The 72089-nt window shown below is 44.8% G+C and overlaps 1 protein-coding gene across 2 annotated transcripts; it reads right to left on the bottom strand.

Moving 5' to 3' along the window:
- Window positions 1-23875: 23875 nt before the first annotated feature.
- Window positions 23876-70102, bottom strand: LOC124622410. Of its 2 annotated transcripts, XM_047148097.1 has the most exons (5): window positions 70031-70102; window positions 63714-64011; window positions 44410-44878; window positions 36156-36296; window positions 23876-25813 (listed from the first exon to the last, which is right to left on the bottom strand). In XM_047148097.1, the coding sequence occupies exons 1-5, from the start codon at window positions 70063-70065 to the stop codon at window positions 25344-25346; spliced, it is 1413 nt and encodes a 470-aa protein (XP_047004053.1). In that variant the 5' UTR covers window positions 70066-70102; the 3' UTR covers window positions 23876-25343. The 2 variants fall into 2 exon arrangements, with proteins under 2 accessions (XP_047004053.1, XP_047004054.1); XM_047148098.1 differs by lacking the exon at window positions 36156-36296.
- Between the last annotated feature and the right edge of the window lie 1987 nt (window positions 70103-72089).

Raw genomic sequence — 72089 nt, 5'->3', positions numbered from 1 at the left:
TCATTGTCTGCTGTACGCTGAACAACGGACAATGAAGTTTTATCAGTATCTGTTTCCATGGCAGTAAAGTTATTCTGTGCATTCGACACATTATTAGTTTTTGTTACATTAGCACGCGACTGACCGTTCACAGTTTTGCGCGACATACTTAGTCAACAAATTAAGTGGACAAACAATCACCAAGACACAGACAATACAATAGAGCATAAAATGTGTCGTTGATCTGTTGAAAAAAAAATTAGTGCAAATTAGTAAATGCGTAGCGCCAAAATTTTTAACTACACCTATTGCTATGCAAGTGAGAGCAGGACCTAAGTCTGACTATGTTATAACCAAAAGGTTCTCAGACAGTTACGATTCTGACAATGTTCTACACCTACATCTACATGGATACTCTGAAAATCACATTTAAATGCCTGGCAGAGGGTTCATCGAATGTTAGCGCCAAGTGTAACGTTTACGTGTGAAGTGATGTTTATGTCTAAAAATGAACAATTATATCAAGTGGTGTGCTGACTGCTTATCTGATTACATGTATTTGTATATTCACATGAGTTTGATTGAAACAATCTGTGTACTAGCAAGAAAGCAATACCAGTAAACCCCAATTAATTAAAACCTGTGTGCGATTATGACACATTATAGATAAGTACATTCAGATCTACTCGATCTTACTACGGCCCTGTAAATCTGAACAAGTGCAAAAGTGGTCCCTGTGTGAAAATCCATAAACTGTGTGAAGTAAATTTCTTACGTCGTATTGGTGTCGCCTAGGATAGCGCGATTTCTGCTCTCAGTACTACTAAATTAACTACAGTTTCAAAAGCCAAAATTCAATCCGGGACCGCGCTGCTGCTACAGTCGCAGGTTCGAATCCTGCCTCGGGCATGGATGTGTGTGATGTTCTTAGGTTAGTTAGGTTTAAGTAGTTCTATATCTAGGGGACTGATGACCTCAGATGTTAAGCCCCATAGTGCTTGGAGTCATTTGAACCATTTCTGAAAAGCCAAAATACAAGATTTTTGACTGAGACACGTTTTGAATCTGTTTAAATAAAACGACTTGGAATTGGGAGACGGAACATGACTGTGGAGAATGAGATATCTTACTTGAAAATCTTACTATATTGTGAACCTGACGTGCCATTCTTAATCCATATCATAAAAATTACCTTTACGGAAACAAATTATCTTTACAAAAAATACAACAAAAAACTTGGGGTTGTATACAAAACTGGACTCATTCAAATTCGTTCTACAGAAAAAGCGCATAAATACACTCCTGCAAATGGAAAAAAGAACACATTGACACCGGTGTGTCAGACCCACCATACTTACTCCGGACACTGCGAGAGGGCTGTACAAGCAATGATCACACGCACGGCACAGCGGACACACCAGGAACCGCGGTGTTGGCCGTCGAATGGCGCTAGCTGCGCAGCATTTGTGCACCGCCGCCGTCAGTGTCAGCCAGTTTGCCGTGGCATACGGAGCTCCATCGCAGTCTTTAACACTGGTAGCATGCCGCGACAGCGTGGACGTGAACCGTATGTGCAGTTGACGGACTTTGAGCGAGGGCGTATAGTGGGCATGCGGGAGGCCGGGTGGACGTACCGCCGAATTGCTCAACACGTGGGGCGTGAGGTCTCCACAGTACATCGATGTTGTCGCCAGTGGTCGGCGGAAGGTGCACGTGCCCGTCGACCTGGGACCGGACCGCAGCGACGCACGGATGCACGCCAAGACCGTAGGATCCTACGCAGTGCCGTAGGGGACCGCACCGCCACTTCCCAGCAAATTAGGGACACTGTTCCTCCTGGGGTATCGGCGAGGACCATTCGCAACCGTCTCCATGAAGCTGGGCTACGGTCCCGCACACCGTTAGGCCGTCTTCCGCTCACGCCCCAACTTCGTGCAGCCCGCCTCCAGTGGTGTCGCGACAGGCGTGAATGGAGGGACGAATGGAGACGTGTCGTCTTCAGCGATGAGAGTCGCTTCTGCCTTGGTGCCAATGATGGTCGTATGCGTGTTTGGCGCCGTGCAGGTGAGCGCCACAATCAGGACTGCATACGACCGAGGCACACAGGGCCAACACCCGGCATCATGGTGTGGGGAGCGATCTCCTACACTGGCCGTACACCACTGGTGATCGTCGAGGGGACACTGAATAGTGCACGGTACATCCAAACCGTCATCGAACCCATCGTTCTACTTTTCCTAGACCGGCAAGGAAACTTGCTGTTCCAACAGGACAATGCACGTCCGCATGTGTCCCGTGCCACCCAACGTGCTCTAGAAGGTGTAAGTCAACTGCCCTGGCCAGCAAGATCTCCGGATCTGTCCCCCATTGAGCATGTTTGGGACTGGATGAAGCGTCGTCTCACGCGGTCTGCACGTCCAGCAAGAACGCTGGTCCAACTGAGGCGCCAGGTGGAAATGGCATGGCAAGCCGTTCCACAGGACTACATCCAGCATCTCTACGATCGTCTCCATGGGAGAATAGCAGCCTGCATTGCTGCGAAAGGTGGATATACACTGTACTAGTGCCGACATTTTGCATGCTCTGTTGCCTGTGTCTATGTGCCTGTGGTTCTGTCAGTGTGATCATGTGATGTATCTGACCCCAGGAATGTGTCAATAAAGTTTCCCCTTCCTGGGACAATGAATTCACGGTGTTCTTATTTCAATTTCCAGGAGTGTACATGAATATTGATTACTTATTGTAGATCGATGTAACAATATGTCGAAAGATTCTTCATCAAAATTTCATAATAATATTTGTAGCATTTTGTTAATTAATTTTGCGTCAAATCTTATTTCTTTCGTAAATCATCAATACACAACACTGAATTTATTACGCTGGATATTTAATACTAAGCGACTGCCTACTCCAGAGCATCGCAACAGACACTGTCAGCCTCGGGCATTGTTTGAAATAGGTACATAAACTGAAAATTGTAAACTTAACGTGTTATCCAAGAGCATAAGCGATATATCGATTACAAAGATGTACATGTGAAAGAACGCTGCGAGGCATCTGTCGTAGCCCGCATCTCGTGGTCGTGCGGTAGCGTTCTCGCTTCCCACGCCCGGGTTCCCGGGTTCGATTCCCGGCGGGGTCAGGGATTTTCTCTGCCTCGTGATGGCTGGGTGTTGTGTGCTGTCCTTAGGTTAGTTAGGTTTAAGTAGTTCTAAGTTCTAGGGGACTGATGACCATAGATGTTAAGTCCCATAGTGCTCAGAGCCATTTGAAGCAACTGTCGCTGAGGCAGAGTATGTGTAACTAAGGGCAATAGCGAACAGTTGTTGCTCGGGAGTAGCAGAAGCGCGCCAGAGGCTGGCAGAGTGTTGCGTTGCTCCTGAGTGGGCAGTCGCTTAGTATTAAACATCCGGTGTAATTATATACCTAAAAACAAGCCTGTATTGGATTACAACTTTGTGCGAAAATTTCAAATCAATCGGTCAAGAACTTTTGGAGATACACGGTTTTCAACAAACACGATTTACAGCTTTATTTATATAGATTTCAAATCTTTCCGAAACTTCTCCTCGCCGAAACCCCTCAAAAAATAATGTGAAGTGAAATATTTATCTCTTACTACATTTTCTCTATTCATGCAGTCAAACTTTAGCATTAAGCATTAAGTTTTAATTTGTTACTTCTTTATTACTAACACTGTTCGCAATAAATTCTACAGACAGTACCAATACTGCAAAATTATATCACTGTACGACACGTAATTCAGGAAGGATGACGTCATAAACTTTGACAGACGTAAGAAACTAGTTTTCCTTACAACGCGGCGGCTCGAGTCATAAGAGGCACAGGTGGTGGGGTTTTGAAAGGGGGGCGTTAGTAACGATTATTCCCCGAGTCTGTAAGTACCGATTCGTTTTCGGCTTTGCCATTGCAGAGATCGATCGCCGTCCACCAAAACTGCCGTGTGTTCTTGTAGTGGCTGATGTGACCCTATATAGTGCCGATCCGATTTGGAATTACTTTGATATGACAAAAGAGTTAAATTCGTGCAATCTCAGCCGTTACCATTAACGCCAGTGTGGCCATGATGATTGTTCATCAGTACGTAGAAGAGAAAAATGTTTTCAGGAAAAGCGCAGTCATTGACGTGGTTGTGTCCACAATTTTCCCAGATAACAAAAGAAGTATTTTTGTTTATTGGCTACGTCAGGAACGACACTCAGTAAAGAAAGTATTGAGTTACGAATGCATTATAACGAATACGCTTCGCGACGATACAAAATTTAGTTGTTACTTTTACAGACCTATCTCACGCAAATTTCTAACTGGCGAGAAACTGTTTGTGGCTCGACTGCCTAAAGACCCCTGTAAACGATCAAACAAATTGCACAAATTCATTAGTGTGTCAAATTATTTGGCAGTGTGTGGCTTTATCTGACCTATTTGTCAGACATAGGCCGTGTCTGACGTGTTCAAAACACCTTTTGACTGAAGGCTGATTTGACAATATGGCAGACGTTGGCTGGCGAGAAATTTTTCTTATTACAAATTTTCTTGGTATCTCGTGGGTTTTCGCAATCGTGGAAAGTACAATCGAAGTTAAAAACAAAAGAATACTTGCAGTTACCAAGCGGGGGTGCAATTAAAAAATAATAAAAAAAACGAATCTCTCTCCCGTAATTTTACAAGCGACTTATATTTTCCCACGCTGTCGTATATCAATGAAGTTCATTAGAGGACCAAGCAAAACAGAATAGTATTTCACATAGCTGTGTTTTCTTTTTCCAAGTGAGTGCAAAACAACTGTAATAAGTTACTGAAAGTTTGACCGTCCATTCGGAGAAAATTGATGCAGTCATCAGGTTCTGAGTATAATACTTACTTTCGCATGTTTTCATGGGTGTATTTATTTCTTTATTTGAACCATCACCAGGATCAGCGTTTTTTTTATATAAGTATACAGTACTAAAGTTAATGCAAGAAATGCTGTCTCTGCCTTCGCAGTCATTCCCACAGTGTCCAAGTTAAATTTACGAGAGCTATTCGGAAAGTAGGGTCCGATCGTCGCGAAATGGAAGCCACTGTGAAAATCAAAAATGTTTTATTTGCAACTCTTAGCTACACCTTCCAGCTACTTCTCTACATAGTTGCCGCTCCGACTTATCTGTCGCAGCATTGTAACAACTTTCCAATACCCTCGTCATAGAAAGCAGCCGTCTGCGGTTTCTGCCAATACTCTGCGCTTGTCTACAGCTCGTTGTCTATGCCAATACGTCTTCATAGCCAGCGGTTCGCGTGGGCAGAGATGAAATGCAGGGGGAGCCAATTACAGGCTGTGTTATGGGTGATGAATCACTTCACATCGCAATCGCCGCAGGAGCATCTTCATTTCTCGGAGGTATGCGGTCGAGAATTATCATGAAGAAGGAAACGCATGACAGTTATATGGGCTGCATGCTATCAGGCGAAACGTCTCACCAGCCTTCATACTTCTCTAGGCATCTTGAAGTGCTCACTGTGCGGTCGGAACTGAAAAGAGGGACATGGCGCAATCTGTTGTGGACTGACAAGACAGCCAGTCCACAGTGACGGGTAACCGAAAGGCACGCGCTTAAACTCACGCAGGCTGGCGTGAGGTCTGAAACAGGATGCGTAATGAATGCTATAAAGAAAAGCACGTAGCGTCTGGAACACTTAACTTTAATCCGCAATTGGTGAACATTGGTCTTGTTACTGTACATGCTTCAGGAGATACATAGCAAAGGATAAATGGCGCCTTGCTAGGTCGTAGCCATTGACTTAGCTGAAGGCTATGCTATCTATATTCTCGGCAAATGAGAGAGTCTCCGTCCGTGTAGTCGCTAGCAAAGTCGTCCGTACAACTGGGGCGAGTGCCAGTACGTCTCTCTAGACCTGCCGTGTGGTGGCGCTCGGTCTGCAATTACTGACAGTGGCGACACGCGGGTCCGGCGTATACTAATGGACCGCGGCCGATTTAAAAGCTACCACCTAGCAAGTGTGGTGTCTGGCGGTGACACCACACAATCGACGGGCAAACTAGAGACACTGTCCAACACCTCTGTGCAGAGCTTGACTGTGGTTTCCATTTTGCGCACGATCGGACTTAACTTTCCGAATATCCCTCGTAAGAAGTTTTGTTGATACTTCTTATTTTACAAATCTGTGAATATCAAACAGTGAATTTGACAAAAAAGTTTGATAGTTTACAGGTGCCTTTAAGAACAAGTCGGAGAGTTCGCTCTTAACGGAAACTCTCACCGTACCACTGGTTTATCCAGCCTCGTTTGTACACTGAAGTGAGTGGAGTGTAGGTTTTTGAAGGAGGGTCCAACGGAACAGCTGAAATTAATCAGCTCCAGCAATCTCATTAGCACAGCTGTCGATGCCAGGCAGTGATAAAGTACTGCCGATAACTACTTGTACGTGGTATATATTAGATGTATTCACAACTGCGAATATGGACAACCATCAGCTGCGGGATGGGATGACGAGAATGAAAATTTGTGCCGGACCGGAACTCGAACCTGGATTTCTTGCTTTTCACGAACAGTCGCGTTACCTTTTGGCTATCCGGGCACGACTCACGTAAAGACCCAAACTTCCGTATGTCGTAAACCATGCGTCTGCAACCTGTACTCGTCGATGCGTTGCGTATATTCCCGTACAGGTCGCTAGCCCGGTATCGGCGGATAAATGCGATATTGCGGTGCCAATGCTATTCTGAATTTCGATGCAAAGTTTCTTTGGACATGCATATATTAAAATCCATTTCATTATAACTGAATAGATAAGGTTGATCAGTTGGCAAAAGGAGCAGTTAAAATCTGAATTTTCCTTATGATTAATCTTATAACTAACTAGCTGCAGTGCCTGGCATTTTAATATCTGCCACAGAATGTGATTGGCCCTGTGACTTGTTGTAACTCATAGCGAATGCAAGCCGCATAGGAAACTGCAATGGCTTTAACTCGAAGGGCGTATTTTGAATCACTGGGTGTCAACAGTATGTGATGAATGAATATGTCTTCAATTATATCAATGCTTGGTGTCTGTTCTTTTGGATATATGCAAATGAACAACACACATTCATAAACTGATTTTCCTCTATGACAAAAACGTCCACAACCTTCAGCGCGGATGCACATTTACATTCGACCTCCAGTGGAAATCTAAAATGCGAGTCGGCTGAGGAGCGTACCGAAATACACCGCGCATTTGCGGTAAACGATGTGTACGCGTGGAGCAGTGGTTAACGCAACTGCCCACTAAGGAGGAGATCCCTGGTTCGAGTTCCACTGTGGCATGAATTTTCAATCGTCACCTCTGATACCGCATAAAGTCCCGGTGTAGCTGATATTCGTTCCATCTACATCTACATCTACATCTCCATGGTCACTCCGCAATTCACACTTAAGTGCCTGCCAGAGGGTTCATCGAACCATTTTCATACTCCGTCTCTACCATTTCACTCTCGAATGGCGCGTGGGAGAAAGGAACACCCAAATCTTTCCGTTCGAGCTCTGATTTATCTTTTTTTTTTTTATTTAGATGATCATTTCTCCCTACGTAGGTGGGTGTCAAGAAAATATTTACGCATTCTGAAGAGAAAGTTGGTGATGGAAATTTCGTAAATAGATCTTGCCGCAAAGAAAACCGCCTTTGATTCAGTGACTGCCACCGCAACTCGCGTATCATATCAATGACACCCTCACCCCTAGCTGCCCTTCCTCGCACTTTTTCGATGCTCTCCGTCAATCATACCTGGATAGGATCCCATACCGCGCAGCAATATTCCAGCATAGGACGGATAAGTGTAATGTAGGCTGTCTCTTTAGTGGGTTTGTCGCATCTTATAAGTGTTCTGCCAACAAAGCGCAGTCTTTTTTTCGCCTTCCCCACAATATTATCTATGTGGTCTTTCCAATTTAAGTTGCTCGTAACTGTAATTCCCTCTTCTTTCCTTTTTTCACCCTCCACCTTCAATTTGCACAATACGTCATCATCTGTATGAAAAGATGATAATTTGCGCCATCTGTTGTTACAGTTTGCAACAAACATCTTTATGTTTTTCGAGAATTCGTCTTCCATTCTTATAGCTCAGTTTTCGCTGTTTCACCTAGGACTGCGTCTGAGCACGACTTGATCATTTTACGTTACACAGTTCGGGAAATCATGGGTTCTGTTCGATCATTTAACCTGCCCGTGATCTAGCGACGTTTGTTGGGACTATATCTAAGACCTGCCTTAATAATAAAAATAACAGTGAAACACAGACTAAAATATCTTGTAGGGAATATGTCATATGCAAAACGGTAACTAATCAATGAATAAGAGTTTACAGTCATGTTCCTGTCAAATTCTCGACGTTTCGCTTGTTCCGCAATGTAGAGACTGCTGATGGTACTATCTGCAAGACGGGTATTGCCGCTGTAATTTATCCTCGCAATAGGAATTAGTCAGTTTACCACGATATATTTCGTTTGTTAGGTATTTAATTTTCCATTTATTTTCTTCATTGTTTCATCTGAATATAGAAATTTGAGGTAAGTGACCAATAACTTCGAAGTAAATCGGTCAAGTACTTTTCGAGATGTTTGCCAACAATATTTCTCCTTTATATAGTTTATACATTTATTCATATATTTTGTTTATTAAAAATATGTATAGCATATGTCCGCCCAAAGGTTCATTACGGGTTCGTATAGAAATCTGAAATAATTGGCCAAGAACTTTAAGAGATTTTTGATAACAACTTTTCCCCTTTATATATGACACACATCTACTGTATGTTTAAAGTCAGATTACAAAATTTTACGTAGCCTGTGGTCTTCCTCTTGTCTTGAAGGTAAAGTGTGCAGACTTTCACCATGATCGGAATAAAACTTTAATTTGTATGAATTAGAACAAACAAACAAACGGTCACTCTTCTTTGTCTATACAGAATCACCACTGGAATGCACTGGGTTTCGACAGGTGAGGGCAACATGTGAAAATGTAATCTGCTGTTTTATCAGCAACCTGATTTAAAGGCTGTAAATTACCTGCACTATCTGAGTAATGAACTTTGACGGTTTCGTCATCACAGACTAAGCGTTTGGTAACTTCCACTGTGAGATTGAGATAACAAGTGGATGGCAGATACAAATCATCTATTGTTCTCCTACAACAAGAACAAAGCGGTGATAGAAGAATAGATGACACCACTGAGAATTATTGCAGATCTGCTTCCCTGAGAACATTGTTTTAGTCTTCAAAATGGGCAATCTGCGAATTCTTTCGGAAATTATCGAGTTCTTATTGAGAAGTAATACGTGTACATGAATTAGCCCAAGTAACAGCTGCTGACTTAACGGCATTGAGCTGTAAATCTGTTAAAATGTTATACAGTCAATAAATGGTTTCTAAGTTCAATTATGAAAATTTCTCATACATGCCGGATGTAATGTATTGTAAGATTTACAGTTTCGTATCCGTCTGCGGTATTTAGGGAATGTCAGGACTTCGAATCACTGAATATAAATTTAACTGTTGGCAGAAGTGAATTTTCGTAGTGAGATACATCCGACCCATGAGCCAATGGTTATAATTTACCGGTGATATTCGCAGGTAAATAAGTGATTTTCATATCAGTGTTAATCAATTCGAATGAGCAGAGCAGTTTTCGATTTAAAGAATGATGTTTGTTCGTCGGTTCTTCAGATTTTTTTAATTTCCTTCAGCCATCTCATAAATATTTCCATTCTCGTCCAAACCTTCGCAGTAGTGCCGTAGCATGTTTTGGAATTTAAAACTGTTTCTAAGTGTAAGCTTTTCTCTACCTCGTATATACAGGGTGATAATTATTGAACTACACGATAAAAAACGTAAAACAGTTACAAAATACGGCTTACATGCGCTTTGGTTCAAATGACTCTGAGCACTATGGGACTCAACATCTGAGGTCATCAGTCCCCTAGAACTTAGAACTACTTAAACCCAACTAACCTATGGACATCACACACATCCATGCCCGAGGCAGGATTCGAACCTGCGACCGTAGCCGTCGCGCGGTTCCAAACTGAAGCGCCTAGAACCACACGGCCACACCGGTTAGCCTTACATACGCTTTATTCAACATGTAAACGACACTAAGATATTCGAATTTAGGTTATGACATGTTCGATATGCCTCCCAACATTGGCGATGATGTGGCGCAGACGAATAGCGAAATTGTGCATGACCCGCTGAAATGTTGGAACATTGATGCTGTCGATGAGCTTCTGAGTGACTGTTTTCAGCTCAGGAATGGTTTTGGATTTACTGTTGTAAACATTATCTTTAATGTAGCCCCACAAAAAGGAGCCGACTTGTTCAGAACCGGAGAATACGGTGGCCAATCGAGGCCTATGCCACTGGTTCTGGGTACCACAGAACCAGAGTAGCATCTCCATAATTCTACTCCAGGACATCAACCACTCTCCTGTTTCGATGGGGTCGAGCTCCGTCTTTCATGAACCACATCTTGGGCTACTTTGGATAATGGGGATGAAATCATGTTCCAGAATCTTCATGTACCGCCCGATAATCACGTAATTCAGAATACGTCTGTACCGTGAGAGAGAACACTTACTTTACGTGTGCAGCTGTTTATAGTGGGCATAAAAGACAGGAAATGGAACTTCAGTGAACATGAATAACCTTATCAGCTATCTCAGGAGGGGCAAAAGTGTTTAAACTACGTGCCTCATAGCCTGTTGCGCTGTAATGAAATATTCTGCATCAAACGCAGACACTTTTTGTAGAACAAATCTCTGCAGCCTACATCAGCGTCAAGACACCCTATTTGCTGAAAATCCCGGAAAGAACGACAGGTATAATATTCAAGGAGACTGATATTAACTTCGACGTGAATTGCAGTATGAAACTACACTCATGCTGATAAATTAAGGATAATTACAACATGTGGTGCCACGCAACGTGGCACTACACATAACTGGCGCTAGTAGCTTAGGCACATAGGGAACACACACGACACAGATCTGTAGGTCCACGTATTGGTGATAAGTTGAGAAAACCGTCCCGAAACACATGTGCTACAAAACGCCACTGTTTCCTGAGCATGTACCCCGACGTCAATATGGGATATAATCACCAAGCACACGTACACAGGTCGCGAAACGGGTTGGCATACTCTGGATCAGGTGGTCGAGCAGCTGCTGCGGTATAGCCTCCCATTCTTGCACCAGTGCCTGTCGAAGTCCTGAAGTGTCCTAGGGGTTTGAAAACGTGCAGCGATACGTCGATAGAGAGCATCCCAGACGTGATCGATGGAGTTTTCAAGGTACCCATCCACGACGGCAGCTCTGTGGGGCCGTGCGTTATCATCCATCAGGAGGAAGGTGGGACCCACTGCACCCCTGAAAAGGCGGACATACTGGTGCAAAATGACGTCCCGATACACCTGACCCGTTACAGTTCCTCTGTCAAAGACTTGCAGGGGTGTACGTGCAAGAATCATAATACCACCCCACACCATCTGCAGTACTCCGTGGTCGTCTGCGGGCACTGATGGTGAGATATCGGTCTTCTTGTGGTGTTGTACACTGTGGACATGCCGTACTGTAGCACCTGGACACGTTTCCTGTCTGCTGTAATCGTTGCCATAATCTTGAGATCACACTTTGTGGCACACGGAGGGCCCGTGCTACAACCTGCTGTGTTTGACCAGCCTCCAGTCGCCCTAGTATTTTACCCCTCATAACGTCATTTTCAACAGACAGTCACCATTAGCACGTCTGAAAACGTCTGCACACTTACTCGCTGCACCGTACTCTGACATGCATCAACACACCTCTGCGTATGTGGACTGCCGCCAGAGGCACAGTTCGACGACCGCAGGTCAAATGCACGGCATGGTCATACCCCGAGGTGATTCAAACCCGAAAACCGCCCTCCAGAGCGTTGTTTCACCATGTATCAGCATTATCCTTAATTTATGAGCATGAGTGTAGTTGAAATGTTACCAGTTGGTGAAAGCATCATACGATCGTATACTGACAGCAGAGCAAAAGTCACACTAGTTCGTTCACCCAGAAAAATGCCTGGGAAGGAATTGAACAGCAAACTCACATAACTGTCTTCAGAAAGGCAAGTGAATCACAGTAAAACAGAAGAAGCCCATGGCACGCAAAGTTCAAAAATGTAAATAAATCAACCAAACAAAGTTCAGAATAATTTGTAAGGCATTTACAGTGATGTAACAAAACTCATGGAGTAGTGATGTGCACATATATAGATGGCGGTAGTATCACGTCCACAAGGTATAAAAGGCAGTCTATTGGCGGAGCTGCCATTTGTGCTCAGGTGATTTGTATGTACAGGTTTCTGATGTGATTATGGCCGGGCGACGGGAATTAACAGACATCGAACGTGGCATGGTAAAGGGAGCAAGACGCATTGGATATTCCATTTTGGAAATCTCCCACCGTCGGAGGTTCGAGTCCTCCCTCTGGCGTGGATGTGTGTGTTGTCCTTAGCGTATGTCAGTTTAAGTTGGATTAAGTGGTGTGTAAGCCTAGGGAGCGATGACCTCAGCAGTTATGTCCCAAAGGAACTTAGCACAAATCTCCAGTTTTTTCAGTTTTGTCAGTTCGTATTAAGGAAAGCACTGGATTGCGAAAACAGGCTTGTCACTTTACGTAATTTTCTTCTTACTTTCTTCTAAACGTATACCAAAAATAAAGTTACATCAACGACTCGTGTTATATTACTGGACTAAACACGCATTTAGGACCAGAAAAAATCTGAAAATTCCTTCCGGGGACAGTACTATTCAGGAAAGCACTGCAACATTTACTATTTAAAACTGTTGCTTGCACATGACAGAAGTTAGGAACAAGGAGCAATCGTTTAGTAGGGTTTGGTGCATCCAATATGGCGGCGCCGGCTTCAAAACAACGGACAGCGTAAGTCTGTAGCGCCATCTCGCTTATTATACCTTCACGGAAACTAGGTATGAAATAGAATGTTGTAGTGAGTCTGCAGCGACTAGTACTCAAGGTAATTGGAATGTAGAAGCTGTAAACTGAAATAAGGACGTTTGCAAGGTAGCACCCAACTTTCCGTATCCAGAATGAGATTTCACCCTGCAGCGGAGTGTGCGGTGATATGAAACTTCCTGGCAGATTAAAACTGTGTGCCCGACCGAGACTCGAACTCGGGACCTTTGCCTTTCGCGGGCAAGTGCTCTATCATCTGAGCTACCGAAGCACGACTCACGGCCGGTACTCACAGCTTTACTTCTGCCAGTACCTCGTCTCCTACCTTCCAAACTTTACAGAAGCTCTCCTGCGAACCTTGCAGAACTAGCACTCCTGAAAGAAAGGATATTGCGGAGACATGGCTTAGCCACAGCCTGGGGGATGTTTCCAGAATGAGAGGTTCGCAGGAGAGCTTCTGTAAAGTTTGGAAGGTAGGAGACGAGGTACTGGCAGAAGTAAAGCTGTGAGTACCGGGTGTGAGTCGTGCCTCGGTAGCTCAGATGGTAGAGCACTTGCCCGTGAAAGGCAAAGGTCCCGAGTTCGAGTCTCGGTCGGGCACACAGTTTTAATCTGCCAGGAAGTTTCAACTTTCCGTATGTTTGAAAAAAAGCCTTGATTCTCCTGCATCATCCTTTCATCCCTTGCACTCCACTTCACTGTATATTTGCGCCTTGAGTCCGCCTGTTTAGCTGGGTGGTAACATGCTCGCCTCCCAAGCAAGTGGGCCCGGGTTCGATTCCCGGCCGGGTTGGAGATTTTCTCCGCTCGGGGACTGGGTGTTGTGTTGTCCTCATCATCTTTTCATCCTCATCACCGGCGCGCAGGTCGCCCAATGTGGCGTCGAATGAAATAAGACTTGCATTTGGCGGCCGAACTTCCCCGAATAGGGGCCTTCCGGTCAGCGATGCCATACGCCCATTTCCATTTTTGTTGCTTGAACGTTCACGCCATATGATCAGCTATCGACTGACATATTTATAAATAGATGAAGCTGTCACCGTGGAGGACCGATTTCAACATAACGGGGTCCAAATATCACTTACAGTCTAGAAAGGATCGCTGCGGAGGTAACAACCACCTACCTATCAAAGGGGTGGGACTATAAAGACAGTGTAGTCCTCAACACGACTGTACCCATACTTTATTCATCCAGTATTTGAGAATGAGAGCACTTAGTGACTTGCAACAAAAATTAAACATAACTTTGAAACCCTTACGATACTCTTTCTCTCTGACAAGCCCTTCAAACTAATGAAAGGAAAAAAAGCTAATCTCCTCCCACATTCTCGATGTTCAGGCAGTAAAACTGTCACACGAAGCACGACGCTTTAATTTCTTAATTCTTTACTACTAACTCTATTCGCAACACATTTCTTAGACATTATCGACGTACACTATGTGATCAAAAGTATCCGCACGCCTCCAAAAACATATGTTTTTCATATCAGGCGCATTGTACTGCCACCTACTGCCAGGTACTCCATATCAGCGACATCAGCGGTCATTAGACATCGTGAGGGAGCATAGTGGGGCGCTCCGCGGAACTCACGGACTTCGGATGTGGTAAGGTGATTGGGTGTCACTTGTGTCATATGTCTGCACACAAGATTTACACATTCCTAAACACCCCTAGGTTCACTGGTTCCGATGTGATAGTGAAGTGGAAACGTGAAGGGACAAAAGCGTACAGGCCGACCTCGTCTGTTGACTGACAGAGCCTGCTGACAGTTGAAGAGGGTCGTAATGTGTAATAGGCAGACATCTATCGAGGCCATAACACAGGAATTTCAAACTGGATCAAGATACACTGCAGCTGCTATAACAGTTAGGAGGGCGGTGACAAAACTTGGATTTCATGGTTAAGCGGCTGCTCATAAGCCGCACATCACGCAGGTAAACGCCAAACGACGCCTCGCTTGGTGTAGGGAGCGTAAACATTGGACGATTGAACGGCGAAAAAAAACGTTATGTGGAGTGGCGAATCACGATACACAATGTTGCGATCCGATGGCAGGGAGTGGATATGGCGAATGCCCGGTGAACGTCATCTCCCAGCGTGTGTATTGCCAACAGTAAAATTCGGAGGCGGTGGTGTTATTGTGTGGTCGTATTCTTCATGGAGGGGGCTTGCACCCCATGTTGTTTTGCGTGGCACTATCACACTACAGGCCTACATTGATGTTTTGAGCATCTTCTTGCTTCCCACTGTTGAAGAGCAATTCAGGGATGGTGATTACATCTTTCAGCGCTATCGAGCACCTGTTCATAATGCACAGCCTGTGGCGGAGTGGTTACACGACAATAACATCCCTGTAATGGACTGACCTGCACCGAGTCCTGACCTGAATCGTATAAAACACCTTTGGGGTGTTTTGGAACGGCGACATCGTGCCAGGCCTCACCGACCGACATCGATACCTCTGCTCAGAGCAACACTCCGTGGAGAATGGGTTGCCATTCCCGAGGAACTATCCAGCACCTGATTGAATGTTTGCCTGCGAGGTGGAAGCTGTCATCAAGTCTAGGGTGGGCCAACACCACATTGCATTCCAGCGTTACCGATGGAGGGGGTCAAGGACTTGTAAGTCATTTTCAGCCAGGTGTCCGATTACTTTTGATCACTCAGTGTAAGTCGCTGAATGTAGCTACAAAAATATGTTGTACGACACTTATTTCACGAGATACGACCTCATAAACAATGAGCTGCGTGAAAATGAAACCATAGGTCGAAACTCCCTAGAGATACATGTAAAATGTTGTTGTTGTGGTCTTCAGTCCAGAGACTGGTTTGTTGCAGCTCTCCATGCTCCTCTATCCTGTGCAAGCTTCTTCATCTCCCAGTACCTAATGCAACCTACTTCCTTCTGAATCTGCTTAGTATATTCATCACTAGGCCTCTCTCTGCGATTTTTACCCTCCACGCTGCCCTCCTATACTAAATTGGTGATCCCATGATGCCTCACAATATGTCCTACCAAGCGATCCCTTCTTCTAGTCAAGTTGTGCCACAAATTTCCCTTCTCCCCATTTCTGTTCAATACCTATTCATTAGTTATGTGATCTACCCATCTAATCTTCAGCATTCTTCTGTAGCACCACATTTCGAAAGCTTCAATTCTCTTCTTGTCCAAACTATAAACGTCCACGTTTCAATTCCATACATGGCCACACTCAGTGCAAATTCTTTCAGAAACGACTTCCTTACGCTTAAATCTATACACGATGTTAACAAATTTCTCTTCTTCAGAAACGCTTTTCTTCCCATTGCTAGTCTACATTTTATGTCCTCTCTACTTCGACCATCATCAGTTATTTTGCTCCCCAAATAGCAAAGCTCATTTACCACTTTAAGCGTCTCATTTCCTAATCTAATACCCTCAGCATCACCCGATTTAATTCGACTACATTCCATTATTCTTGTTTTGCTTTTGTTGACGTTCATCTTATATCAACCTTTCAAGACACTGTCCATTCCGTTCAACTGCTCTTCCAAGTCCTTTGCTGTCTCTGACAGAATTACAATGTCATCGGCGAACCTCAAAGCTTTTATTTCTTCTCCATGGATTTTAATTCCGACTCCGATTTTTTCTTTTGTTTCCTTTACTGCATGCTCAATATACAGATCTAATAATATCGGGGATAGGCTACAACCCTGTCTCACTCCATCTCAACTACTTCCTTTTCATGTCCCTCAACTCTTATAACTGCCATCTGGTTTCTGTACAAACTATAAATAGCTTTTCGCTCCCTCTATTTTACTCCTGCCAGCTTCAGAATTTGAGAGAGAGTATTCCAGTCAGAGTTGTCAAAAGCTTTCACTAAGTCTGCAAATGCTAGAAATGTTGGTTTGCCTTTCCTTAATCTATTTTCTAAGATACGTCGTAGGGTCAGTATTGCCTCACGTGTTTCAACATTTCTACGGAATCGAAACCGATCTTCCCCGAGGTCGGCTTCTACCAATTTTTCCATTCGTCTGTAAAGAATTCGTATTAGTACACTACTGGCCATTAAAATTGCTACACCACGAAGATGACGTGCTGCAGACGCGAAATTTAACCGACAGGAAGAAGATTCTGTGATATGCAAATGATTAGCTTTTCAGAGCGTTCACACAAGGTTGGCACCTGTGGCGACATCTACAACGTGCTGACATGAGGAAAGTTTCCAACCGATTTCTCATACACAAACAGCAGTTGACCGGCGTTGCCTGGTGAAACGTTGTTGTGATGCCTTGTGTAAGGAGGAGAAATGCGTACGACCACGTTTCCGACTTTGATAAAGGTTGGATCGTAGCCTATCGCGATTGCGGTTTATCGTATCGCGACATTGCTGCTCGCGTTGGTCGAGATCCAATAACTGTTAGCAGAATATGGAATCGGTGGGTTCAGGAGAGTAATACCGAACGCCGTGCTGGATCCCAACGGCATCGTATCGCTAGCAGTCGAGATGACAGGCATCTTATCCGCCTGGCTGTAACGGATCGTGCAGCCACGTCTCGATCCCTGAGTCAACAGATGGAGACGTTTCCAAGACAACAACCTCTGCACGAACAGTTCGACGACGTTTGCAGCAGCATGGACTATCGGCTCGGAGACCATGGCTGCGGTTACCCTTGACGCTGCATCACAGACAGGAGCGCCTGCATCGGTGTACGACTGGGTGCACGAATGGGTAAACGTCATTTTTTCGGATGAATCCAGGTTCTGTTTACAGCATCATGATGGTCGCATCCGTGTTTTTGGCGACATTGCGGTGAGTGCACATTGGAAGCGTGTATTCGTTATCGCCATATTGGCGTGTCACCCGGCTTGATGGTATGGGGTGCCATTGGTTACACGTCTCGGTCACCTCTTGTTCGCATTGACGGCACTTTGAACAGTGGACGTTACATTTCAGATGTGTGACGACCTGTGGCTCTACCTTTCATTCGATCCCTGCAAAACCCTACATTTCAGCAGGATAATACACGACCGCATGTTGCAGGTCCTGCACGGGCCTTTCTGGATACAGAAAATGTTCGACTGATCTCCTGAACAGCACATTCTCCTGATCTCTCACCAATTTAAAACGTCTGGTCAATGGTGGCCGAGCAACTGGCTCGTCACAATACGCCAGTCACTACTCGTGATGAACTGTGGTATCGTGTTGAAGCTGCATGGGCAGGTGTACCTGTACACGCCATCCAAGCTCTGTTTGACTCAATGCCGAGGCGTATCAAGGCCGTAATTACGGCCAGAGGTGGTTGTTCTGGGTACTGATGTCTCAGGATCTATGCACCCAAATTGCGTGCAAATGTAATCACATGTCAGTTCTAGTATAATACAGGGTGATTCAAAAAGAATACCAAAACTTTAGGAATTTAAAACTCTGTAACGACAAAAGGCAGAGCTAAGCACTATCTGTCGGCGAATTAAGGGAGCTATAGAGTTTTTGGTCCCTTTTTCTTCGAAGGTGCTACGGTAACTGGGCTACAGTATCTGGAGATGTTAGAGAATTGGCTGTTCCCTCAGCTCGAACAAGAAGCACAACAATTCATATTTCAGCAGGATGGAGCGCCACCACATTGGCACTTATCTGTCCGTAACTACCTGAACGTCAACTACCCGAGGCGATGGATCGGCCGCCAGGCAGCCCATGACAGAGCACTTCATCACTGGCCTCCAAGAAGCCCTGATCTTACCCCCTGCGATTTTTTCTTATGGGGGTATGTTAAGGATATGGTGTTTCGGCCACCTCTCCCAGCCACCATTGATGATTTGTAACGAGAAATAACAGCAGCTATCCAAACTGTTACGCCTGATATGCTACAGAGAGTGTGGAACGAGTTGGAGTATCGGGTTGATATTGCTCGTGTGTCTGGAGGGGGCCATATTGAACATCTCTGAACTTGTTTTTGAGTGAAAGAAAACCTTTTTAAATACTCTTTGTAATGATGTATAACAGAAGGTTATATTATGTTTCTTTCATTAAATACACATTTTTAAAGTTGTGGTATTCTTTTTGAATCACCCTGTATATTTGTCCGATGAATAGCCGTTTATCATCTGCATTTCTTCTTGGTGTAGCAATTTTAATGGCCAGTAGTTTATTTTGCAGCCGTGGCTTATTAAACTGATAGTAATTTTCACATCTGTCGACCCCTGCTTTCTTTGGGATTGGAATTATTATATTCTTCTTGAAGTCTGAGGGCATTTCTCCTGTCTCATACATCTTGCTCTCCAGATGGTTGAGTTTTGTCACGACTGGCTCTCCCAAGGCTATCAGTAGTTCTAATGGAATGTTGTCTACTCCCGGGGCCTTGTTTCGGCTTAGGTCTTTCAGTGCTCTGTCAAACTCTTCACGCAGTATCATACCTCCCATTTCTCTTCATCTACATCCTCTTCCATTTCCATAATGTTGCCCTCAAGTACATCACCCTTGTACAGACTCTCTATATACTCCTTCCACAATTCTTTGCTGAGAACTGGGTTTCCATCTGAGCTCTTGATATTCATACAAGTGGTTCTCTTTTCTCCAAAAGTCTCTTTAATTTTTCTGTAGGCCGTATCTATCTCACCCCTAGTGAGATATGCCTCTACATCCTTACATTTGCCCTCTAACCATCCTTGCTTAGGCATTTTGCACTTCCTGTCGATCTCATTTTTGAGACGCTTGTATTCCTTTTTGCCTGCCTCATTTACTGCATTTTTATATTTTCTCTTTTCATCAATTTGATTCAATATATATTCTGTTACCCACGGATTTCTACTAGCCCTAGTCTTTTAACCTACATGATCCTCTGCTGCCTTCACTATTTCATCCCTCAAAGCTACCCATTCTTCTTCTACTGTATTTCTTTTCCCCATTCCTGTTAATTGTTCCCTAATGCCCTCCCTCACACTCTCTACAGTCTCTGGTTCTTTCAGTTTATCCAGATCCCATCTCCTTAAATTCCCACCTTTTTGCAGTTTCTTCAGTTTTAATCTACAGTTCATTACCAATAGATTGTGGTCAGAGTCCACATCTGCCCATGGAAATGTCTTACAATTTAAAATCTAGTTTCTAAATCTCTGTCTTACCATTATATAATTATCTGAAACCTTCGAGTATCTCCAAGCCTCTTGCATGTAACAACCTTCTTTTATGATTCTTGAACCAAGTGTTAGCTATGATTAAGTTATGCTCTGTGCAAAATTCTACCAGGCTGCTTCCTCTTTCATTTCTTGCCCCCATTCCATATTCACCTACTACGTTTGCTTCTCCTTTTCCTACTATCGATTTGCAGTCACCTATGACTATTAAATTTTCGTCTCCCTTCACTATCTGAATAATTTCTTTTATTTTATCATACATTTCATCAATCTCTTCGTCATCTGGGGACCTAGTTGGCATATAAAATTGTACTACCGTAGTAGGAGTGGGCTTCGTGTCTATCTTGGCCACAATAATGCGTTCGCTATGCTGTTTGTAGTAACTTAAGCGCACTCTTATTTTTTTATTCATTATTATACCTACTCCTGCATTACCCCTATTTGATTTTGTATTTATAACCCTGTACTCGCCTAGCCAGAAGACTTGTTCCTCCTGCCACCGAACTTCACTAATTCATACTGTATCTAATTTTATCCCATCCATTTCCCTCTTTAAATTTTCTAACCTACCTGCACGATTAAGGGACCTGACATTCCACGCTCCCATCCATAGAACCCCAGTTTTCTTTCTTCCGATAACGATGTCCTCTTCAGTAGTCCCCGCCCAGAGATCCGAATGGGTGATTATTTTACCTCCGGAATATTTTATCCAAGAGGACGCCATCATCATTTAACCATACAGTAAAGCTGCATGCCCTCAGGAAAAATTACGGCTGTAGTTTCCCCTTGCTTTCAGCCCTTCGCAGAACCAGCACTGAAAGGCCGTTTTGGTTATTGTTACAAGGCCAGATCACTCAATCATCCATACTGTTGCCCGTGCAACTGTTGAAAAGGCTGCTGCCCCTCTTCAGGAACCACACGTTTATCTGGCCTCTCAACAGATACCCCTCCGTTGTGGTTGCACCTACGGTACGGCTATCTGTATCGCTGAGGCACGCAAGCCTCCTAAGCAACGGCAAGGTCCATGGTTCATGGGGGGGACATGTAAAATATGTGTGCAAATATCTATGAAATATTTTAAATATATACGTGAAATAAATTCACTTGTGCATACGCGGCGAAGCATCGGGTGAAACGTTCATCCCAAACCCCTGGAACGACTTGAGTCAAGTTTGATACACGGATTGGTTACGATCTGCAAAGAAACACTGTTTGTGTAAGAACCACCAGCCTCCTATTGATGGGGGCGATAACAGAGAGAGAGAACAGAGAGGAGGAAATTGTCAGAGATGGACAAGATTCACACAGATATGTGGAGGAGGAGATGAACAAAGAGAGGGCAGGAGAAAATGGACAGAGAAAGGAAGGAGAAAAGAATGAGAGAAGAGGGGAGAAGGAGATGAACAGTAAAAGGAAAAAGGAAAGAGGAGGAGCCGGGCATACAGAGGAGTGACGAGGAGGTGAACAGTGAGAGGCGGGAGGAGGAGACGACAGGGACGGGAGAACGAGGAGATAGATTGGGAGGGGGGAGAAGGAGTTGACAAAGACACGGGGATGGGGAGTTGGAATTAGAGGAAGTGGGGAAATGGATAGAGGGGGAAGGAGCGGATTGACAAGGGGAGTGGGAGGGGGGGGGGGGGGAGAGCAGACAGACAGACAGACAGGTGGACTAATAGAAGAGAATAATAAGTATATACTCGGGCAACGCCTGGTACTCAGCTAGTATGAAAAAAAAACCTCTGTTGTATACATGTAAACGCCTTAAAATACAAGTTTCTCCATTGATTATGTAACGACGTGTTTCGGTTTTATTTCGGATGTTGTTTGTTTCATACTTGCATTAACGATAACGACACTGTTATCGTGGAGTACTTACTAAGGTAATCTGAGGACACTTCATCTTCTCCGTCGTAGCTGCGTCAAGTTTTTCCTGCTGTTTCTGCGGTTCTGAGAATTGATAAATATACTTCTCGCGAGTGTACGTCCATTAGTTACAGATAAGGATATCGCAGAAGATAACAGTTCTCGATTTCTTGCAGTGAGGCACCTTCTGGGTAATAAAACGAGAAAACGTCCCACAGTCTCCATCCGTTTCACTACCGAGACTAGGGGGAAGGAGGAGTAGGAATTACCGTCGCTTCGACGATGAGAAACGACGCAGAAGCTCGGGTTGCGGAAGAAAATCAGTATATCATTAGCGAAGGAAACGTCCCGACATTCAACTTAATCGAATAGAAAAACTACGGTAAACATTGTATCAGTATGGTCAGAAGAGGATCGGAACCGCTGTCCTCCAGAATGCTAGTCTAAATTCTTATCACTATGTTGTTTCCCCCGACCTTTATCGAAGACTAATAACTTTCCCATTTACAAATAAAATCACACACGTCATTTCTAGCAGAGCAATGGACGAACATGCCACTAACACACTGTTCGGCTTTTGCAGTAGTGACAGAATGAAGCCTACAAAGGGAGCAACGTTTATGTGTAGTGTACCGTCAACTATATTGTCATTAGAGACAAATTAACGCACGATTTGGACCAAAAAATGTGGAAGTAATTGGCTGTGAGTTTTGTCTGTCCCAATTAATTTAGGAAACCCACGGAAAATCTAAAACAGAGCCACTATCCAAGAATTTTAGTTGCTCACTCCAACACACTTTCGGTCTATGCTCCTTGTCCCACTATCCAAGAATTTTAGTTGCTCACTCCAACACACTTTCGGTCTATGTTCCTTGTCCTCAATGGGGTCCGGCTAAAAGATGTCATATCAGAAATAAGACAACGCACGCTCTTTCTGGTCCACATACGACTATTTTTGCCAGCAGGTCCATTCAGCTTGACTACTTTTAGTTTTAATCTGTGTGCAGGTAATTGTCTGTTATTGCAACATCTGCTAATATACTGATACTACTTGCGGAGTTATTCACGATTGTTTGAGATCATGTTAAGTTTGCGGCTTCACACTGTTACGCAACATTTCTTCTTGCTTCCACGCAATTGTTGTTGTTGTGTACCGGGTTTCGTTGAATTCGGCTCATTGGGTTAGGAGGAGATGTGGAATGAACACACACACACACACACACACACACACACACACACAGACACACTCACACATCCATCCCGGCTGGGCTTATCAGAATATAATTACTTTGTTTACAAGCACCGATGTAATATTTTGTATGATTAGTGTGTGTGTGTGTGTGTGTGTGTGTGTGTGTGTGTGTGTGTGTGTGTATCTGTGTGTTACTGTATAAGAGGCGATTAAAAAGTTTACGTTCGGAGACCGTACAGTCCCCTTGGATACATGTCGGTGCTAGTATACCCGAATCGCACTCAAACGGCAGCTTTTTAATCGCTTCTTACATATGTCGTTTGATTTGTAGCATTTCTTGTATCAAAGGCCGGCTGAATGTATCATTTGCGAAGGCTGCAAAAGAAAGGAAAGGTATGTGTACCATTCTTTATATTGTGAATTAGTGAGAAAAGTCTGATAAGATATACGAAACGGACTGAAGACCGTAAACTTGTCTGATGAAATCTATGTTATTGTAAATCCTAAACAAACCATTCTTTCTGTACTGGGTGAAACAATCGACACAGAAAATTTATTTAAATGATAGTATTAACTTTCAATATGTAATTGTATAGCATAGGTGCAGACCTGAAAATAATTGCTAAGCCATTGATTGAAGCTGTTCTGTTTGCGTGGGAATGCCGTGTTTGAGAAATATAGCTTAGTAAAGGAGGAGTCTCACTGAGGACGAAAACATTTCGTTAGATAAATTGTTTTTGTTCATTTTCTATAGTTTATTAGATATTCCAGTATCTCTGAGTTCACACTGATTGAATGTTCATTTATAATTTATGGCAGTGTCCAATAATTGTGGCTATTGGTGGTGCGTAACATGTGATACACCTCTTGATGTGTCCTGCGCGCGCTACATGTAAAATCAGTCTTCTACTCAGTGTGTACTTGAAGAAAAAAGTCTTAATGTTAAAACATTCTAAAATGTTTTATTGTCGTTTTTTATTAGTAAGTGCTTGTTGTATCTGGTGTAGACCAGAAAGTAATACAGATTTTTTACGTCTTTATCCAAGCTCCAATCGGAGAAACAGACACAACTGTACAGGTCTAACAAGGAACGGGATCACCTACAGGGTGTTCGGAAATTCCCGTTACAAACTTCTAGGCCTTGTAGAGAGGATTGATTTAACAATATTTTTAATGGGAACCTATATCCGATTCTGCAGCCGTTTGGAACACGTTTGCAACAGGGTAGTTACGGTGAGGGATGCTTACGTCGGATCGGCTTATGTCATTTGACGTCTGTCCTACCTCTCTGACCTAGTTCGAACTTCATTCACTGTGTACGTGAATGTTAGAGCAACGCGGTTGAGTACACGTTTGTAGAACACACCGACATGACGCTTCTGTATGTCGAAGCTGACGGTAACGGAAGAGCTGCTCATTGCCTTCAACAAGGTCGTTATCTACAACGTCCGACCCGATCGCATAACCTTTCCGCCATAATTACGCAACGGCTTTGAGAAAGCGGTAACTTCACCTTCAGTAGGCGTGACTGAGGCTCTCCAAGGAGAGGCCGCACACCCGAATCGCACGAGGCCGTACTCTAAAACAAAAGTGTTTCTGACAACTGATTAAATTTCAGTTTGTTTCCTTCGGTTGTTAACGAGTGGCATTGTAGAAAGAGTGATGTACTGGGTCATGCTTAAGAAATATTTGTAAGAGTAGTCGCGTTACCAGCACATTTTCAAATGGCTGTAGTCCTGTTTCGGACATGTGTTCCACTTTAAAAACTGTATCTACTCAGTCCTCGAATTTGTAACGAGAATTTCCGAACACCCTGTGTAAATCGGGACTGACACTTAAGAGGAGTTTTAGTCTACCTCGAAGGCACGTAACACAGCACTTACCGCAGCGGAGTGATGTATTTTTTATGGATTCCTCTTTATTGCGTCCGTTTTAATTCTTCATTTGATTCTATTTACATTGCTGCCCAACTAGATTTACGTACTCCTCCCTAAATTCACCCAGGTTAACGAAACTGTAATGGCGAGGCTTATATTTGTCTGTGTATTACAGTTTGAGAACTGTAATGGGGTGTGTGTATCACAAGTGGATGGGCAGGATAGCGAATTTCGTCCCACAGTGATCTCAAATTGGAAGCAGGAAGGCGTACGTCTGGTCCACGCCCAGGAGTTTGCCAGTGGTCAGCCGGTTCGGGGATGTTCACTGGATGTGCGTAGCGTAGAGCGTGTAGTACTGGCTGGGCACGGTCCCGTGCACGGGGGCCGGCCGCTCGTAGAAGCAGATGCACGGCTGCGTGGGCACCGGCTCCGAGCACGAGAGGCACGTGCAGCGCTCTGGCTGGGCGGCCCGCGGCGGCAGCGACGCCGGCGACTCGTCCTCGTCGTACAGCCTGCGGTAGCCCTGGCCGCTGCCACTGGGAGCTTTTGCCGGCTGGCGCTGCAGCTGCTGGTAGGCGGGCAGGCTGGCCACGTGCCGGAAGGCCCTGTCCAGCGTGTCGCGCGGGCCCTGCGCCGCCTTTGTCGCAGACCGCCGCCGCACCACCAGCACGGTCGCCCAGTACGCCAGCGCCGCCGTCAGGCACGCGGTGCAGCCCAGCACCACCGAGTACAGCACCAGCTTCCAGGACGGGTGGCCCACCCAGCGCGGGGGCACTTCCACCTGTGAGGCACCTGCGGGCAGGCAGCAGCAGCGAATAAGACAGGTCGTCTTTTCACCCTTGGTGTTAGGGGTGGTTTTTACTATTGACTGAGGACTGAGCACTGACATTACATCGGAATTTACTTCATTTGCAAACTAAAAACTATAGCTACTAGGAGTAGTATGTTTTTTAAGTTCATTAGTATCTCCAGGTACGAGGTTTGTCCGGAAAATACGTATAAAAGTTGAATAATGTCTTTATGTTACAAGTTGCAGTCACCACCAGGTGGGACTACCGCTGTAATCAATCCCGTCAACGCTCAGTTCGAGTCAGAGCACTCTGCGTGAAGGCAGCTTGTTGACAGTTACCCTTTTTCACCTGCCGTCGGCATGGAGCTCTCTCTGATTGAGGAACAGCGCGTCAACATCAAGTTTCTTGCAAAGCTAGGCAAGAATGGCTGTGAGATTTTTGAGTGTTTGAAACACGTTTACGGAGGCAATTCTCTGTAGGAACTTACCGTGAACAAGCGGTTAAAAAGATTCCGGGATGGCCGAGAAGAAGTGAACGATGACCCTCCCCCAGGACGCCCGTCGACATCGAGTTCCGATGCAAATGTTGAACGAATTCGAGCTTGTGTTCTTAAAGACCGTAGATTGACAGTCAGTATGATTGCTGACGAGCTGTCAATCCCCAAAACAATCGTTCACGAAATGCTGACACAAAAACTTGAAATGAAGAAATTGTGTGCGAAAATCGTACCGACGCTCTTGACGCCAGAACAGAAAGTAAAGAGGGTTGAGTGCTGTGAGGATTGGTTGGAAGCAGAGGAACGAGGGGACTTTCTCAACCGAGTCATCACTGGAGACGAGTCCTGATTTTACGAATTCGATGTGGAGCTCAAATCTCAAAGCAAGGAATGGAAACTAGCAGGAGAACCGAGAACAAAAAAGTAGCGAAAATCAAGGTCCAATGTGAAGACAATGTTGATTGTTTCTTTGATTCTAGGGGCATTGTTCAGAAGAAATTTGTCCCTCCCGGCCAGAGAGTGAATGGAAATTTGTACGTTGAAGTTCTGACACGTCTCAGAGCTCGTGTGGCTCGAGTTCGACCAGAGTTGGCAAAAGGGGGCAGGTGGATCCTTCATCACGACAATGCGGCCGCTCACACGTCGGTCGTTGTGCGCGAGTTTTTGGCCCGAAGCTCAATCACCGTGACAGACCACCCGCCTTATTCACCCGATTTAGCCCCGTGTGACTTCTTCATGTTGCCGAAATGCAAAATGGTACTTCGGGGGCGGCACTTGGGAGATGTGGAAGCCATCAAGGCGGAAACGACACGGCAACTGAACAACATCACAACTGAAGACTTTCAGCAATGTTATCAACAGTGGAAACGGCGTTGGCAGAAGTGTATCGCGTCTCACGGCGAGTACTTTGAAGGAGACCATATTGTAATACCTGAATAATTGTAAAATAAAGCTATTATTCAACTTTTATACGTATTTTCCGAACAAACCTCGTACAAGTGGCAAGAGCAAGCCGTTAATGCTTATTTTCCCCTGGTCATGTTGACAGGTACTGAAGTGTAGGTGCGTGGACGCAAAGCGGTTAGCCTAACCTGACCAACGCGCTCCACTTGGTGGTGCAGTTACGACCGTGCAGGAATCAGCATGCGTTTCGAAAAAGACGATCGTGTTCAAAAATGGTTCAAATGGCTCTGAGCACTATGGGACTCAACATCTTAGGTCATAAGTCCCCTAGAACTTAGAACTACTTAAACCTAACTTAAGGACATCACACACACCCATGCCCGAGGCAGGATTCGAACCTGCGACCGTAGGAGTCCTGCGGTTCCGGACTGCAGCGCCAGAACCGCTAGACCACCGCGGCCGGCCGCACGATCGTGTGAAACCCAGCTCGCGCTATTCGTCCACGAGACTCAGAGGACCATAGACACGGGTTCCCAGGTACATGCCGTGTTTCTTGGCTTCCGCAAGGCATTCGATGCAATTCCCCACAGTCGTTTAATGAGCAAAGTAAGAACATATGGACTATCAGAGCGATTGTGTGATTGGATTGAAGAGTTCCTAGATAACAGAACGCAACATGTCATTCTCAATGGAGAGAAGTCTTCCGAAGTAAGAGTGATTTCAGGTGTGCCACAGGGGAGTGTCGTAGGACCGTTGCTATTCACGATATACATAAATGACCTTGTTGATAACATCGGAAGTTCACCGAGTCTTTCTGCGGATGATTCTGTAGTATATCGAGAGGTTGTAACGACGGAAAATTGTACTGAAATGCGGGAGGATCTGCAACGAATTGACGCATGGTGCAGGCAATGGCAATAGAATCTCAAAGTAGACAAGTGTAATGTGATGCGAATACATAGAAAGAAAGATGCTTTATCGTTTAGATACAATGTAGCAGGTCAGCAACAGGAAGCAGTTAATTCCATAAATTATATGAGAGTAGGCATTAGGAGTGATTTAAAATGGAATGACCATATAAAATTAATCGTCGGTATAGCAGATGCGCCGGCCATAGTGGCCGAGCGGTTCTAGGCGCTTCAGCCTGGAACCGCGCGACTGCTACCTTCGCAGGTTCGAATCCTACCTCGGGCAAGGATGTGTGTGATGTCCTTAGGTTAGTTAGGTTTAAGCAGTTCTAAGTTCTAGGCGACTGATGACCTGAGATGTTAAGTCCCATAGTGCTCAGAGCCATTTGAGCCATTTGAACCTTAGCATATACATAATATACATTGAGGTGACAAAAGTAATAGGACACCTAATATCGTGTCGGACCTCGTTTTGCCCGACGTAGTACACCAACTCGATGTCTCACGGACACAGCAAGTCGTTAGAAGCCCCCTGCAGAAATTTTGAGCCATGCTGCCTCTATAGCAGTCCATAATCGGGAAAGTGTTGCCGGTACAGGATTTTGTGCATTAACTGACCTCTCGATTATGTCTCATAAATGTTCGATCAGACTAACGTTGGGAGGTCTTTGTGGCCATATCAAACGCTCGAATTGTCCAGAATATTCTTCAAAAGAAATGGACAGTGTCTTGAAAGGAGGATATAAGATGAACATCAACAAAAGCAAAACGAGGATAATGGAATGTAGTCGTATTAAATCGGATGATGCTGAGGGAATTAGATTAGGAAATGAGACGCTTAAAGTAGTAAATGAGTTATGCTATTTGGGGAGTAAAATAACTCATGATGGTCGAAGTAGAGAGGATTTAAAATGTAGACTGGCAATGGCAAGGAAAGCGTTTCTGAACAAGAGAAATTTGTTAACATCGGGTATAGATTTAAGTGTCAGGAAGTCGTTTCTGAAAGAAGTATTTGTATGGAGTATAGACATGTATGAAAGTGAAACGTGGACTATAAATAGTTTAGACAAGAAGCGAATAGAAGCTTTCGAAATGTGGTGCTAAAGAAGAATGCTGAAGGTTAGATGGATAGATCACATAACTAATGTGGAGGTATTGAATAGAATTGGGGAGAAGAGAAATTTGTGGCGCAACTTGACTAGAAGAAGGGATCGCTTGGTAGGACATATTCTCAGGCATCAAGGGATCACCAATTTAGTATTGGAGGGCAGCGTGGAGGGTAAAAATCGTAGAGGGAGACCAAAAGATGAATATACTGAACAGATTCAGAAGGATGTAGGTTGCAGTAGGTACTGAGAGATGAAGAAGCTTGCACAGGATAGAGCAGCATGGAGAGCTGCATCATACCAGCCTCTGGACTGAAGACCAGAACAACAAACATTCTTCAAACCAGTCACGAATAATTCTGGAGCAATGACACGGCGCATTGTTATCCACAAAAATTCTATCGTTGTTTAGGAACATGGAGTCTATGAACGGTTGCAAATGGTCTCCAAGAGGCCGAACATAACCGTTTCGTCAATGATCGGTTCAGTTTGACCAGAGGACGCAGTCCGTTCCATGCAGACGCAATTACGGGGCTGCCACCGGCTTGTGCAGTACCTTGTTGACAACTTGGGTCGATGCTTTCGTGAGGTCAGTCAGTGCCACATAAGAAGCCTACCATCAGCTCTTATCAACTAAAATCGGGACTCGTTTGACCAGGCCACGGTTTTCTAGTCGTCTAGGGTCCAGTCGATATGGTCACGGGCGCAGGAGAGGCGCTGCAGGCGATGTGTTGTTAGCGAAGACACTCGCCACGCTCCTCTACTGCCATCGCCTATTAAAGCCAAATTTCACTGCACTGTCCTACCGCATATATTCATCGCACTTGCCACATTGATTTCTGCAGTTTTTTTTTCGCGCAGTATTGCTTGTCTGTTAGCACTGACCACTGTACGATACGCCTCTGCTCTCGGTCGTTAAGTGAAGGTCGTCGACCAGTGCGTTGTCCGTAGTGAGAAGTAATGCCCGAAATTTGGTATTCTCGATACACTCTTGACGCTATTGATCTCGGAATACTGAATTCCCTAACGATATCCGAAATGGAATGTTCCATGGGTCTAGCTCCAACTACCATTCCGCGTTCAAAGTCTGTTAATTCCCTTCGTGCGGCTATAATCACGTGGGAAACCTTTGCACATGAATCACCTGAGTACAAATGACAACTTCGCTAACGTGCTGCCCTTTTATACCTCGTGTACATGATATTACCGCTATCTGTATATGTGCATATCGCTATCCATAGACTTACCTCGCCGCAGTGTAAAGCTCACTTAATATCCTATCATTGCCGCGCGGGATTAGCCGAGCGGTCTTAAGGCGCTCCAGTCATGGACTGTGCGGCTGGTCCCAGCGGAGGTTCGAGTCCTCCCTTGGGCATGGGTGTGTGTGTTTGTCCTTAGGATAATTTAGGTTAAGTCCTATGTAAGCTTAGGGCTTGATGACCTTGGCAGTTAAGTCCCATAACATTTCACACACATTTGAACATTTTTGTATCCTATCATTCTAAAGAAGTTAAACAATGACGCACTTTTAAACCTTATTGAGCTTAAATGTAGTCAGGAAATAGAAAACCTTTAAATTAACAATATATATATGTGATAATAAGATAAATATAACATGACAGGAAAGAGTTTAGATTTATAGAATGCCACCATCGACTATCTAACTAAGCCTCTCTCTTCTGAGCAGCCACTGCCTGATATGTTACTGCTATCTGTCGTATCTGGCTGTCAGAATACAGGGAGGAAAAAGCGCTGTTTTACACTAGTTCCCAGTTGTAAATAGGGTATCTCACTGTGTATAGTCATAGCGAGTAATATCTGATATTTTCAGTTTGATAGAATATAGTGAGGAACAACTGCTTTCTCGCTCTTGTCTCCAGTTGTGGTTAACGCGTTTGACTGTGTGTTGTCGGAACGAGTTACAGAACACTCTTCTCTGTTAGCCAAAGACAGGATGCAGGAATCGTGTGATGCTGGAAAGGAAAACAATCTAGTGCTAGGGAATACTAGTTGATTCGCAAGGATTAACAGCCACTGTAGCACACCTCTGGTAAGAAGCTTAAACTATTGGGAAAATAAATGGGTTATGAGTTTAATTTTGAAGTGACTGCACCCTTAGTCACTTCCTAAAATCACAACTTCTCCTCTTCGTTCCAGAGTGATCTCTGTTAAGTGTCTTAGGATACTTTCTCCTCCTCACCCTGATGAAGTTTACTTAGTAGTCCCCACCTGAGCTAAAAGCATTGTCGTCAACGTCCTAATTACGCCTTACAGGCCACACATTTACCCAAGCAGTGGTAGGCTCTGTACTGGGCCGCGACACGATATCTGTCTGACACAGAATCTGTCTGTCTTCTCTCTCGCTGTCGTCTTATCTGCTAGCAGTAAGAGTGTCATCTGTATCTGTGTAGTAATGTCTGTGGCTTGGTTTGTCTTCTGTTCTCGCTGCCGCCTTTTACTTTCGTTGCTTCAAGTACTCGTTATTCAGCGCAGAAGAGACTCTTCCTGCACACTTGTCGAAATCCGTCTACAAAGTGATTGTACTATGTCGTCGTGTGACGATGTAAGTCGTCTCTCCTGCGGCTAACGGTCACAGTACAGAGGTGAGTGCTCGCAGGCCTCTCTCTCTCCACAGGCACAAGCAGCCATCTGACTAAAGTTTGCACGGAGCAAAACCGTTAAGAAATGAGCTATGCCCCGGCTGGGATTGACATGTTTCAGCCTCAGTCACTCGCTGATGGAATATGTGTACCCTGCGGTCCTTTACACAGTTGCCCCACTCTCTTTGCCAATAATTTCTTTTCCAGGTTTTTAGCTCTCTCAAGGTCTTTATTTCCTCCCCTAAGAGGTCTCTCAGTGTGTCTGGTCTGCTCGTTTTCAGTCAATATCTTGCCGCACCTTACTTAATAGTTATATCTGTCATGTCCTTTCCTTCTCCCGGTGGTTACCATCGAACTACAGCACGCCCAGCGCGAGTCGGGGAACAATACCTAGCAATATCAAAAGAATGTAGCGACTACAAATGACTGTATTTACGATGGTGTGCTGCAAAATAATTCCTCTGAATTTTCTATGTGGAAACTATTGAAGTTTTTTAAATAAAACAAACGTTATTAACATTCTACATCTTTCTTCTTCTAATCTGCATGCTTATTTCTCGACGTAGCCACTCTGGTGACCAACACATTTCTCCCAACAACTGACCAGTTGGTTGATACTGTCACTGTACAATGTCTGATTTTGTTGACGGAGCCACAGCTACATCATTGTTTACACCACTCCATCACCGCTATAGTCAAACCCTCGAAGGTGATCAGTGACAGTGGAAACAAGGCGTCGGATTGTTGCAGCTCTCGCGGCACTCGCCTGTGTTCTGGCCTTCTCTTGCTGAAGCAGAGGGTGCTCTGTGTGTGGACTAACTCTTTGAATTCAAAACTCGATTACAGAACGCTGTTTCCCACACGCCGCACGGCGATATATCAGTAATAATTACATAATGTATAAAAGAAACTACAAACTTTAGATCGTCGCGCAAAGGCAGCGAATCGGAAGCCGGTGCATGCGTCGTCATGTGTAAGTGAAAGGTTTTGTGTCATAAGCGAATATGGTGACCCCATGCAGTAGACAGTTTGTGTTCGAGTCCTCCCTCGGGCATGGGTGTACGTGTTTGTCCTTAGGATAATTTACTTTAAGTAGTGTGTAAGCTTAGGGACTGATGACCTCATCAGTCAAGTCCCATAAGATTTCACACACTTTTGAACATTTTGTGTATTAGAATTTAGCTATGGTCGATCTGTCATCATAGTGTGGAGAAGATTTCGTCGGTGATATAATCAAGCACCTGTATATGCCAGCAAGGTTGACCGATACCGAGGGAGGTAACGTAGTGGTTAGCACCCTGGACTAGCATTCGGGAGGACAACGGTTCAGAATCCGCGTCCAGCCATCCTGATTTAGGGTTTCCGTGATTTCCCTAAAGCACCAGGTAAATGCCAGGATGGTTCCTTTGAAAGGGCACAGCCGACTTCTTCCTCCATCCTTCCCTAAACCGATGGGACCGAAGACCTCGCTGTTTAGTTCGCTCCACCAAATCAACCAACAAAGGTTTCCAGATGACATCGGCAGTTCGAAGAAACAAAGGTTGTACAGTTCGTTTTTGTTTACTGAGCTCTGTGTAAACAAACATTTATATGGACGTGCTTGAGCAATGGCTGGTAACATAGCTTAATGTGAATTCTACAGATTACGTGGTTCAGCAAAATGGTGCCCCCTCTCATTGGGGTATTGAGGTTCGCACATTTTAAAATCAACATCTTCTAAGTCGTTGTGTCGGTTGTACTGGACTTGACGACGCTGCCTTCTGCTCTTGGCAACCGAGATCTCCTGACCTCACACCCACTGCCAGAAACAATGCTAGGACTCATAAGGCGCGTTTTTATGCTTTCGCATCGGTGACTCCACTTATGCTTGAGAATGTGTGTCGCGAAATAGATTATCGCTTAGATGCTATCCATGTAGCAAAGGGGAATCATACAAGGCACCTTTAAAATGCGTATAACAATTTCAAGTTTCGTTTGTATTCCCTATAATTCTTGTCGATGTATTGCTATCCATGAAATAGTTACAGCCGTTTTTAATCGCTGCAATCATTTAGAGCTGGCCTGTGGTGTGGCTTAGGAATGCGAAGCATGCGGTTGCGTCGAAGTACGCAACCCGGCAAGTGATTGTCTGGAGTACGTTTGATATACTCATATATGACACGAGTGCAATAAGTCGCGAGTATTTTTTATAATCATTTGATCTTCATTGGAAGTTTATATTATGATGACATCAGGTATATCAAAATTCGTGATACTGCAACCTATTAAACATGGACGGAGTTTCTCTGGGTTTCCCGCCTACATGGCTGAGTGATGAGCGCAGTAGAATGCTATGCGAAGGGTCCGGGTTCGATTCCCGGACTAAAACTAGTAAAATCCGCCCGAACAGGCCACGAAGGCTCAACGGTACTGACCGGCCGCCGTGTCATCCTCAGCCCACAGGCGTCATTGGATGCGGATATAGATGGACATGTGATCAGCACACCGCTCCCCTGCCCGTATGTCAGTTTACGAGACCGGAACCGCTACTTTTGAATCAAGTAGCTCCTCAGTTTGGCTCACAATAGCTGAGTGCACCCCGCTTGCCAACAACGCTCGGCAGACCGGATGGTCACCCATCCAAGTGCTAGCCCAGCCCAGCAGCGCTTAACTTCGGTGGACGGGTCGGCAATTTTTCCGCTCGGTGACAGGGTGTTGTGTTATCTTCGTCATCATTTCATCCTCATCGACGCGAAAATCGCTGAAGAGCGTCAACTACAAAGACTTGCACCAGACGACCGGTCTATCCGACGGAAGGCCTCAGCCAAATGCGCATTTCTTTTATTTTCTGTGGGTTTAATTGAAATTTCTCATCGACGTGTGCACGCTTACCATGTCTGTTCAGCGACTCTTTGAGGTATTTAAATTCTGAGTATAAAGTTGTGCGACTGCAAATGACAGAAGCGGCGAACTTAACTCGCACTAGCCGGCCGCGGTGGCCGAGCGGTTCTAGACCCTTCAGTCCGGAACCGCGCGACTGCTACTGTCGCAGGTTCGAATCCTGCCTCGGGCATGGATGTGTGTGATGTCCTTAGGTTAGTTAGGTTTAAGTAGTTCTAAGTTCTAGGGGGACTGATGACCCCAGGTGTTAAGTCCCATAGTGCTCAGAGCCATTTGAACCATTTAACTAACACTAAATTAACTTTGAGAGAGCCATAGCTCAACTAATGGACTAGTCAGGTACAAAGGTAGAGAGATCGAAACGTTTGATTAATGGACTACTGAGACAGAAAGATAGAAATGCGTAACAGTACAAATCGAAGTGTGTGATTTCAAGCGGACGAAACCAAAGAAAAAACTGGAAAGGCATCAAACTTTATGAAGGAAAAAATAAAAAGTCTGAGGATTATCGAAGACAGTTATTCAGTCAGAAATGGCAAAGGACTTGGAAGAGTTGTTGAACGGACTGTATAGTATCCTGAAAAGGGTTATGAATCTGTCAGAGACAGTACATGAATATAGTCGAATTAAATCAGCCGATCTGAAAGAATTAAATTAGAGAATGAGATGCTAAAAATAGTTGATGTGTGTTATTACGTGCATTGAAAAATAACTGACGATGGCAGAAGCAGAGACAATATAAACTGCAGACTGCCAATAGCAAACAAGGTGTTTCTGAAAAATTGAATCGTTAGGAATCTTTTGTCTGGATGTAGCATTGTCCAAGTGAGATGTAGACGATACACAGCTCAGACAAAAAGAGAAGAGAAGCTTATGAAGTTTGTTATAAAAGGATGTTGAAGATTACATGGCCAGATCGGATAACTAGGTTGAGGTTGTGAACGGAATTGGAGAAAAAAGAAACTTATGGCACAGTTTGACTAAAAGAAAGGATTTGTCACTAGGATATACTCTGAGGCCTCAAAAAATCATTTTCGTACTAGAGAGAAGTGTGGCGCCAAGGTCTAAATATAGTACGCACGTTAAAATGGATGTAGCTTGCAGTAGTTACGTAGAATGAAGAGATTTTCAAAGAGTAGATAGAGTAGCTTGGAGAGCTACATCAAATCAATACTCGGACTGAAGGCCACGACAACGACTTATAGATAACGGGAGCACAAACACTACAGCCGCCTAGGTCTACCCCGTCCAGTGAGCTAGAGCAACACGCCTTTCTGGTTTCTTATGTCGTGGGGGGCTGTCTTCTGGCAAACTCGTGGTAGAGACGAAAGTGCTGCCACTTGAAACTGGTCAAACTCTGGACAGACCGAAGCACCTAGTCCGATGTACCATTAGGAGGAACATGACGCCTGAATTGCTCAGTTAACCCCTGGCAACGAGAAGTGCTTACCCGTTTGTAGCTGATCTGCAACCCACTGGGTCTGGCTATCTGAATCATAGGCGACGTCGACGTTCTTCAGCACCGCATAATCCTCGCCAATGATGTCATCGTCGTAAGGGTAGTCCTTGTCCAGGAGGGCCAGGTACCTCGCTGTACACACAAAATATCAAATACTTGTTATCTGTATTCGGCGTCGCTTCTGTGATCGGTAAGTAAATTAATAGCGAAGGAGACATTTAAGCCGAGTGACGAGTATGTCACTCGTCAGGAATTCGCATCAAGACAGCGCTATAACTCAAAAGATTTAAATATTTTCCAATGTAAATACATTTAGTAGTAAACTAGTGAACCCGGTAATGCTTAGCATGTATGGGCATGGGATACACATCCCAACCTCCTTCTCTTCCCTCTCTCAGTTCTTCATCTCCTTGCCCCCTCTCAGTTCATCTACTCCTCCTCCTCCTTATGCCTTACCGCCTCCTCCCCCCTCATTCTCCACGTCTACAAGGTGAAGCGTCGCTTAGCAGTGACTGCAGAAATGTGTGGCTTATGAGGCTCTTCTCGACCACTGTAAACCACTCTTAACTCTCCACCCACAATCACTACGCTAGTTAGGTTGCTGGTAGCACTTTAGACCTAAAGAGTGATTCCTTCTGCTGATTTCATACGATTTTGCACGACCACTCTCTGCAGTGACCAGCGGTCGTTAACCGTCAGTAGGTGAGGTCCGCCTGATCTTGTCTTTTCTGTGCTTGTCCCTTCGCGTTTCCAATTCAATCACACCACCAACAGCCGACCAGGGCAGCTGTAGAAGGCTTTAGGTGTCCCTCATGGATTTTTTACCCAGGTGACACCCAATTACTACCGGTGGTCCACGTTCGAAGTCACTGAGTTCTCGTGACTGACCCGTACTGCTGTTATTCCTTCTCCGCTGATAACAAAATACTCCCCACTTTTTTTTTATACTGGCAGGTTCGCCGCTCGTGACGTCTGGTGGTCCGTTCCGCTTTACATAGCAATGTCTCAGTGCTTTTGATCAAATACACTACTGGCCATTAAAATTGCTACACCAAGAAGAAATACAGATGATGAACGGGTGTACATTGGACAACTAATTATACTAGAACTGACAAGTGATTACATTTTCACGCAATTTGGGCGCATAGATCCTGAGAAATCCGTACCCAGGACAACCACCTCTGGCCGTGATAACCTCCTTGATACGCCTGGGCATTGAGTCAAACAGAGCCTGGATGGCGTGTACAAGTACAGCTGCCCATGCAGCTTCAACACGATACCACAGTTCATCAAGAGTAGTGACTGGCGTATTATGACGAGCCAGTTGCTCGGCCACCATTGACCAGACGTTTTCATTGGTGAGAGATCTGGAGAATGTGCTGGCCAGGGCAGCAGTCGAACATTTTCTGTATCCAGAAAGGCCCGTGCAGGACCTGCAACATGCGGTCGTGCATTATCCTGCTGAAATGTAGGGTTTTGCAGGGATCGAATGAAGGGCAGAGGCTCGGGTCGTAACACATCTGAAATGTAACGTCCACTGTTCAAAGTGCCGTCAATGCGAACAAGAGATGACCGAGACGTGTAACTAATGGCACCCCATACCATCAAGCCGGGTGATACGCCAATATGGCGATGACGAATAGACGCTTCCAATGTGCGTTCACCGCGATGTCGCCAAACACGGATGCGACCATCATGATGCTGTAAACAGAACCTGGATTCATCCGAAAAAATGACGTTTCGCCATTCGTGCACCCACGTTCGTCGCTGAGTACACCATCGCAGGCGCTTCTGTCTGTAATGCAGCGTCAAGGGTAACCGCAGCTATGGTCTCCGAGCTGATAGTCCATGCTGATGCAAACGTCCTCGAACTGTTCGTGCAGATGGTTGTTGGCTTGCAAACGTCCCCATCTGTTGACTCAGGGATCGAGACGTCGCTGCAGGATCCGTTACAGCCATGCGGATAAGATGCCTGTCATCTCGACTGCTAGTGATACGAGGCCGTTGGGATCCAGCACGGCGTTCCGCATTACCCTCCTGAACGCACCGATTCCATATTCTGCTAACAGTCATTGGATCTCGACCAACGCGAGCAGCAATGTCGCGATACGATAAACCACAATCGCGATAGGCTACAATCCGACCTTTATCAAAGTCGGACACGTGATGTTACGCATTTCTCCTCCTTACTCGAGGCATCACAACTTTTCACCAGGCAACGCCGGTCAACTCCTGTTTGTGTATGAGAAATCGGTTGGAAACTTTCCTTATGTCAACACGTTGTAGGTGTCGCCACCGGCACCAACATTGTGTGAATGCTCTGAAAAGCTAATTATTTGCATATCACGGCATCTTCTTCATGTCGGTTAACTTTCGCGTCTGTAGCACGTCATCTTCGTGGTGTAGCAATTTTAATGGCCAGTAGTGTAGTGTGGGCACGCAAGAAGATACGATTTTAAATCCACTCAGGGAGCCGTGTTGGCGATAGCATCTCTGCCACAATGGCTAGTACAGTAATTCGGTTTGTCACGTGACTAACAAGCCAGCAGGACTTGTACTGGCCCCGGGAGTGGCAGTCGAACAAATTCTATGCAATGCGTGCGATGCTGGTGTACTGTATTCATTGAGTGAGTCCGACTAATTGCTGGGAGCACTGCAATTATGAGGACAGCAGTCACTGGCTTTTTCCATTTCGCCATTTCAATGGTGTACTACGAATAACTCGTTGAAATTCCCTACTAAATTCCCTCTACCTTGACACATTGATTATATGAGTCTGCCACAGCGGATTACAACAGCAAATAGAAGGGCCACAGTGCAGCAGACAGGTAGCCGAACTGTAATGAGTAGCCAAAAGTCACAGGAACGACTGTCCCATTTGAAGATGTGGCGTATATGATATTCGAATTTCGTGGTTAGAGCGTAATATGGTTTGTCCACGGTTAACAGACTGTGAGGTGGATACTTAATATTCCATAGACGATGTTTCCGCAAGCGTAGATTGTCGTACGGGACGACCACAAGTGTTTGACGAGAGGACGTTACATCGCCTCTGCAGATCCGTATTGGCGATCGACGGTCTGCTTTTGATTATAAAGCGCACAGTTTGAATCTGGGGCGTGAGGAACCTGTTTCTATCAAGGCAACGCATCGACTTTGGCAACTGACGACCGATCACGCATCCAGTGACATCCGATGACTACCCAGTCTTGGGAGAGCCAGCCACGAAAAAGCCCTTGCATCTGATGAACAAGATGTATGAGATATACCCTCAGACTTCAAGAAAAATATCATAATCTCAATTCCAAAGAAAGTAGGTGCTGACAAGTGTGAAAATTACTGAACTATCAGCTTAATAAGCCATGACTGCAAAATGTTAACACGAATTCCTTACTGACAAATGGAAAACTGGTAGACGTCGACCTAGGGGAAGCTCAGTTTGCATTCCAGAGAAATATAGAAACACATGAGGCAATACTGATTCTACGATTTCTCCTAGAAGGTAGGTTAAGAAAGGCACCCACACGTTTATAGCATTTGTAGATCTAGAGAAAATTTTTGACAAGGTTGATTGGAATACCCTCTTTCAAATTTTAATGGTGGCAGGGGTAAAATAAACGGAGAGAAAGGCTATTTACAATTTGCACAGAAACCAGATGTCAGTTATAAGAGTTGATGGGCGCGTAAGGGAAGCAGTGGTGGGAAAGGGAATTAGACAGGGTTGTAGCCTATCCCCGATGGTATTCAGTTTGTATATTGAGCAAGCAGTAAAGGAAACAAAAGAAAAATTTGGAGCAGGTATTAAAGTCCAGGGATAAGAAATAAAAACTTTGATGTTTGTGATGACATTGTAATTCAGTGACAGCGAAGGACTCTGAACGGCAGTTGAACAGAATGTACGGTGTAAGATAAACATCAACAAAAGCAAAACAAGGAAATTAGTATGTACTCGAATTAAATCAGGTGATGCTGAAGGAATTAGATTAGAAAATGAGATGTTTAAAGTAGTAGATGAGTTTTGCTATATGATAAGCAAAATAACTGTCGATCGTCGAAGTAGAGAGGATACAAAACGTAGGCAAGGCATCGAAAGCTTTTCTGAAGAAGAGAATTTTTTTAACACTGAGTTTAGATTGAAGTGTCATGAAGCCTTTTCTGAAAGTATTTGTTTGGAGTGTAACCACGTATGGAAGTGAACCATAGACGATAAACAGTTTAGGCAAAAAGAGAATAGAAGCTTTTGAAATGAGGAGCTACAGAAGAATGCTGAAGATTAGATTGACGGATCACGTAACTCATGAGGAGCTACTGAACAGAATATGGAAGAAAAGAAATTTGTGGCACAACCTGACTGGAAGAAGTGATCAGTTTGTAGGACACATTCTGAGACATCAAGGGATCACCAATTTAGTAGTGGAGGGAGGCATGGGGGGGGGGGGGGGGGTAAATATCATAGAGGGAGACCAAGAGATGAATATAGTATATAGTAAGCAGATTCAGAAGAATGTAGATTGCAATAGATACTTGGAGATGAAGAGGCTTGCACAGGATAGAGCAGCTTGGAGAGCTGCGTCGAACCACTGTTTGGACTGAAGACAACAACAACAACAACAACAACAACAGCAACATGTAATACTGGGCCCGCATCTCGTGGTCGTGCGGTAGCGTTCTCGCTTCCCACGCCCGGGTTCCCGGGTTCGATTCCCGGCGGGGTCAGGGATTTTCTCTACCTCGTGATGGCTGGGTGTTGTGTGCTGTCCTTAGGTTAGTTAGGTTTAAGTAGTTCTAAGTTCTAGGGGACTTATGACCACAGCAGTTGCGTCCCATAGTGCTCAGAGCCATTTTTGAATACTGGAAAATAACAACCGATGCCCTCATCTGCGACCGGCCAGTAGATGCAGAAACCCGCTGTCCGCATTCTCTTACAGCAGTCCTCCACGTGATCTGTTTCTTCAGAAAGGTATGCACCACTCTATCGCTTCTGAACTGGGTCAGCATGGGTTTACTGAATTGTGCTGGGATCAGGGTGCTTCAGTGGGTCTCAGGTCTCTAATGTTCGTGTTAGGGACATCGTGGAACAACTTGTGGATCAAACTTCCTCAAAGATGCATGACATTTGAGTGGTGATTGTAGGCTCGTTGATCAGGATTGTTTCCCGTTCAAAGACGTCTCCAGCGAGAGACAAGATAGCACCTGCCCTATATCACCGCTTAAAAAATTGGAAATCAGTGTCGCCTCCTACTAGCTAGACAGACATGTCAGTTCACTATTAATTTCAAGAAATCCGAGAACTGTAACGAATTTGTCTCTGTACAAGTGTACTCAAAGTCAGAGCCATTTCTCGTCAAACCTCAAAACTATTCCGTGTTTCATCGTGGAAGTAACACGAGTTGCTACCCTTCCCTCTTCCATTCCCCCACCCCATCCATCGAAATCGCCGCATTTGTTAGGGTGACAGTTTCGTACATGCTACTACCTAGTTGTCTGTAACTGAAGTGCTCATAAGTACATGTATATTTACATTAAAGCATGACAAAGCAGTTTGAGCCTTAACTAGTATTAGTATACGTCACAGATCATTATGTCTATCATTTGCGAAACATTATAACACACAAGACAAAAGATTATTCGCCACCTTAGAAGAACACGCTAGTATCGTTGGAGGGCTATAAACTGTATAGGACAACAACCAGGTGGCCATGGGACCATCTGGTCCTGCATACGTACTCACAACGGAGTGTTCTGTATGTGCTAGTCGGTTGTATGGAATTAGTGAAGTAATACGGCTCGACTTGGAGGCCTGACAGAATGGCAAAAATAGACTACCGTGTTTGGACGTGTCCAAGACCACCCCTGGAATGAAGTTGCCCGATCTGCTGGTGTATCAACCTGGATTGTCCACAGTGTCTACAAGGAATGCTGCACCACTCGCAATCGTGAAATATGGCGTAAGAACGCTGGTTGTAAAAAGAACCTAGTCGACAGCTTTCAGAGACAAGTGTCTCACCTTGTCGGTGACTATCGGTTCCAAAACCGGCCCGAATTGCTGCTGTCAGTGAATGTAGGCCCATCTCAACCAGTTTTCGAGTGAATGCGGCGAAGGCAACTGCATGTAAAACGTATTTGTGGTAGGGCTCCTAGCAAAAGGACACTGCTTACAGTGGCAAAAACAATCTGCACGTCTTCAATGAGAGAAACATTACAGAAACTTTTCAAAAGCTGGCTTGTGGCGTGTAGTGTGGTCTTTCGAATCGCAGTTTTGCCTCTTTTCAGGTGAAGCAAGGCGCCGAGTGCATTGGCGGCCCAATGAGGTGTTAAATATACAGTGTGCGGGTGGTTTAGTTCGTGCCAGATATGTTTCTGTAATGTTTTAGCATTGGTTTTATTGCCGTGAGTTGGGTCCATTCATTCGGGCAACCGTAAACAAGAACGAAAATAATTTCAGTGTTCTTCAAATGTTGTCATTTCTTCTACATTTTCACGATAACTATGCTATGGATGCTCCAGTCTTCCAAGACGATGATGGCTGTTTTCATAGGCCATAGTGTACTAGCTTGGACAATATTTAGGCTTTCATTCGCATTTCGGCTCACCAGTTAATCACCGTAACTTAATCGTAAGGAAATATCTGGGGCTGCCTGGAGCAGCGGGTGCAGCGTAGGTGTGTCAGTCCGTGTTAGTGTGATATTTCATTTGGATGACTAACTTTTTGTCCCACAGGCCCATATCGTTAACGTCGATATGCAGTAGGATTTTAGAACATATATTGTTTTCGAACATAATGAATTACCTCGAAGAAAACGGTCTATTGACACACAGTCAACATGGGATTAGAAAACATCGTTCTTGTGAAACACAACTAGCCCTTTATTGACATGAAGTGCTGAGTGCTATTGAGAAGGGATTTCAGATCAAGTACGTATTTCTGGATTTCCGGAAGGCTTTTGACACTGTTCCACACAAGCAGCTCGTAGTAAAATTGCGTGCTTATGGAATATCGTCTCAGCTATGTGACTGGATCTATGATTTCCTGCCAGAGAGGTCACAGTTCGTAGTAATTGACGGAAAGCCATCAAGTAAAACAGAAGTGATTTCTGGCGTTCCCCAAGGTAGTGTTATAGGCCCTTTGCTGTTCCTTATCTATATAAACGATTTGGGAGACAATCTGAGCAGCCGTCTTCAGTTGTTTGCAGATGACGCTGTCGTTTAACGACTAATAAAGTAATCAGAAGATCAAAACAAACTGCAAAACGATTTAGAAAAGATATCGGAATGGTGAGAAAAGTGGCAGTACCTTAAATAACGAAAAGTGTGAGGTCATCCACATGAGCGCCAAAAGGAACTCGTTAAACTTCGGTTACACGATAAATCAGTCTAATCTAAAAGCCGTAAATTCAACTAAATACCTGGGTATTATAATTACGAACTACTTAAATTGGAAGGAACATATAGAAAATGTTGTGGGGACGGCAAATCGAAGACTGCATTTTATTTCCAGGACACTTAGAAAATGTAACAGGCCTACTAAGGAGACTGCCTACGCTACGCTTGTACGTCCTCTTTTAGAATACTGCTGCGCGGTGTGGGATCCTCACCAGATAGGACTGACGGAGTACACCTAAAAAGTTCAAAGAAAGTCAGCATGTTTTGTATTATCGCGAGATATGGGCGAGAGTGTCACAGAAACGATACAGGATTTGGGATGGAAATCATTAAAAGAAAGGCGTTTTTCGTTGCGACGGAATCTTCTCACGAAATTTCAATCACCAACTTTCTCCTCCAAATGCGGAAATATTTTGTTGACACCGACTTAATAGGGAGGAACGATCACCAAAATAAAATAAGGGAAATCAGAGCTCGTACGGAAAGATATAGGTGTTCATTCTTTCCGCGCGCTATACGAGAATGGAATAATAGAGAATTGTGAAGGTGGTTCGATGAACCCTCTGCCAGGCACTTAAATGTGATTTGTAGAGTATGCATGTAGATGTAGATGTAGATGTGGGGAAATCAGAGCTCGTACGGAAAGATATAGGTGTTCATTCTTTCCGCGCGCTATACGAGAATGGAATAATAGAGAATTGTGAAGGTGGTTCGATGAACCCTCTGCCAGGCACTTAAATGTGATTTGTAGAGTATGCATGTAGATGTAGATGTAGATGTGGATGTAGACGTGTATAGTTGTGTGATGTTCTACACTTTGCAGAGCTCTAAAGACATGGTATGCATGAGGACATGTGCTTACCTCCTCCGCCGTCATCCTGCTGTTCAGGCGGCGTAATGTCTCCTGTGCTGTTCATTAATTCGAACACATCTACTTCGACGCCGTTGGCTTGCAGGAAGGCCAGGGCGTCCTCGGAGAGAGCGTCGGCGTCCACGCTGAGCCAGCTGAGGTTGGCGAAGGGCTGCACGTCCTCCAGCGACAGCTGCGAGAAGGAGTTGAAGGAGATATCGAGGCTCCGCAGCGACGGCAGCTGCGTGAAGCTGTCCGGCGTGAAGCGGCGCAGGCTGCACACGGCGAGGTTCAGCTCGCGCAGAGACGAGGAGCGCAGGAACGGCCCGATGGAGGGCAGCACCAGCGGGTTGCTGGAGAGGTCCAGCGCCTCCAGCGCGGCGTTGGCTGCGATCGAGTTCGGCAGCAGGAACGTCAGCTCGTTGTTGGAAAGGCTCAGGGAGCGCAGCCGCGGCAGCGTCGACAAAGCGTCCTCCGCAACCTGTACGCGAGTAAAAGTGTGGCACTGTTTACACAGAAAGGCCCCTTTTTCCTTGAAACAGCTTTATCAGGTAATGACCAGCTCCTTACCGCTTCCCTGGGTACTTAACAGGGTGACAGTTATTGAACTATAAGAAATAAAATCGACGTAACTTCTGAACGGTTAGGACGTTCAGATTACACAGTTTGTCGCAGGACGGGCGGGATTTAGTATCCGCATGCATTGTTTGGCTTAGCGACGAAGCCCCCTTTCATTTGGATGGGTTCCTCAAAAAACAAAATCGGCGACAGAGAATCCGCATTTCTCGATCGAGAAGACTCTTCGTCCTCAACGGATGACTGTGTGGTGTGCAATGTCCAATCATGGAATAACTAGTGTGAATTCTTTGATGGTACAGTGACTATCAAACGGTACCGCAAGTCTCTAGAGGAACGGAAGGTTCCAAATGATTGGAAAAGAGCACAGGTAGTCCCAGTCTTCAAGAAGGGTCGTCGAGCAGATGCGAAAAACTATAGGCCTATATCTCTGACGTCGATCTCATGTAGAATTTTAGAACATGTTTTTTGCTCGCGTATCATGTCGTTTCTGGAAACCCAGAATCTACTCTGTAGGAATCAACATGGATTCCGGAAACAGCGATCGTGTGAGACCCAACTCGCTTTATTTGTTCATGAGACCCAGAAATATTAGATACAGGCTCCCAGGTAGATGTCATTTTCCTTGACTTCCGGAAGGCGTTCGGTACAGTTCCGCACTGTCGCCTGATAAACAAAGTAAGAGCCTACGGAATATGAGACCAGCTGTGTGGCTGGAGTGAAGAGTTTTTAGCAAACAGAACACAGCATGTTGTTCTCAATGGAGAGACGTCTACAGACGTAAAAGTAACCTGTGGCGTGCCACGGGCAGTGTTATGGGACCATTGCTTTTCACAATATATATAAATGACCTAGTAGATAGTCTCGCAAGTTCCATGTGGCTTTTCGTGAATGATGCTGTAGTATACAGAGAAGTTGCAGCATTAGAAAACTGTAGCGAAATGCAGGAAGATCTGCAGCGGATAGGCACTTGGTGCAGGGAGTGGCAACTGACCCTTAACATAGACAAATGTAATGTATTGCGAATACATAGAAAGAAGGATCTTTTATTGTATGATTATATGATAGCGGAACAAACACTGGTAGCAGTTACTTCTGTAAAATATCTGGGAGTATGCGTACGGAACGATTTGAAGTGGAATGATCATATAAAATTACTTATTGGTAAGGCGGGTAACTGGTTGAGATTCATTGGGAGAGTCCGTAGAAAATGTAGTCCATCAACAAAGGAGGTGGCTTACAAAACACTCGTTCGACCTATACTTGAGTATTGCTCATCAGTGTGGGATCCGTACCAGATCGGATAGACGGATGAGATAGAGAAGATCCAAAGAAGAGTAGCGCGTTTCGTCACAGGGTTATATGGTAAGCGTGATAGCTTTACGGAGATGTTTAGCAAACTCAAGTGGCAGTCTCTGCAAGAGAGGCGCTCTGCATCGCGGTGTAGCTTGCTGTACAGGTTTCGAGAGGATGAGGTATCTAATATATTGCTTCCCCCTACTTACACCTTCCGAGGAGATCACGAATGTAAAATTAGAGAGATTAGAGCGCGCACGGAGGCTTTCCGGCAGTCGTTCGTCCCGCGAACCATACGCGACTGGAACAGGAAAGGGAGGTAATGACAGTGGCACGTAAAGTGCCCTCCGCCACACACCGTTGGGTGGCTTGCGGAGTATAAATGTAGATGTAGATGGAGATGTAGATTTTGGAAGATCATTTCATCCCTATTATCCAAAGTGATTTCGACAAGATGTGGTTCAAGCAAGATGGAGCTCGATCCCACCGAAGCAAGAGAGTGTTTGATGTCCTGGAAGAGCACTTTTGGGACCACATTCTGACTCCGGGGTGCCCAGAGGCCACTGGCAAGGATTTTTGTTGGCCACCATATTCTCCAGTTGTGAACACATGTGACTCGTTTTTGTGGGGTATAGTAAAGACAAAGTGTACAGCAGTAACCCCAAAACCATTTCTGAGCTGAAAACAGCCATTCAGAAGGTCAGCGATAGCATCGATGTTCCGACACTTCAGTGGGTCACGCAGAACTTCGCTATTCGTTTTCACATCATCGCCACTGATGGAAGGCATATGGAACATGTCATAACTTAAATCCGAATATCTGTAGTGACATTTACATGTTGAATAAAGTGTGTGCACGCCATAGTTTGTGTCTAATTTACGTCTTTTTCACTTAGTTCAGTAACAGTTTGTCACCCTGTACAAATGAATTCCCCTCCCTGAACATGAAGTCATTTCTGAGATCCACCCATCCTATCAACTATAAACTACCGTATTTCTTTCATTCCAGACTATAAACCAACATTTATAACTGCAGCATCCTGTCACCTATATGCACTTTCTCGATCCTTCCCAGTATTACTCCCAAATCCTTTCTCCTTATCACCTCAGTCCCATTTATACTGATAAGTCAAGACATTATGACCACTGCCCACAGCGACGCTGGATGCGGCCTGTTGGAGTTGAGGGCACAAGACGCGGTAACAGTAGTATGCAAGCGGAGCAAATACGTACATGAGATCACTCTAGCGAAGATATGGGTTGCATATGAGGAAATCCATTGATGTGAGGGACTTTGCCGAAGGTGAGATTATTCTTATGCCGAACCTGTGAACGAATATCTCGAAAACTCGAAGCTGGTCGGATTTTCACGTGCTACTGTCGTGAGCATTTGTGAAAAGAGGTAGAAGGACAGTGAAACTATCACTAGGCGCTAAATGGTTGGACGTCCATAACTCTTCACAGAACGTGGGGTTCGGAGGCTTGTCTGCTCGATAAAGTAGGATAGATGGCGATCTGTGACATCTCTGCCGAAAGAGCACAATGCTGGTGCCCGCACAAGTTTTTAGGAGCACACCGTTAATTGTACATTGTTGACCATGGAGCTCCGCAGCAGACCACCCCTGTGTGTTCACATGTTGAGCCGATGACATCGTCAATTATGATTGCAGTGGGTACGGGTCCATCAGGATTCGACCTTCGATCAGTGGAAACGAGTCGGCTCTTCAGGTGAGTCACATTTCTGCTACACTAGGTCGACGATCTTCTCCACAAATGCCGTCAACGAGGTGAGTGGCGGATCGAAAGGTGCCGCGCGACTGACTCAGACTGATGGGAGAAGTATTATGCTATGGGAGTGACCCATCTGCCCTTCCATGGGGCCTGCGGTAGTAATCGAAGGCGCGACACCTGAGGTGATGTAAACGGCGGTGCCAATGGACGATGGATGACGTGAATCGAGTAGTTTGGAATAATGAATCACGCTATACCCTTCGGAAAACCGAAGGAAGTGGATTGGTTTGGCAAATTCTTGGATAGAGAATGTTACGTGCAATAATCTGTAGTGCCAACAGTGAAGTACGCAGCAGGTGGTATCGTGTGGGATGTTTTCTGCAGAACAGTTCGTAGACGATGACTGTATCAGCATAGCAATGCACTCTCTCAGACACTAACATCTTTGAGGCAGTGGTTTGTGGACAACAACATTCCTGAAGTGGTCTGGTTGCCCAGAGTCACGACCTGAGCCAAATGGAACGCCTTTGGGATGGGTTAGTACGTCGAATTCGCTGCAGGCCCCAGCGTCCAACATCAGTACTTCCTCTGGTTTCAGCTCCTGAGGAAGAATCTACTGTGTTTCTTCTTCAGACATGCACAGACCTCGATGAAAGCGTCCCCAGCAGAGTTCAAGTCATCGTACAAGCGAAGGGCTGCTGCGCCACATGTTAGTGTCCACGAACAGGTGTCCCGATCCTTACGATCATATACTGCAGGGTGCTGCCAACTCTTGTAAAAACAGTGCTTCTAATCTAGCTGGTGTCGAGTAGAACTGAGCTCAGGTGACATGTGTGGTCACGTCATTCCAGCTACTTCAACTCTATGTCACGAGTTCGTCAACCATAGAGCCTGCGAGTGGTGGTGTGCCATCTCTCGGCAATCCACGGCCAGATGTTTTCAATGGGTGACAGATCTGGAGAATGGGCTGGCCAGTGTATCGGTTGCACATCCTCTGCATCGAGATAGGTCAGGACAACATGGCGTCTTTTGTTAGCTAGTAGAAAGATAATGTCATGAAAAGATCCTATGAGCATGTGTCCAGAAATGGCCAACAAATTGTCCTGGAATACAGTACAAAACTAAGTGTTCTAAGTGACCTTCGTTCCCCAGCTCGTGGTCGTGTGGTAGCGTTCTCGCTTCCCGCGCCCGGGTTCCCGGGTTCGATTCCCGGCGGGGTAGGGTTTTTCTGTGCCTCGTGATGACTGGGTGTTGTGTGATGTCCTTAGGTTAGTTAGGTTCAAGTAGTTCTAAGTGCTAGGGGACTGATGACCATAGATGTTAAGTCCCATAGTACTCAGAACCATTTGAACCATTTTTGAAATGACCTTCACTGGATGCCATGCACATTGCATCGTAGATTGCCGCACTCTTTCGCACGTTTCAGCCTTTCTCCGAATAGCGTCAGAAGCGTCGTGAACACGCTGCTGAAGGGTCTGCACATCAGGAACTGGTTCAGCCTACACAACGCTTTCCAAACCCCCTGTAGGTAAAAATCAAAAGGGTTTAAGTGCGATAATCTAGCATTCCATGGTAAAGGGCCTTCGCGTTCTATCGAGCGTCCGGGAAAGATGGTGTTGAGGTGTCGGCGAACTGTAATGTGGAAGTGGGGTGGTGCTCATGTAGTATTGCCAAAGGTACATTCTCAACTAGCCCAGGTAGCGTATTTCACAGAGAGTCCAGGTACGTTCCACCGTCGAGGGGCTGTGGAATAATAACGGGTGCAAGTATGTGGTCGCCAAGAATCCCTGCCCACACTTTGATGCTGGAGAGACACCTCAACTACTACCCGAGGACTGTCTGTTGCCCATAGATAACGATTATGCAGCTTGATGAAGCCAGTTCTATTAAACGTAATGACGACGGATGACAGAATTTTCCTAACTGTGATGGTCTGGTGCAAAAACTATCGACAAAACCCTTCCAGCTGAGGGAAATCCGGCTGGCCGATATGGCCGAGCGGTTCTAGGTGCTTCAGTCTGTAACCGCTCGACTGCTACGGTGCCTCGGGCATGGATGTGTGTTATGTCCTTAGGTTAGTTAGGTTTAAGTAGTTCTGAGTTCTAGGGGACTGATGACATCAGATGTGAAGTCCCATAGTGCTCAGAGCCAGTTGAACCATTTTTTGAACGAAAACTGATGCACCACAAAGGAATTAGCCGAAGGAGTCGATAGATGTGATATACAAGTACAGAAAAACAGATGATTATAATTTCAGAAAAATTGGATGAGTTGTTCGATAGAAACTAAGCAGGTCATCTATCTCTGGCCCTTACGCAAGCAGTTATTTGGCTTGGTATTGATTGGTAATGTTGTTGGATATCGTCCTGTCCAATTCGGGAATTAGATCGTCATTGTCCTGAGCTGGTTGGAGGGCCCTGCGCATAATGCTCCAAATGTTCTCAACTGAGGAAATATCCGACAACATTGCTGGCCAAGGTTGGGCATGGCAATTACGAAGACAAGCAGTAGAGACACTCGTCGTATACGGGCAGGCATTGTCTTTCCTAAGTGTAAGCCCAGGATGGCTTGCCATGAAGAGTAACAAAACGGGGCATAGGATACGGCCGCTGTACCGCTGTACCGCTGTACCGTAAGCGTGCCATGGATGACAATCAAAGGGGTCGTGCTATGAAATAAAGAGCCACGCCAGACCATCAGTCCTGGTTGTCGGGCCGTATGACGGGTGGCAGCCTGGTTGGTATTTCACCGCTGTAAGGAGAGTCTCCAGAGACGTCTTCGGCCTGGAATCTGATTGACGAGTACAATTACCTTCAGTGATGACTCCTGCTTCGAACTGAGTTTGAATCATATATGTGGCGCGAAAAGAATTCACAGAAAACATGCTTGTTGCACCTAAAACCCGAATGAGGCTAGATTTTTGAAAGTGAATTTTCAATTCTGTCGTAACAATGCGCGGCGAGATTTTCTACTGCTTGCACTTCTGTTAGCCAAGCCCTACCTTGGTTAGCAAAGTCGCCGGATCTCTCCCCATGTGGATACATTTGGAACATTATGTGCAGGACCAGCAGTGAAGGAAACAAAAGAAAAATTCGGAGTAGGTATTAAAATCCATGGAGAAGAAATAAAAACTTTGAGGTTCGCCGATGACATTGCAATTCTGTCAGAGACAGCAAAGGACTTGGAAGAGCAGTCGAATGGAATGGACACTGTCTTGAAAGGAGAATATAAGATGAACATCAACAAAAGCAAAACGAGGATAATGGAATGTAGTCGAATTAAGTCGGGTGATGCTGAGGGAATTAGATTAGGAAATGAGACACTTAAAGTAGTAAAGGAGTTTTGCTATTTGGGAGCAAAATAACTAATGATGGCCGCAGTAGAGAGGATATAAAATGTAGACTGGCAATGGCAAGGAAAGCGTTTCTGAAGAAGAGAAATTTGTTAACATCGAGTATAGATTTAGCCGGCCGCGGTGGCCGAGCGGATCTAGGCGCTTCAGTCCGGAACCGGGCGACTGCTACGGTCGCAAGTTCGAATCTTGCCTCGGGCATGGACGTGTGTGATGTCCTTAGGTTAGTTAGGTTTAAGTAGTTCTGAGTACTAGGGGATTGATGACCTCAGATGTTAAGTCCCATAGTGCTCAGAGCCATTTGAACCATTTTTTGAGTATAGATTTAAGTGTCAGGAAGTCGTTTCTGAAAGTATTTGTTGGAGTGTAGCCATGTATGGAAGTGAAACGTGGACGATAAATAGTTTGGACAAGAAGAGAATAGAAGTTTTCGAAATGTGGTGCTACAGAAGAATGGTTAGATCACATAACTAATGAGGAGGTATTGAACAGGACTAGAAGAAGTGATCGGTTGATAGGACATGTTCTGTTCTAAGGCCTCAAGGGATCACCAATTTAGTATCGGAGGGCGGCGTGGAGGGTAAAAATCGCAGAGGAAGGCCAAGAGATGAATACACTAAGCAGATTCAGAAGGATGTAGCTTGCAGTAGGTACTGGGAGATGAAGAAGCTTGCACAGGATAGAGCAGCATGGAGAGCTGCATCAAACCAATCTCAGGACTGAAGACCATAACAACAACATGTGCAGGACCCTCCAGCCAGCTAGGGATTTTGACGATCTGACACACCAGCTGGACAGAATTTGGCAGGCAGTCCCTCTGGAGGAAATTCGATAACTTTACCAAAAAATACCGTAAGAGTTCGGGCAATACGTGTCCATCCGCACACAAGAAGAAGGTCAATGGTCGGTTCGCCTTAACTTTATGAAGATAGAACAGATGCCATCTTCATATCAGTTACACTATGTCTGCGCCTGCTGCGCAAACACTGTCTCCACGTACACGTACACCACAGTTACTCTACCACGCAGACATTTGGGGTTACACACGTCTGGTCTGAGACGTTCCTAGGAGGTAGGTGAAGTGGGAAGGGGGGGGGGGGGTCCACTGGGAAACACCGCACAATAAACCTGGGTTCGGTGTGGGGCGGCGGTGGGGCGAGTGGACTGCTGTGGCCTGTTGTGGGGTTGTGAACCACTGAGGGCTATGCCGGGACGAAGTCTCTCCGTCGTTTCTAGGTCCCCGGTTCAATACACAGTATACAACTGTAACTAAATACGATATATACAGGATGTCCCTCCCACGAGTCGTCAGGTTAAATTTCTCTGACATTTAGGCAGATACCTGCAATTTCCTTTTTGCAACGTGTAACTGGAATCAGGCCAAAAAAATACTGTCCTTCACTTTATCATGCGACGGAGAGCGTCAGTTTGTTTTCCGTTACGAGCAACATGATTTTAAAGCGGAATTTAGTGTGCCCATTCGACAGAGCGGTCCCAGATTAGTCTGGTGCTATATTAGTTTTATCCATATGCATTAACAGTAACACTGAAACACGAGGAATGAGAAGCGACTCGGTAGCGCCCTGTCCCGCGCTTTCTGCTACCGCCATGCGGCAGCGCTGCTCAGTCGCTGCTGTAGTGCTGGGTATTCATTGTGATTTAATGTTCAAGTTAATACATATGGATGAAACGAACATCGCTGTAGACTAGTTTGGGGCCCCTTTATCGAATGAGCGCGTAAAATTCCCGTTTTAAAAATCGTTTTTCTTGTAAGGGGAAATAAACCGACGCTTTTGGACCACCCCTTGAAAGATGTGATGACATTATTTGTGCTGACCAAAATGGAAAACCACTTTTGTTGAAAAAGCTGATTACTATATGAACGCACAACAAATTACATTTCTATGGGACTCGATGGGACATGCGGTAGCCAAACTTTCAGGTACTGTATTTTGTGTGAAACAAGGCTCGTGTCTATCTGCATAAAATTCTGTGTCTCGTGCCTCTTATACAGTCCTGTACGAGACTTTTACAAATGGACTTTCTTGGAAAAGTTATACCTTGAGAATTAAGAGATAACAGAAAACTGGGTAGCATTTTATGCAAATGTATGAAAAATTCTGCAGGTTGCTGCAGTTTTTCTTTAAATGCGACAAGTAGGCTGAGACAACGTTTTCCTTTTCAGATATACGCTTTATCACGCGGTTTAGGCGTGACCACAGATAACACTTGTAATCTGTTGAGCTCAAGTGAGATAAAAAGCGGCTCAACGGGAAAAGTTTAACCTTGTCTCAATACGTCTAATATATTTCTTGAAATCTGTAACATTTAAGAACGGCAAAGTAATAACACCATCCTGTTAAAAAAAACTAGCATGGAACACTGAAGAAAATTTTTTTGGAAATAAGCTTAAGCGCAGTTCTCAACAGAACGCTTAGAATAATTAAGTTTTACCGCTTTTTCTTATGTAAAACTGCCGGCCGGTGTGGCCGAGCGGTTCTAGGCGCTTCAGTCTGGAACCGCGTGACCGCTACGGTCGCAGGTTCGAATCCTGCCTCGGGCATGGATGTGTGTGCTGTCCTTAGGTTGGTTAGGTTTAAGTAGTTCTAAGTTCTAGGGGACTGATGACCTCAGATGTTAAGTCCCATAGTGCTCAAAGCCACTTTTTTATATGTAAAACTGTCAAATCCTTTGCACAGAGATGTTTATTTCGTTTCTGTGTTATTTTCCTTCGAAGGACTTGTGTTAGAACTGGAACTGCCGAGAGTAAGACGTATCAGCGTATCAGCATTCCTGGTTGTAACCTGTGACGAATGGCAGAAAACCACGATGAAAGAAATGTTTTTGAACTTGCATATAGTATCCAGTAGTACACACAAAATGAATAATATTCCTTGTTCTATGGTACAATTATTTAATGATGATGACAGACGATCGATCAATTTGACAATGACATTCCGCTATGGTTTAAAATTGTCTTATGCGGATTAAATCATTAAAACAGGTACGGACATCTGGGCTAACAGTAATGTCATCTCTCTTGTGTTGTTGCTAGTGTCTCTTTAATGGGTTGAAAGTAGCAGAATAAACGGCCGAAGAAGTATTGTGTAGCAGTGGCCGACGTCTTTGCCACTTTTCCCTGTACTATGACACTAGAAGGTGGGAAGACTTTTACGTGCATTACTGCCGTTCGTCACTAACTCACCAATGGCTCCGTTAGTTAAACCATACCATACGCGGACATCATGTAAGAATACCGAAGAAGTATGTCGTGTATGGATTTCTTGAAGGTACACTACGTGATCAAAAGTATGCGGACATCCACAGAAACATACGTCTTTCACGTTAGGAGCATTGTGCTGTCACCTACTGCCAGGTACTCCACATCAGCGACCTCAGTAGTCATTAGACATGGTGAGAGAGCAGAATGGGGCGCTCTGCGGAACTCACGAACTTCGAACGTGGTCATGTGATTAGGTGCAACTTGTCATACGTCTGTACGCGAGATCTGCACACTCCTAAACATCCCTAGGTCCACTGACTGTTTCCGATACGATAGTAAAGTGGAAACGTGAAGGGACACGTACAGCACAAAAGCGTACAGGCCGACCTCGTCTGTTGACTGACAGAGACCGCCGACATTTGAAGAGGGTCGTAATGCGTAATAGGCAGACATCCATCCAGACCATCACACAGCAATTTCAAACTGCATCACGATCCACTGCAAGTACTATGACAGTTAGGCGGGAGATGAGAAAACCTGGATTTCATGTTCGAACGGCTGTTCATAAGCACGCCGGTACATGCAAAACTACGCCTCACTTGGTGTAAGGAGCGTAAACATTGGACGATTGAACAGTGGAAAAGCGTTGAGTGGGGTGACGAATCACGGTACACAATGTGGCGATCCAACGGAAGGGTGTGGGTATGGCGAATGCCCGGTGAAAGTTATCTGCCAGCGTGTGTAGTGCCAACAGTAAAATTCGGAGGCGGTGGTGTCATGGTGAGGCCGTGTTTTTCATGGAGGGGGCTTGCACCCCTTGTTGTTTTGCGTGGCACTATCGTAGCACAAGCCTACATTGATGTTATAAGCATCTTCTTGCTTCCCACTGTTGAAGAGCAATTCAGGGATGGCGATTGCATCTTTCAATACGATCAAGCACCTATTCATAATGCACGACCTGTGGCGGAAGGTTACACGACAATAACATCCCTGTAATGTACTGGCCTGAATCCTATAGAGCATCTTCGGGAAAGTTTGGGACGGCGACTTCTTGCCAGGCCTCACCGGCCGACATCGATACCTCTTCTCAGCGCAGCAATTTTCGAAGAATGGGCTCCTATTTCCAAAGAAACCTTCCAGCAGCTGACTGGACGTATGTCTGCAAGAGCGGAAGCTGTCATCAATGCAAAGGGTGGGCCAACACCATATTTAATTCCAGAATTACCGATGGAGGGCACCACGAACTAAGTCATTTTCAGCCAGGTGTACGGATACTTTTGATCACATAGTGTAGTTGGGCCTAACCAGTTAGAAGTTGTTTCAGATATGGGAGTTGTTTAAGGCAAACGGCTTTCACACCTAGTCAGTCTGTACACACTGTGGACGACAGTATTTTAATTGGCCACCGTGTATACTAGATGACAACTTGACACGTTACTTTCGTATCAAGATACTGTTTTTAAGATCACTCATTAGTGCTAAAACCGCTTTACTGTCATAAAAGAACAAAATGTGATCAGGCCAATTGTGATTGTTTGTGGCAGCATGCCGATGCACTCTGTCATAAAGCAGCATCCGTGAGGCAACAGCTTGTCGACGATAAAATTCATGAAATGGACTAACCTGCCCAGAGTTCCTACCTGAACCCAATGGAGGACCTTTGGGATAATTTAGAACGCTGACTTCACCACAGACCCCAATGTTAAACATTACTACCCTCTCTGGTTTCGACTTGATTCGGTGCTGTAAACACCTATTCCTCTCTCTCTCTCTCTCTCTCTCTCTCTCTCTCTCTCTCTCTCTCTCTCCATCCATCCATCCATCCATCCATCCATCCATCAATCTCTTACTAGGTCTCTCTAGTTCTCTCCGACCGTTGATTCATTATCTGTTTTCTGTCGTTCTGCCAACATGATACTTCCATTTCATTCTGTTCTCTCCTATCTTGTCATTAACCGAAAAGATTTTTATATCTCATCTTATTGTTTCATTCCTTATTTTATCAATTTCATTACACCCTCTTACATATTTCATGTACTTCATCTCTAGTGATTGTAAACGTGATTTTTCTTTTTCTGTTACTGTCCATGATTCCATATACAAGAGTAGGTACAGCCATAACTTTATAGAATTTCATTTGTGTTTCTTTTCTTGTTTTTCTTCCTGGAGTTCTTCCAAATGTTCCGCAAATAGCTTGATACTTAATAACCTTCTCTCAATGTCTTTGTCATAGTTAAAACTAATATCACATCCCAGATAACTGAAGTGGATTACTTGTCCTAATATTATCTCATCTTCATTATTTTCGATCTGACTGGATGGTTTCCTTTGAATACCATTACATTTGTTTTACTTGCAGGTATAGTTAAATTGTAATGTACTGCTGTTTGGCCCGATTTAGATACTGCTCTTTCTCAATTATGTCCTATTTCATGTATAATGATCTGGCCATCAGCATATAACAGAGTATTTAATGATACACTAGATCCTATTTTAATCCCTAAGAGAATTTCATCTTTCCACTCCATAACTAGATCGTCGATTTATGAATTAATGAATAAAATAGGTGACAGATTGCACATTTGCCAAACATTTTCATTTATTAAAATTTCACATGACACTCATTTTCGAACCAGAACTTACAACTGTTTTTTATTTACCTATAGACGCCTTATTATATTAATAAGATGTTTCGGAAAACTTTTTAGTTCCAGTATTTTCCACAAAAGAGATCGTTTTACCCTATCAAAGGCTTTCTCAAAATCAATAAACGCTAAATGCGTTTCCCGACGTTTTTCAATGATTTCTCTTCTTTTACTATGTTATCACTACACGAACGTCCCTTTCTGAAGCGCGATTGTTCTTCTAAGATTACTGCATCAGCGAGGAAGAATTTGCTGCCATTCCACCACAGACTTTCAGAAACATCATTGAAAGAGTCAGCAGCGAGTCCCAGGGTATTTTTGATCATATAGTGGACATTTAACTGACAGAGGCCCATTTGCATACGCCCACAGAGGACGACGGTGTAACATTACGACGATAGGGATAAGAAGTTGAAAATGGCACATTGCTGAATTCAGCTGATTGTGTGATATAAATAACAGCAATTGCATAGCAGCCAAGTTGGAAAATGAAACTGTCTTTTAACAAGATTGTGAGTGTGGCACCCCACATGAAGAAACTTATTAGAATGTCTAAAGGCATGTGCAAATAGTGACCGCCGTGGTTACTTGACCACTCATACACCAAAAGTTTTACAGCCCTCTGCTGTATCTCTGTTGGGTATTTAGTAGTATACTATTTGGCTGTAAAGTTCCATCAGCATACGCTAGATGCCATGTGGTGCAGATTTCCTTGTGCAACAGTTGGCGAACCAGTTGCGACTTATGATTGTAAACTAAAAATTCTATTAAAATGTGGTTGTGCAAAATCCACCGGCATCATTTAACTGCAAAGCCATCGGCTTTTTCAACTATATCATGTACATTACTTGATTAGTTCTCAAAACGAGTCACTGATTAGTTTTTTGTTGTCATGTATATATCTCCCAGTACATTACGATTTCTGAGGTCATGTGCAGCTTTCTTGGTTTCAGGGTTATTTTGACTATTGGTCATTGTTATCTCAGGATAATTTATTAACAAATGTTGATGCCAATGACAATTGGAACTACGGAATACAAACATTAACCACCGGTGTATAGACAGAGACTCATTTATAATTGTTAATGTATCTACAACTAAGGACGAACAAATGTCAGTCACATATTGCTCAAATTGCAAGTTTTGATGCGTACAGTGAATCAGGTATAACATATAATGTCAAATATCTCCAGGAAGAAGGAATGAACTTTGTTTGGCGACATGAGCCAGATATTTACTAAATAAATGAAGAAAAGATAACCTAAGTTCTAACTGCACCAGATATTTTGAAACGAGGATTGAGGTTTAAGATGGGTGAAACTGCAGTTATTGCCCGCAACGAAATTTGGAGCTATCTGTATGGTATTGCACACATGATGATCGAGCACACTAAAGACACGTACTGTACCAGCGTACCAGGTTTTTTTTTTTCTTTTATGAGGCTTCATAAAGCACTTAAGAAGAATTTAGATTAATGCCTTTATTTCTGAGTAGCCAAAGTTTCATTGTGTTTTTGAAACTTTGACCACAATGTGAATGATAGTTGACAGTTGTTGTAGAAGTAAAGGCCAGCCAATAGACCCCCAAATCCATGCTAACTTTGACCATCAACAATTTTTCCCATTATTTTCTAAGCATTTTAGAAAATGCACTGTACTGTTTAGTATGTCGTCCTTTCACAAAAGCACCTATGTTCACCAAAATAAATATCATAGAACTTAGAAAAAACAGTTGTGATAGTCACATCTGTATTTGAAAACCGGTCAAAGTATACCCGATTTATGGCACTGTAGTGGGGTGCAGTGCTTTGCTACAGACATGCAGTATACACGGCGTTCGGAAATTCCCGTTACAGATTTCTAGGAATTGTAGAGGGGAGAGAGTACGTAATGTTTTGAATAGGAATCCATAATGGCAGACGTCATCCGAGGTCAGCGCAGAGCGTCAAAATTGTAGGTGCCGGTGCCTTTAATATACAAGGTCGATCCGTGACGATGTTACAAACTTTCAAGGATGATGGAGACGGATAAACGTAAGAATCTGAGGTAAGGGTACTTGGCTCGGAAACGAACGAGTCGTTAAGTTACAATCAACAGTCATTCTGATATCTCTGACAGTGAAATACATGTATCTGTACTGTTGTTGCTTAGAACATAGGGCATTCAACTTTCAGAGGTTTCACATGTGCTCTAAAATGGATGATTTAGGAGTTATGAGCACTTGTTCATGTTCGCTAGTGTGAAACACATTTCCTCTACTGAACGAGTGCCCATCACTCCTCAAGCATGCATTTTAGACCGCATGATTATTGGCCATTCTTTTCTTGTTTTGGTCCGTACTACTAACTCTGAAAGTTGCATACTCTGCACAGAAAGGTTTTCGTTTATAAATTTCGACTTGGTCGTTTCCAATACAGGGACCCTCACCTCAAATTGATACATTTGTGCTTCACCATCATCACAGAATCACCCTGTATACATGGTGAACATTAATACAACCGACAAACTGCAGAGACAGATTCCTCACTGGAAATGGATGAAAAAAGATCCTCTGAACGTGTGTCCGGAAATGGACAGTGTGTGTGCAAACACAACAAATTGTCCCGGTACACAGTACAGAGCTACATCACATCTGCGTCACAACAGGTGTTCAAAGTGGCCTCCACAGGATGCAATGCACATTGCATCATAGATTGCCCCCCTCTTTCGCACGTTTCGGCCTCTCTCCGAATAGCGTCAAAAACGTCGTGAACATGCTGCTGAAGGGTCTGCACATCAGGAACTGATTCAGCATACACAATGCTTTCCAAAGCCCCCGGAGGTAAAAATCAAAACGGTTTAAGTGCGATAATCTAGCATTCCGCGGTAAGTGGGTTGGTGCTCTGTCATGCAGAAGCCACATAACCTGTCGTATTGCCAAAGGTACATTATGAACTAGTCCAGGCAGAGTATTTCGCAGGGAGTCCAGGTACGTTCCACCGTTGAGGCGCCGTGGAATAATAGCCGGTGCAAGTATGTGGTCGTCAACAACCCCTGTCCACACTTTGATGCTGAAGAGACGGCTCAACCACTCCCCGAGGAATGACAGTTGCCCATAGATAAAGGTTATGGAGCTTGATGAAGCCATTTTTATTAAACGTAATGCCGCCTCTCGACCGTTTCCATCTGCTTGGCCGTACACAAACACCATCTCGGCTCGTCTCCGACATGAATACTGGACGATTCTGCTGCTTACAGTACGCTGTGTCAACCACACAGCATGCAACACACGAGGAACACATGGCATGTTGTCAGCGGAGCTTTCATTCTTAAGTGCCACCTACTGCGGCCACAATGCATTTCCACACACATGTTAATAGGACTTTTTTCCTCAATTTACAGTCGGTAATGCGTCCTTGCAGTTTGTCGGTGTTATTAATGTTCATCATGTATACATACATTTACAAGCCCCGGCGCCTATAGCTTTGATGCTATTTAGCATTGATGGGAGACGTTTTTGGACATGGATTCCTACTCAAAATACAGGGTGTCCCAAAAAGAGTCCTGGCCATTAAAGTTGCTACACCAAGAAGAAATGCAGATGATAAACTGATATTCATTGGACAAATATACTACACTAGAACTGACATGTGATTACATTTTCACGCAGTTTGGGTGCATAGAACGTAAGAAATCAGTACCCAGTACAACCACCTCTGGCCGTAATAACGGTCCTGATACGCCTGGGCATTGAGTCGAGCAGAGCAGGGATGGCGTGTACAGGTACAGCTGTCCATGCAGTTTCAACACGATACCACAGTTCATCAAGAGTAGTGACTGGCGTATTGCGACAAGCCAGTTGCTCGGCCACCATTGACCAGACGTTTTCAATTGGTGAGAGATCTGGAGAATGTGCTGGCCAGGGCAGCAGTCGAACATTTTCTGTATCCAGAATGGCCTGTACAGGACCTACAACATGCAATCGTGCATTATCCTGCTGAAATGTAGGGTTTCGCAGGGATCGAATGAAGGGTAGAGCCACGGGTCGTAACACATCTGAAATGTAACGTCCACTGTTCAAAGTGCCGTCAATGCGAACATGAGGTGACCGAGACGTATAACTAGCCACACCCCATACCATCACGCCTGGTGACATGCCAGTATGGCGATGACGAATACATGCTTACAATGTGCGTTCACCGCGATGTCGCCAAACACGGATGCGATCATCATGATGCTGTAAACAGAACCTGGGTTCATTCGAAAAAATGACGTTCTGCCATTCGTGCACCCAGGTTCGTCTGTTGATTCAGGGATCGAGACGTGGCTGCACGATCCGTTACAGCCGTGTGGATAAGATGCCTGTCATCTCGACTGATAGTGACACGAGGCCGTTGGGATCCAGCACGGCGTTCCGTATTACCCTGCTGAACCCACCGATTCCATATTCTGCTAACAGTCATTGGATCTCGACCAACGCGAGGAGTAATGTCGCGATACGATAAACCGGAATCGTCATAGGCTACATTCCGACATTTATCAAAGTCGGAAACGTGATGGTACGCATTTCTCCTCCTGACACGAGGCACAACAACAACGTTTCACCAGGCAACGCCGGTCCACTGCTGTTTGTGTACGAGAAATCGGTTGGAAACTTTCCTCATGTCAGAACGATGTAGGTGTCGCCACAGGCACCAACCTTGTGTGAATGCTCTGAAAGGCTAATCATTTGCATATCACAGCATCTTCTTGCTATCGGTTAAATTTCGCTTCTGTAGCACGTCATCTTCGTGGTGCAGCAAATTTAAACAGTAGTGTATTTATTGGGAACAAGGGCTTAACACCAGCAAATTGCATACTAAATTACTCAGAAAAAACAGAAGTTTATAAAAATCCATCATAAATGTTCAATACTTCCTCCATTGGCGGCATGGACGACATCTAGCCGATAGCCGAATTCATCCAAAACTGAGTGTAAGGTGTCTTCTGTCACTGAAGCTAAAGCAGCTGATATTCTTGTTTTTAGTTCATCAACATCACGAGGTAAGGGAGCAACGTAAACACATTGTTTAACATATCCCCACAGGAAGAACTGCGATCACTGATTGAGTACGACTAAATTCAATAACACAATACGCTTTCTGTTGCGCGGACGCCATATTGCATGAGACTGGCTGCACGCTGCAGGTCAGCACTCGTAGCGACATCTAGCGGATTTTTTCTGAAACTCTAGACCATGCCGATTACATCTAGCGCTGTTTCAGTTACCTAGTGACATGTGTCAATATTATTACAAGTTAAAATTGGGTCATTCTGCCCGCTCCAGGTGAGCACCCGTAGCGACATCTAGCGGAATTTTTCTGAAACTCTAGACCATGCCGATTACATCTAGCGCTGTTTCAGTTACCAAGTGACATTTGTGTCAATATTATTACGCGTTAAAATCGTGTCATTATGCACGCTCCAGGTGAGCACCCGTAGCGACATCTAGCGGATTTTTTCTGAAACTCTAGACCATGCCGATTACATCTAGCGTTGTTTCAGTTACCTAGTGACATGTGTCAATATTATTACAAGTTAAAATCGGGTCATTCTGCCCGCTCCAGGTGAGCACCCGTAGCGACATCTAGCGGAGTTTTTCTGAAACTCTAGACCATGCCGATTACATCTAGCGCTGTTTCAGTTACCAAGTGACATTTGTGTCAATATTATTACACGTTAAAATCGTGTCATTATGCACGCTCCAGGTCAGCACCCGTAGCGACATCTAGCGGATTTTTTCTGAAACTCTAGACCGTGCCGATTACATCTAGCGTTGTTTCAGTTACCTAGTGACATGTGTCAATATTATTACAAGTTAAAATCGGGTCATTCTGCCCGCTCCAGGTGAGCACCCGTAGCGACATCTAGCGGAGTTTTTCTGAAACTCTAGACCATGCCGATTACATCTAGCGTTGTTTCTGTTACCAAGTGACATTTGTGTCAATATTATTACACGTTAAAATCGTGTCATTATGCACGCTCCAGGTCAGCACCCGTAGCGACATCTAGCGGATTTTTTCTGAAACTCTAGACCATGCCGATTACATCTAGCGTTGTTTCAGTTACCTAGTGACATGTGTCAATATTATTACAAGTTAAAATCGGGTCATTCTGCCCGCTCCAGGTGAGCACCCGTAGCGACATCTAGCGGAGTTTTTCTGAAACTCTAGACCATGCCGATTACATCTAGCGTTGTTTCTGTTACCAAGTGACATGTGTCAATATTATTACACGTTAAAATCGTGTCATTATGCACGCTCCAGGTCAGCACCCGTAGCGACATCTAGCGGATTTTTTCTGAAACTCTAGACCATGCCGATTACATCTAGCGCTGTTTCAGTTACCAAGTGACATTTGTCTCAATGTTATTACGAGTTAAAATCGGGTCATTCTTTTTGGGACACCCTGTGTGTACTCACTCCCTAGCAGTTTGTAACGGAAATTTCCGAACTCCGCGCATGCTGTATACTCACTTCAGAAATTCGGCCGTCCGAGAGGTCGAGCTGCTGCAGCATCGGCAGCGCCGCGAAGGTGTCGTTGCGCAGTTCGCGCAGCTGGTGCGCCCTGACGCTGAGAGCCAGCAGGCCCGCGGGCAGCGCCGACGGCTGCGGCGTCACCCCCAGGCATTCGGTCGACAGGCCGTCCCGCGAGCACCAGCATCCGGGCGCGCACAGCCACTGCTCGTCTATGGCGGCCGCCGCGGAAGGCGCCGCCGCCACAGGCCGCAGCGGGAGGTAGCACTGCGACACCAGCAGCGTCACCACGCACGCCCTGCAACACGTGCCGTTCCACACACTCAGCTAACACGTCAATATTACTTTTCAATAAATCTGTTAGGCGCACATCCATCCATCCCTCCACCATCCTCCACACCTATAAATCCCTCATCCGCCCTATCCTTTGTTATGCTCATCCAGCATGGATCTCCGCTCCCCCTACCTTTTATAAATCCCTCCAAATCCTTGAACGCCATGCTCTCCGCCTCGCCTATCGCATCCGTCTCCCCTCCCCCACGCGGATCCTGTATGATCTCATCCCCTTCCCCCACCTCCTCCTTTTCCTTGAGAGGATACGGATCCTGTACACCTCCCGTAAACTCGACCCTCCTCACCCGCTCGTCTCCCCGCTCTTCTCCCACCCCCGCCCGCTGCCGCGCCTGTATTCCCATGTCCCACCCGGTCTCCATCTCTCCACCCTCCTTACCCTCTCCCAAGGTGGCTTCCGCCAGCTCCCTCTCCCTGATGATGTCCTCGTCCCCTCCATCTACCCCTCCTATCAACTTTGACCCTGCCCCGCCCCCCTCTCCCGGTGTCCTTTCCTTTCGGCGCCCTCCCTCCCTTCTCTTCCCTTCCCTTCTCTTCCCTTTTCCCCTGTCCCCTCCCTCCACCCCTCTTCCCCCGGGCTTCCTTCCCCCTTCCTCCCTCCCCCCCTTTCTCCCCTGCCCGTGGCATCTCTGCTCTCCCATCTCGCTCTCCCACTCCCCTTCCTCCTCCTCCTCCTCTATTGGCAGGTCCCCGGACTCGCACACGCTCAGTGGACTTTCGCGCGCCGGAGATCACCGCCGTCAGTGTATCGTGTGTGCTGTCATGTTTAGTGTTCAGTGTTTCACCGTCACCCTCCATCGTTCACCAGTGCCGTCGTCTTCTTCAGTGTTTGTGTTTCGTGTCACCCGTTCGTCGTATGGATTGCCATCGAGTGTGAACGGCTTCTTGTGTTTTTATGTTCATGTGTCTACTGTTTTTTCCCGCCGATTTTTTACGTGATGTCTCTTCTCTGTTTATCTCATTGTACTCTCTTCGGCTGAAGAGCGGCGTATTGTGCTGCTGCCAGCCTACCTGATTGTTCAGGTGTCAAAATAACAATAAAGTAAAAAAAAAAAAAATCCATCCATTCGCCACTGTTTATTTCAGCTGGTGAGATACACCGAGCCGACAACAGTCATGAGATACCCCCTACCACACTACTGGCCATTAAAATTACTACACCACGAAGATGACGTGCTACAGACGCGAAATTTAACCGACAGGAAGAAGATGCTGTGATATGCAAATGATAAGTTTTTCAGAGCATTCACATAAGGTTGGCATCGGTGGCGACACCTACAATGTGCTGACATGAGGAAAGTTACCAACCGATTTCTCATACACAAACAGCAGTTGACCGGCGTTGCCTGGTGAAACGTTGTTGTGATGCCTCGTGTGAGGAGGAGAAATCGCGATTGCGGTTTATCGTGTCGCAACATTGCTGCTCGCGTTGGTCGAGATCCAATGACTGTTAGCAGAATATGGAATCGGTGCGTTCAGGAGGGTAATACGCAACGCCGTGCTGGATCCCAAGGTCCTCGTATCACTAGCAGTCAAGATGACAGGCATATTATCCGCATGGCTGTAACGGAGCGTGCGGCCACGTCTCGATCCCGGAGTCAACAGATGGGGACGTTTGCAAGACAACGACCATCTGCACGAACAGTTCGACGACTTTTGCAGCAGCACGGATTATCAGCTCGGAGACCGTGGCTGCGGTTACCTTTGACGCTGCATCACAGACAGGAGCACCTGCGATGGTGTACTCAACGACGAACGTGGGTGCACGAATGGCAAAACGTCATTTTTTCGGATGAATCCAGGTTCTGTTTACACCATCATGATGGTCTCATTTGTGTTTGGCGACATGGCGGTGAACGTACATTGGAAGCGTGTATTCGTCATCGCCATACTGGCGTATCACCCGGCGTGATGGTATGGGGTCCCACTGGTTACACGTCTCCGTCACCTCTTGTTCGCATTGACGGCACTTTGAACAGTGGACGTTACATTTCAGTTGTGTTGCGACCCGTGGCTCTACCCTTCATTCGATCCCTGCGAAATCCTACATTTCAACAGGATAATGCACGACCGCGTGTTTCAGGTCCTGTACGGGCCTTCTGGATACAGAAATTGTTCGACTGCTGCCCTGGCCATGACGTTCTCCAGATCTCTCACCAACTGAAAACGTCTGGTCAATGGTGTCCTAGCAACTGGCTCGTCACAACACGCCAGTCACTACTCTTGATGAACTGTGGTATCGTGTTAAACCTGCATGGACAGCTGTACCTGTACACGCCATCCCTGCTCTGTTTGACTCAATGCCCAGGCGTATCAAGGCCGTTATTACGGCCAGATGTGGTTGTTCGGACTACTGATTTCTCAGGATCTATGCTCCGAAATTGCGTGAAAATGTAATCACATGTGAGTTCTAGTATAACATATTTATCCAATGAATACCCGTTTATCATCTGCATTTCTTCTAGGTGTAGCAATTTTCATGGCCCATGTGTTCGCCTGTCTGCTCGTGGATTACATATGCTTCACACATCTCCACCTCCACCCTCCTGCTGCCCATCTCCACCTCCACCCTCTCCCTGTCCATCTACTGCCCTCCCTCCTCCTGTCCATTTCTCCTCCCCCTCTCTCTGTAAACAAGTCCTGCCCCTTCTTTAGTCTATTTTGTCCTCCCCTCCCTCCCCTCTCTGTCCATCAAAAACTGTCATGTCAGCACATTCCACAAGTCGACGGCTGATGTGAAATAGTTTGTAGTGATCCTCCTGTTCTATCATCTTAATTTCTTATCGCTGAGGAGCAGACCACTGTACCTAACTGACAAAGATCGCATTTATTATGTTGTGCATAGACTACACATGTTGTCCTTTTTCATGATACTACGTCGTAGGAAAGTTCCCTACAAGTTTTGATAAGTGGCTTTGCAAGTTTAAAAATATGGCCCTGTCTTTTGACGACATTGACTTGGAAGCTTGCGTTCTTTACACCGTCAAGGGACCATAAACCCTATTATGTGGCATAATTTTTAATATGGTACGCCTAACCGTTCCTGTGAAAAAGGGGTCTTAACAGATGGACGGACAGACAGTCAGATAACAAATGACAATGTTTTTCGCAAATTAACGATTTTCGAATTTTTTGCGTTAGTTGTACCGTAAGCCCTGATTTTTACCCAATTGCATGATTCTAGATCAACGGGAACTACCCTATAGATTTTGATGACTGAGTTTGCGAGTATGAAAATATTTGACATAAATGGCGGTATCTTTTCATTGCATTGACTTAGGAGCTGCAATGTCTTACAGCACCAAGGGACAGTAGACCTTAGCATGTTGCTTAAATTTCAACTGGATACGCGTACCTGTTCTTGAGGAAAAGTCTTTTTAACAGTCGGGCAATGAGACAGACGAACGGGCAAGAAAGCGATCCTATAATGGTTCCTTTTCTCCGGTTTAGGAGCGGAATCCTAAAATTGGTGGTGATGCGTAATGGCTACTGGGAGCGTCAAAGATTACTGAAAGTTTTTATGTAGAGATATCAACAAAGGATGAGCAGAAGACGTGCAGATGTAGCTTTAGGACCCCGAGAAAGCTCGAATCATTGGCTTGTAGGAGGTGGAAGCATCATAACGGTAGATCACACAGACAGTTGGCTGTAATTTAATGGCCGCAAAACGAATTGTAACGATATGGACTCAGGACAACTGTGAGACAGGAAGAATAGGTTCCTTCCAAAAGACTGCAAGATTGTGTGACAGACAAATAGACCGACAACTACCGCAGAAATCTGGTCAGAGGTTACAGGCGTAGGGTACGTACAGAAGGTTCGGAAATTTCCACTACAAACTAATAGGACTTTTAGAAGGGAGTGAGTACATAATATTTTGATCAGGAACCTATGTCCAGAGACGTGCCGTTTCCGTACTGCAGCCGTTGAAAACGTATTTGCTAGGCAGGTATGAAACAGAATAGCCATGGTGGGGGGTGGTTACATCGGATCGGTTAAAGTCATTTGACGTCTGCCCTACCTCTCTGACCTGGTTCTAGCCTCATTCAGGTGTCTGTGGGTGTTAGAGCAATATGGTTGAGTACGCGTTTGCAGAATACACTGACATGATCCTTCTGAAGCTGGAAGAGCTGATCGTCGCCTTTATCAAGATCGTTCTCCACAACGTCTAACTCCGTTGCATACCCTCCTCGCCACAGTTACGGAACGGCTTCGAGAAATGGTACCTTCACCGTCGACAGGCATGACTCTGATGTTCCAAGGAGACCCCTCACATCCATACTGGAAGAGGCCGTACTGTATTACGTCGAAAGGAACTCATCGACGACTACACGATCAATTTCTTTGACCATTAATGAGTGGAATCGAAAAACAAGATATGTACTGGGTCGCGCCCAATCAGTCACTTGTGAAAGTGGTCACGTTACCAACATGTTTTCAAATGGTTGTAGCACGGAAACGATGTGTTTCCGGACATGGGTTCCAGTTCAAAATATTATCTACTCACTCCCCTCTACAACTCCTAGAAGTGCGTAACAGAAATTTCCGAACACCCTGTATATTTACGGAGTGAGCATGGCCTACTCCGAATTTTTCAACATCAGTCCGAGCTAGTCACGTGATTTTGGGACAACGCTGCTTGTCTATAGTTTGCAGTAATAGCGAAACTTGTATATTACACATATTCACCTTGTTTTATATACGTTTCTGCACGCTTTGCTTTTGGTAACAGGTTTGGTGCAGTATTGTCATTGCTACTGACGTAAAGAGAAGTACGTGAGACGAAGACGAGTTACTTTTCATAGGTATGTACAACAAATGTATAATTTTGTAAATTTCATACTGATATAAGCCACTTTATATGCTGAGAAACATCGAAGCGAGGTATTATAATGTCTTATATTGTAAAGAAAATTTCTGGGGATTTATGGCCATGTTTTTACGAGACAAGTGCTAAATAAGGTTGCAAGTGTGTTTGAGTAAACTGCCAGTCAGTGTGTACGTCCTGATGTTATGTTAACGTGCAGATAAAATTTATACATGACAGTCCATTAATTTTCTCCACTTTATGCAGGTGCTCAAATCCTTGTGCGTATCTAAGTCTGTATGGACTGTTTCCTTCACAATGTCCTTGAAGGTAAACTAATTAGAACAGATTCGTTAATATGAATCAGTGCAACAGAAAATGTAAAAAAAGGTATTGTTGTGTGCCACTTCTTTTATTACCCCAGAATTCAAGCATTGATGTTGAATTTTTTTTTTTTTTCGTCTGTAGTGTATGGTTTTTCTTTTCTGACGAACTGGCAAAAAAATGTTGTAGATAATTTACTTGCCTATAAAAACAGAAGGTTAAAAAATTGAAAATAATGATGGACAAGCATGTTATCCAAACCGCTTATCGTATTTAGTATAGCAGTTTCATAGTTTCAAGTGAGTTGTTTCTTTTTTGTGGCCTTTCGGCGCCGTCTACAGTGTTATTGTAACGAAATTAATTAGAACAGAGATTCGACAATATGAATAAGTGCAATAGAAAAACTAAAAGAATACTGCGGGCTGTTATTTCCTATACCATTACCGAAAAATCGTAAATAAAGTTGAATCTGTGGGGGAAAAGCAAAAAACCGTTACTCTTCACATCTTTAAGCCAATTTCAGTTCCAGGTATCAAATTGTTAAAACGCTTATACAAAATTTTACGGTACTTACGAAGAGGATTTATTTCTAGCAGCAAAGTAATAACAACATTACTGAAACTTCGAAAAGACAATATTACATGTCTCCGCATGAGTCTCTCTAGAGAGGCGTTCACGCAGGCGAACCAGTCAACAAACACAAGCTTAATATTGTAGAAGACAACTTAATAAAGTGAAGGCACCTCTTTTCTACCCAGAGGTCACGGAAAGCTACTATAAAACCAGTGAATATTGGCAACACAGTATGAAAACGCGATGAGAAACAGCAGCTTACCTGGTTGACATGCTGAGAGTCTGCATCACCTGCATTCTTGCAGGAATTTGCTGCTGCGTGCAGTTCACGTTACTGTGCTGTCCTAGGAGGTGCGGTGTTATTTGTTCGCTTACCTTATCTTCACTTGATAAGATAAGAAAAAACAGCTCTCAAAGGCTGATTGTTCACTTTGTTACGCCTCGATGGCAGTTCAGAGTAGGATGGAAATCTAAATCTAAATCTGAATGTGTTCTCTACAAACCACTGTGAAGCGCATGGAGGAGGGTACTTATATTTTCATGCCTTATTAGAATCTCCTCGTGTTCCGCTCGCGTGTAGAACGCGTGAAGAACGCTTAAGTGCTTCTATTTGCTTAAATACGCTTGTGTAAGCTGCAGTTAGTCTTCTTAGTCTTCACCTCCCTTTCTTCAGTCCCTAAGACGGCGATACGAAGTGACTGTAGTACATGTCTCACTTACTGCTGGTTATTGTAACTTTTTAAGTAGAGTTTCGCGGAACACCTTTCATCAGTCTTGAAGCATCTGACACACTTCAGGTTTTTAACATCTCCATAACGCTCTCCCACAGGTGAAACGAAACTATGACAATTTATACGTTTCTTTACTCTTGATGTTCCTATTTGGTATGGATCGTACACATTTGAGTAATATTCTACGATGGGTTGCACTTTTTTTTAAAAAAAAAAAAAAGAATCTCTTTCGTAGACAGAGTGTAGTTTTCCAGTATCAGAGTCCGTCACATTGTTAACCTGCGTCTGGACCTATGTGATCACTCAGTTTTCCTACAAAGTGTTACACCAAGATATTTGTATGAGTTGATTCAAGTTGTGATTCACTGATACTGAAGTTTTGTGAAACAGACAGTTTTACATTTACGAATATTTGAGATGAGTTGCCAATCGTCGCGCAACTTTGAAATCTTATCTAGATCTGTCTTATGCGTCAGTACTTTACTCTAGATTAATACGTCATCTGCGAAAAGAGTGACGTCATTGTATCTGTACGGCATTTGATTAATATTTAATTCTGCATCTGACTAATATTTAATACTGCATCTGACTAAAGGACTACTATCATGGAACGCAAGAGGGATCCACTAAAAAAACTTCCCATCAAACAGCTAAGCGCAGTGGGATACATAATCCTACCTATAGAAATAATTAAACATCAAAGTCCAACTCATAATGTTATACATTACACAACTGAGCGCAACGCAGTCCAAACTCCTAACCACTGAAGAAAGAGTTAATCATTAATGACCACCAGAAACGATTCAGGATAAAACTGAATTGATCCAACATTCTTGAACAAAAACAAATACCAGATAGTGTTCCTGGATACCTGAAACTCTCCTCTATATCGGTTTCAATCGTTCCCTGACAACCACGTTGGATAAGCAGCGTTTTAGTACCTGAATAGTGTAAATTCACGTAGTCGTTTGTCTTCTGTTTTTGTTTTGAACGGCCATTGTCGGTTGGTCACAGTCAGTGTGCTCCCTGCCGCCGTTGGATAAGCAGCTGCAGCAGCAAGTCGTATACTCCTAGCTCACTCATTTGTTACATACACTCCTGGAAATGGAAAAAAGAACACATTGACACCGGTGTGTCAGACCCACCATACTTGCTCCGGACACTGCGAGAGGGCTGTACAAGCAATGATCACACGCACGGCACAGCGGACACACCAGGAACCGCGGTGTTGGCCGTCGAATGGCGCTAGCTGCGCAGCATTTGTGCACCGCCGCCGTCAGTGTCAGCCACTTTGCCGTGGCATACGGAGCTCCATCGCAGTCTTTAACACTGGTAGCATGCCGCGACAGCGTGGACGAGAACCGTATGTGCAGTTGACGTACTTTGAGCGAGGGCGTATAGTGGGCATGCGGGAGGCCGGGTGGACGTACCGCCGAATTGCTCAAAACGTGGGGCGTGAGGTCTCCACAGTACATCGATGTTGTCGCCAGTGGTCGGCGGAAGGTGCACGTGCCCGTCGACCTGGGACCGGACCGCAGCGACGCACGGATGCACGCCAAGACTGTAGGATCCTACGCAGTGCCGTAGGGG

The sequence above is a fragment of the Schistocerca americana genome, chromosome 7, assembly GCF_021461395.2.
Source record: "Schistocerca americana isolate TAMUIC-IGC-003095 chromosome 7, iqSchAmer2.1, whole genome shotgun sequence".
NCBI classification, from domain to species: Eukaryota; Metazoa; Arthropoda; class Insecta; order Orthoptera; family Acrididae; genus Schistocerca; species Schistocerca americana.
The sequence above is the reverse complement of the archived record's forward strand: the minus strand, read 5'-3'. Positions and strand labels throughout refer to the sequence as shown.

Coding starts and splice junctions, on each gene's coding strand:
- LOC124622410 (XM_047148097.1), bottom strand. CDS start 70,065: ATGCAGGTGATGCAGACTCTCAGCATGTCAACCAG. Junction 44,879..63,713: donor CGGACGGCCGAATTTCTGAA/GTGAGTATACAG, acceptor ACTCGCGTACAG/GTTGCGGAGGACGCTTTGTC. Junction 36,297..44,409: donor GCAGGATGACGGCGGAGGAG/GTAAGCACATGT, acceptor TTGTGTGTACAG/CGAGGTACCTGGCCCTCCTG.